General features: G+C 37.9%; 1 protein-coding gene across 1 annotated transcript; it reads right to left on the reverse strand.

Moving 5' to 3' along the window:
• Positions 1–26368: 26368 nt before the first annotated feature.
• Positions 26369–57162, reverse strand: LOC128640827 (vitellogenin-A2). The gene is made up of 35 exons (XM_053693251.1): positions 57120–57162; positions 54773–54793; positions 54528–54679; positions 53605–53856; positions 52606–52767; positions 52366–52514; positions 51117–51267; positions 50640–50797; positions 49974–50139; positions 48730–48855; positions 48101–48319; positions 47372–47595; positions 47160–47257; positions 45246–45370; positions 44205–44306; positions 43997–44116; positions 43716–43905; positions 43539–43632; positions 43243–43428; positions 42828–42975; positions 42373–42598; positions 42110–42282; positions 41369–42016; positions 40649–40699; positions 39986–40075; positions 39686–39898; positions 39434–39576; positions 38528–38666; positions 37442–37577; positions 37166–37352; positions 33211–33305; positions 33016–33113; positions 31920–32079; positions 31320–31481; positions 26369–26649 (listed from the first exon to the last, which is right to left on the reverse strand). The coding sequence occupies exons 1-35, from the start codon at positions 57160–57162 to the stop codon at positions 26537–26539; spliced, it is 5520 nt and encodes a 1839-aa protein (XP_053549226.1). The 3' UTR covers positions 26369–26536.
• Positions 57163–58112: the final 950 nt, after the last annotated feature.

Below are 58112 nucleotides of genomic sequence, written 5' to 3' on the forward strand. Positions count from 1 at the left end.
CCTTTGCTATTTCCAAACCACTTTTTTTCAAAATTAGCGCTAGTTACTTTGGAACCCTGATATCTGTCAGGAATCCCTGAATATCCCTTAACATGTATATATTTTTTTTTAGAAGACAACCCAAAGTATTGATCTAGGCCCATTTTGGTATATTTCATGCCACCATTTCACCGCCAAATGCGATAAAAAAAAAAAAAAAGTTCACTTTTTCACAAATTTTGTCACAAACTTTAGGTTTCCCACTGAAATTATTTACAAACAGCTTCTGCAATTATGGCACAAATGGTTGTAAATGCTTCTCTGGGATCCCCTTTTTCAGAAATAACAGACTTATATGGCTTTGTGGTTGCTTTTTGGTAATTAGAAGACCGCTAAATGCCGCTGCGCACCACACATGTTTTATGCCCAGGAGTGAAGGGGTTAATTAGGGAGCTTGTAGGGAGCTTGTAGGGTTAATTTTAGCTTTAGTGTAGTGTAGTAGACAACCCCAAGTATTGATCTAGGCCCATTTTGGTATATTTTATGCCACCATTTCACCGCCAAATGCGAGCAAATAAAAAAAAAAACTTTACATTTTTCACAATTTTAGGTTTCTCACTGAAATTATTTACAAACAGCTTGTGCTATTATGGCAGAAATTGTTGTAAAAGCTTCTCTGGGATCCCCTTTGTTCAGAAATAGCAGACTTATATGGCTTTGGCGTTGCTTTTTGGTAATTAGAAGGCCGCTAAATGCTGCTGCGCACCACACGTGAATTATGCCCAGCAGTGAAGGTGTTAAATTAGGTAGCTTGTAGGGAGCTTGCAGGGTTAATTTTAGAGATCAGCCTCCCACCTGACACATCCCACCCCCTGATCCCTCCCAAACAGCTCTCTTCCCTCCCCCACCCCACAATTGTTACCGCCATCTTAAGTACTGGCAGAAAGTCTGCCAGTACTAAATAAAAGAGTTTTTTTGTTTGTTTTTTTAAATAAAAATTATAAAATATTTTAGTTGTGATGGACCCCTGATCCCCCCCTCCAGCTCTCTAACCCTCTCCCCTACCTAATTACCGCCATCTTGGGTACTGGCAGCTGTCTGCCAGTACCCAGTTTGGCCCCACAAACCAAACTATTTTAATTTTATTTATAACTTTTTTTGTATTTTAAAATATATCTGTAGTGTAGCAGCCCCCCCACAATACCCCCACCCCTCCCCCTCCCAGATCCTTTTATATGTAAAAAAAAAAAAATGAACTTTTTTTCCCCTTCCTTCCCTTCATTGGTGTCAGTGTGGCTAATGTGCGCACGTGCAAGCGCGCCCACGTGCACACGCGCATCCACGTGCACACGCGCGCCCTTGAATGTGTGCACCTCGTGCACGCGCGCATTGTGCACGCGCGTGCGCATCGTGCATGCGCGCACACGCTCCCTCCTCCCACCGGACAAGGGCACCATCGGCACCATCACTACCGGTGCAGAGAGGGCCACAGAGTGGCTCTCTCTGCATCGGAGGCTTGTAAAGGGGTATTGCAGGATGCCTCCATATCGAGGCATCACTGCAATACCCTCAGAGCTGCTGGAAGCGATTGTGATCACTACCAGCACTCTGTTAGACAACTGACGTACCAGGTACGTCTATTGTCATTAACAGTTAGTTTTTGCATGACGTACCTGGTACGTCAGTTGTCATTAAGGGGTTAAAATAAAAAAAAATTTGATTGTTGATCTTAATCCTCAGTTTGCTCGTGCCATTGAATTGCACTTTTCTACTGCCTTCCAAGCCTGTGTGCCAGGCCTACTTTCAAAATATTTACACCAATCATATTTGTTGTCACAGTATTCTTAATAATTAAAAATTAAAATTTTTGGTAATAGTTGTTCTGAATCCTCAGTTTGCTCGTGCCATTGAATTGCTGCCTTGCAGCCTGCTGTGTGCCAGGCCCACCTAGCCAATTATTGCCAGCAATCATATTTCTTTTAACAGTATTGTAAAAATTGTCAATCATCACTGTTTTGACTGTCAGTATTCAGTCTCCTAGTGTCCTTGAATTGCATTTACCTCCTGCCTGCCAGCCTTTTGTGCCAGGTCGTCTTGCCAACTATTCACACCAATCATAATTGTTGTCACAGTATAGTTACTAATTAAAATTAAAAGTTTTTTGATTGTTGATCTTAATCCTCAGTTTGCTCGTGCCATTGAATTGCACTTTTCTCCTGCCTGCCAGCCTGTGTGCCAGGCCCAACTATCCAATTAGTGCCAGCAATCATATTTCTTTTAACAGTATTGCAAAATTTGTCAATCATCACTGTTTTGACTGTCAATCTGCAGTCTACTAGTGCCCTTGAATTGCATTTTCCTCCTGCCTGCCTGCCTGTGTGCCAGTCCCAACTAGCCAATTAGTGCCACCAATCATATTTATTGTAACAGTATTGGAATTTTTGTTAATCATAACTGTTTTGACTGTGATTCTTCAGTCTCCTAGTGCCATTGAATTGCAGTTTCCTTTCTCCCAGCGTGTGTGCCAGACAGGCCCATTTGCCAACTAGTGCCAAACAATCATATTTGTTGTCACAGTACTTTTAATATTTTAAAAAAATTAACAATTTGTGATTTTTAAAACATCTGTCTTTTTTGTTGTTGTCAGTCTCACAGCGTATACTGTGCCCACTTTCACAGTGCCACCACTCAATTGGTGTAATAGTATTGTTAGTGTCCATTTTGAAAAAAATGACAGGCAGAGGCAGGCCACCCTGCAGGTTCCGTGGTCGTGGTCGTGGTGCTGTGATTCCTTTAGACCCTACAAATATGCACATTGTTCAGACGCCGGGTGCCAGGGGGGACGTGAAAAGTTCTGAGGAGGACCTAGTTGAATGGCTAACACAGGACACCCAATCTTCTTCAGCTTCCGCTGCTAGTCCTCCTAACCTTGATGCACCATCTACGTCCAGCTGTGCTTTGGGCAGGTCTCAAGTGACCAGTGCCACTCCCCCGCCTGTCGCCACCACCAACACTAGCACCACAGCCGCTTCACTTGATCTGTCACAGGAGTTATTGACACATCATTTGGAAGAAATGAGTGATGGGCAACCATCATTGACAGAGGATGCAGATAATAGTGATCAGTCTCAGTCAGGCAGCATTACCGACATGGAGGTACGGTATGATGATGATGATGATGTTGTACCCGCTGCTGCTTCCTTTCTTGATGTGTCAGATACAAGTGAAGCGGTTGATGATGATGTGTCGGTGGATGTCACGTGGGTGCCTGCTAGAAGAGAAGAAGAAGAGGGGGAAAGTTCAGATGAGGAGACAGAGAGGAGGAGGAGGAGGAGATGATTTGGAAGCATGGGGAGGTCGTCTCAAGGAGCTAGTGGCACAGTCAGACAGCATGCATCGGCACCCGGGGTCAGCCAGACAGCACGCCGACGCCCATCAACGCATGCTGTTGCCACCACCAGAATGCCATCATCGCAGAGCTCAGCAGTGTGGCATTTTTTTTGTGTGTCTGCCTCTGACAACAGCGATGCCATTTATAACCTGTGCCAAAAGAAACTGAGTCGTGGGAAGTCCAACAGCCACCTAGGTACAACTGCTTTGCGAAGGCACATGGTCTCCCATCACAAAGGCCGATGGGAAGAACACATGAGTAGAAGCAGCACACAAAGTGAAAGCCACCCTCCTCCTCCTGCTCCAGCATCTTCAGCCACGTCAACCAGTGCTGTCCTCCTTGCCCCCTCTCAACCATCCTCCACTGAGTCTCTCTTACGTAGCCGTTCCTGGTCATCTGCCCACAGTCAGCTGTCTGTCAAGGACATGTTTGAGCGTAAGAAGCCAATTTTTCAAAGTCACCTCCTTGCCCGGCGTCTGACAGCTGGCTTGTCTGAACTCTTAGCCCACCAGCTTTTACCATACAAGCTGGTGGAGTCTGATGCTTTCAAAAAAATTGTATCTATTGGGACACCGCAGTGGAAGGTACCTGGCAGAAATTTATTTTCACAAAAGGCAATCCCAAACCTGTACTCTGTTGTTCTAAAGGAAGTTATGGCATGTCTGGCACACAGCGTTGGGGCAAGGGTCCATATGACCACGGATAGCTGGTCTGCAAAGCATGGTCAGGGCAGGTATATCACCTACACTGCACATTGGGTAAACCTGCTGACTTCTGACAAGCATGGAATGCGTGGCTCTGCAGAAGAGTTGGTGACACCACCACGACTTGCAGGCAGGCCTGCTGCTACCTCCTCTACTCCTCCTACTCCATCCTCTTCCATAACCTCTTCCTCGGCTGAGTCCTCTTCAACTTCTGCATCTTACTCCACATCTATGGCACCCCCCCAGCTCCCCAGGTACTATGCTACATCTCGGGTACGGCAGTGTCACGCCGTTTTGGGGTTGACTTGCCTGAAAGCGGAGAGTCAAACCGCACCAGCACTCCTGACCGCCCTGAACGCACAGGTGGATCAGTGGCTGACTCCGCACCAACTGGAGATTGGCAAGGTTGTTTCTGACAATGGAAGCAATTTGGTGGCGGCATTGAAATTGGGCAAGTTGACACATGTGCCGTGCATGGCACATGTGTGTAATCTAATTGTACAACGATTTTTCCATAAGTACCCAGGCTTACAGGACATCCTGAAGCAGGCCAGGAAGGTGTGTGGACATTTCAAGCGTTCCTACATGGCCATGGCGCACTTGTCCGATATCCAGCGTCGAAACAACCTGCCAGTGAGGCGCTTGATTTGCGACAGCCCAACACGGTGGAATTCAACACTCCTAATGTTTGACCGCCTGCTCGACCAAGAAAAAGCTGTTAATGAGTATTTGTATGACCGTGGTGCTAGGCCAGCCTCTGGGGATCTGGGGATATTTTTTCCAAATTACTGGACGCTCATGCGCAATGCCTGTAGGCTCATGCGTCCTTTTGAGGAGGTGACAAACCGAAGGCACCACCAGCGACATCATACCATTTGTTTTCTTCCTGGAGCGTGCCCTGCGAAGAGTGCTGGATCAGGCAGTAGATGAGCATGAAGAGGAAGAGGAAGAGTTGTGGTGTCCATCACCCCCACAAACAGCCTTATCAGCAGCGCTTGCTGGACCTGCGGGAACGCAGGAAGAGGATTGTAAAGAATAGGAGTCAGAGGAGGAATGTGGCTTTGAGAAGGAGGAGGAAGACCGAGCACAACAGGCATCCCAGGGTGCTCGTTGTTGTCACCTCTCTGGTACCCGTGGTGTTGTAAGTGTCTGGGGGAAAGAAGATACCCTCAGTGAGATCAGTGAGGAGGAGGAATGGGACATGATTAGCTCGGCATCCAACCTTGTTCAAATGGGTTCTTTCATGCTGTCATGCCTGTTGAGGGACCCTCGTATAAAAAAGCTGAAGGAGAACGACCTGTACTGGGTGTCCACGCTCCTCGACCCCCGGTATAAGCATAAACTTCCTGAAATGTTACCAAATTCCCGCAAGTCGGAAAGGATGGAGCATTTTAAGAATAAATTAAAAACTATGCTTTACACAACATATAAGGGTGATGTCACAGCACCACGGGAATGTAACAGGGGAAGAGATGAAATTAATCTTCCTCCTCCTCCCACAACCACGGCGGCAAGGACAGGATGCTTTCCTTATGTCTTGTTGATGGAGGACATGCGTACCTTTTTAACTCCCATGCACCATCAGAGCCTTTCGGGATCTAGCCTTAGAGAAAGACTCAACCGACAGGTAGCAGACTACCTAGCTTTAACTGCGGATCTCGACACTCTCAGGAATGATGGACCCCTTGACTACTGGGTGTGCAGGCTTGACTTGTGGCCTGAGCTATCCCAATTTGCAATGGAACTTCTGGCCTGCCCCGCTTCAAGTGTCCTGTCCGAAAGGACTTTCAGTGCAGCAGGAGGTTTTGTCACTGAGAAGAGAAGTCGCCTAGGTCAAAAAAGCCTAGACTATCTCACTTTTATAAAAATGAATGAGGGCTGGATCCTGAAGGGACTGACATTGGGCGATACATTTGAATAAAAAAGGCCTGATGATGAGATGAGCTGGCTTGGGCTACAACTGGTACACAGGCTGGCCTTTTTTTTTGTTATAAAGCCGGAGGACTTGCTTGACTTATCCGCCAACAACTAGTGTTCAAGCCACAAGCTTTTAGGGCACTTTATAAATGTTTTACAAACATCAATTTTTCTGGCCGCTGCTACAGCAGTTGCTACAACAATACCCAAATTTTTCAGTCATTTGTACATTCCTAATTTTTCTGGCCTCTGCTGCTGCTCTGTGGGTACAAAACTCAAATAAAAAAAATAAGGCACATAACAGTGATTAAACTGTTACGAATAGTACAACTTAGCACAACACTCATATCTGGTGGACCATTAAATTGAACGCATATTGCCACAATTTTGAAGGAGGAGGACCGACCAAGCATCTTTATCCGTCTCTTGGTTGCTCTAAATTATCTCCGTGTTCCATCTATGCCATACCTGTACTCTATTGTGCAAAAGGGTGGCATTTGTGGTGTTTCATGCTGTTGTGCCTGTTGCGGGTCGTGGCCCATGGTATAAAAAGGCTGAAGGAGAACGACCTGTAATGGGTGCCCCAGCAAATTTTTAGAAAAATGTTCCCGGTTCCTCTCAATTATCTCCGGGTTTCTAAAATGGATGCCATACCTGTACTCGCTTGTGCAAAAGGATGGCATATGTGGTGGTGTTTCCTGCAGTTGTTTCTGTTGAGGGTGCTGGACCCTCTTATAAAAAGGCTGAAGGAGAACGACCTGGAGTGGGTGTCCAAACATGGTTTTTGGAGCAATTTCACTTTTCCATACAATTATCTGTGCGTTTCTAAAATCAATGCCGTACCAGTACTCTATTGTTCAAAAGGATGCCATATGTTCTCTTTCCTGCTGGTATTTTGTTTGAGGGTCCTGGACCCTCTTATAAAAAGGCCTAAGGAGAAAGAGGTGTACTGGGTGTCCACTCAATTTTTTTTTCTATTTCACATTTGCCCAAAATTATCTCTGGGTTTGTAAAATCAATGCTGTACCTGTACTCTATTGTTCAAAAGGATGCCATATGTCCTCTTTCCTGCTGGTGTTTTGTTTGAGGGTCCTGGACCCTCTTATAAAAAGGCTTAAGGAGAAAGAAGTGTACTGGGTGTCCATCGAATCATTTGTTTGATTCAAATTCCCGGTTGCAACAAATTATCTCCGGGTTTCTAAAGTCAATGCCTTTTCTGTAATCTAATTTTCAAAAGGATGCCATATGTCCTCTTTCCTGCTGCTGGTTTTGTTGAGGGTCCTGGAGCCTCTGCTAAAAAGGCCTAAGGATAAATAAGTGTATTGGGTGTCTAATCAATGTTCTTTTAGATTTCCCGGTTGCAACTAATTATCTCTGTGTTTCTAAAATCAATGCCTTTCCTGTAATCTATTATTCAAAAGGATTCCATATGTCCTCTTTCATGATGTTTTTTCTGTTGAGGCTCCGGGACCCTCTTATAAAAAGTCCTAAGGATAAATAAGTGTACTGGGTGTCTAATCAATGTTTTTTTCTATTTCCCGGTTGCAACTAATTATTTCTGGGTTTCTAAAATCAATGCCTTTCCTGTAATCTATTATTCAAAAGGATGCCATATGTCCTCTTCCATGATGTTTTTTCTGTTGAGGCTCCGGGAGCCTCTTTTAAAAAGGCCTAAGGATAAAGAAGTGTACTGGGTGTCCAATCAATGTTTTTTTCTATTTCCCGGTTCAGATAAATTATCTCTGGGATTCATAAATCAATGCCTTTCCTGTAATCTATTTTTCAAAAGGATGCCATATGTCCTCTTTCATGCTGTTGTTTCTGTTGAGGCTCCGGGAGCCTCTTATAAAAAGGCTTAATGATAAAGAAGTGTACTGGGTGTCCAATCAATGTTTTTTTCTATTTCCCGGTTCATATAAATGATATCTGGGATTCTAAAATCAATGCCTTAACTGTAATCAATTGCTCACAAGGATGCCATATGTCCTCTTTCATGCTGTTGTTTCTGTTGAGGCTCCGGGACCCTCTTATAAAAAGGCCTAAGGATAAAGAAGTGTACTGGGTGTCCAATCAATGTTTTTTTCTATTTCCCGGTTCAGATAAATTATCTCTGGGATTCATAAATCAATGCCTTAACTGTAATCAATTGTTCACAAGGATGCCATATGTCCTCTTTCATGCTGTTGTTTCTGTTGAGGCTCCGGGACCCTCTTATAAAAAGGCCTAAGGATAAAGAAGTGTGCTGGGTGTCCAATCAATGTTTTTTTTTTTATTTCACAGTTGCAAAAAAATGATCTATGGCTTTCTAAAATCTATGCCTTACCTGTCATCTATTGTTCAAAAGGATGCCATATGTCCTCTTTCCTGCTGTTGTTTTTGTTGGGGGTCCGGAACACTATTCTAAAAAGGCCGAAGGAGAACGACCTGTACTGTACTGGGTGTCCAATCATGTTTTTGTTTTCAATTTCACGGTTCATAATAAATATCGCTGTGTAACTAAAATCAATGCCATACCTGTACTCTGTTGTTCAAAAGGATGGCATATGTGGTGTTTCATTCTGTTGTGGTTGTTGAGGGTCGTGGCTGTGGGACAGCGTATAAAACGGCTGAAGGAGAACAACCTGTACAGCCTTGCTCTTCTTTTTAGGCAGGCCAGCTCTTTGCATACATGCCCACAGACTCTGTAACGCATGCCTCTTTTAGGGAGAGGTGCAGCCATAATGCAGGGTCAGAACCTCTGCCTGGAACTGTTATACTCGATTTTGCAAAAGGAAGTAACCTTACCATGGTTCCCTGCACGCACGTATTGTTGTTATATTTTGGTGAGGGTAATCATGATGGCCATGTAGACCACCACCGAGAGTCCTGGAAGTAACAGGGATGAGATGAAAGTGCTAAGAATAGTACTACTTAAAACAACCGAGTTAGCCATGGGTGTTAATCCAAGACCGCTTGGCTTTATTTTTGTTTTGGGTGCGGCTAATCATGCAGGCCATATAGAGCTGCCACCATTCGGTGTTGTATCAGCTATTTAACTAATAAGAACAGAACTACAAAAATACAACCAATGAAGGGCCTTATGAAGACTGAGCCAAGGTTGGATTGTAGTATTTGGTTAGGCTAATCATGATGGCCATGTAGACCACCACCGAGAGTCCTGGAAGTAACAGGGATGAGATGAAAGTGCTAAGAATAGTACTACTTGAAACAACCGAGTTAGCCATGGGTGTTAATCCAAGACCGCTTGGCTTTATTTTTGTTTTGGGTGCGGCTAATCATGCAGGCCATATAGAGCTGCCACCATTCGGTGTTGTATCAGCTATAAAAATAATAAGAACTGTACTATCAAAATACAGCCAATGAAGGGCCTATGAAGACTGAGCAAAGGTTGGATTGTAGTATTTTGTTCGGCTAATCATGATGGCCATGTAGACCACCTGTAACAGGGATGAAAGTGCTAAGAATAGTACTAATTGAAACAACCGAGTTAGCCATGGGTGTTAGTCTAAGACCACTCGGCTTTTTTTTGGGTTTGGGTGCAGCTAATCATGAAGGCCAGATAGACCTGCCACCATTTGGTGTTGTAACAGGTATTAAACTGCAAAGAACAGTACTACTTAACACAACCTACTTACCATGGGTCCCAGAGCATATGTTTGGTTATTATATTTTGTAAGGGTAATCATGCAGGCCATATAGACCGCCACCGATAGGGTGAGTATGAGTAACAGCTATTAAAATGCTAAGGACATTACTAATTAACACAACATAGTTACCATGGGTCGCAGACCAAGAGCAGATGTCTTATTATTATATTTTGTATGGGTAATCATCCAGGCCGTATAGACCTCACCAATTAGGGGGGGTTACAGAGATTAAAGTGCTAAGAATGGTAGTACTTAAAACACAACCTAGTTAAAATGGGTACCAGACCGCATGTCTTATTATTATATTTTTTCAGGGTAATCAGGCCGGCCATATAGACCACCCCCGATAGGGGGGGGTAACAGGGATTAAAGTGCTAAGAAAAGTACTAATTAACACAAGATAGTTATCATGGGTCCAACACTGTGTGTCTTGATGTTATACTTTGTCAGGGTAATCATGCAGGCCATATAGATCTCCCTTGATAGGGGGAGTAACAGGGATTACAGTTATAAGAATAGTACTACTTAAACACAACCTAATTACCATGGGTCCAAGACCAGATGTTTTTTTATTATACTTTGTCAGGCTAATCATGCAGGCCATATAGAGCTCCAACAAAAGGGGGGGTAAGAGGGATTCAAGTGATAAGAAAAATTTTACTTAACACAACAAAATTACCATGGGTCCCAGACCGCGTGTCTTGTTGTTATACTTTGTCAGGGTAATCATAACCGCCATATAGACCTCCACCAATAGGGGGAGTTACAGGGCTGAAAGTGCGAAGAATAGTACTACTTAACACAACCTAGTTGGGTCCAAGAACGCATGTTTAATTATTAGACTTTATCAGGGTAATTATATATCTAACAAATCTATCTATTTCTCTTCTATCGATTCTATCTAACTATCAATCTATGTATATCTATCTATCCTATCTATCAATCTATCTTCTGTCCAGGATGTTTTGAGACAGCCACTTGTGTTTCTGACAAATTTGAAGTAGGAGGACAGAACAATCATCTTCTTCCATCTCCCGGTTCCACAAATGAAGGCCATATAGACCTCATCTGATAGGGGGAGTAACAGGTTGTAGTAAAATGTTAAGAATATTACTACTTAACACACCACGGGTCACAGACCACATGTCTTATTGTTATACTGTGTCAGGGAAATTACATATATTTCAAATCAATTTATTTATATATCAAATCGATTGAACTATCAAACGTATCGATCAAATGTAGATTGCATCTATTGATCGATGTAATTCGTATCTATAAAATGTAAATTACATATTTTTGTTGATGTCATTCGTATCTATAAAATGTATATTGCATCTTTGATTCGATAACATTCGTATTTATCAAATGTATATTGCATCTATTGATCGATGTAATACGTATCGATCAAATGTATATTGCATCTATTGAGCTATGTACAGTGTATCGATTATATGTATATTGCATCGATTGAGCTATGTAATCTATGTATCTATCTATCAAATCTATCTATCTCGTGGTTGTGCAAGTGGACTGTTTGCGGTTGATTGCGGTGCGTAACACTTGGAGTTTGCTCTGTCACTGTGATGCGGCCGTAACCCTTACACTACCTGATAGATACGACATCATAACTGATGTTTTAAAGCACGTTATTGCAAACAATTTGGGAATGTTAGTTGATTTAGGCCCATTATGGGTTAAAAGCAGACTCTGCATAAAATATGTAGTTTTCCATGGGAGTTTTGCCATGGATCCCCCTCCAGCATGCCACAGTCCAGGTGTTAGTACCCTTGAAACAACTTTTCCATCACTATTGTGGCCAGAAAGAGTCCTTGTAAGTTTTAAAGTTCGCCTGCCTATTGAAGTCAATGGCGGTTCGCGCGGTTCGCGGGTTCGCGAACAATACGGGAAGTTCGAGTCCACCGTTCGCGAACCGAAAATTTTAGGTTCGCGAAATCACTACTGACTGCCCTAAACGCACAGGTGGATCAGTGGCTGACTCCGCACCAACTGGAGATTGGCAAGGTTGTTTCTGACAATGGAAGTAATTTGGTGGCGGCATTGAAATTGGGCAAGTTGACACATGTGCCGTGCATGGCACATGTGTGTAATCTGATTGTACAATGATTTGTCCATAAGTACCCAGGCTTACAGGACGTCCTGAAGCAGGCCAGGAAGGTGTGTGTAATGGAATAGGATTTCTGTTCGAAGCTCAACTGCAGATATTGACTGAAAATTATATTACAACAGTGTTTGACTTGTATCACTTCAGTATGTGATTGCACAGAGATGTTGAAGTACAATCAGGATTGTGAGAGTGAATTTATTCTGAGAAACCAATTATGTAAAAGACAGTATGCTACTGAGAGAATGTCTCTGTAAAGGTATCAGTGTCTGAGAAGATTCACTTGTATGATATTATTAGTAATTGCAAAGTTTAGCTGAGAGGTAAAGCTAATTCAAATTCCTTGTAAGCAGGAATTAACACACAGCAGGGTTTTATACAAGCTTCAGGTGACTGAGGTCAGAGCACAAATATGTTAACTAAGAAATTCAGGACAGAACGAGTGATGTTACTTTTACCCTGAATGCTTCTGTGCTCTTTTCACTGCTGCAGAGAAAAAATGACAGGCTGCTGAAAGTCAAAGGAATTTGAGGGAGGAGTTCTCCAGATGGCTGAATCGGCTTCTACGGATCTGAGATAACCTTCCAAAGGTCAAATAACATTGCAGTGCAAATATATACAGTGAGATTGTGAAGCAGGAGGTAACGGTTGATTGCAGAGAAAGAGGTTAGCTCAACGTGGTTGAAACAAACTGAATCCCTTCAATGGAAACAATGTTGCAAAGTTTTCCAAAAACAGACTTAGTTAGGAAGTTCACACGTTGTAGATTTAGGCAATAAATCAAGTAGAGGTTTAGTAATAAAGCTCAGTGGTGCTGCTGCTATACTGTTTAGCTAACAAAATACTAAGCACTGATCGTTGTACACACAGCTGATTTATCACCTTGGTAGGCAGGGCTTGATGACTCATGGCAGATAATTAAAGGTACAGAGCAAGCAAGCAAAATCCCTGACATTACCCCCTCCTCAAGCGAGCTGTCCCACAGCTCGAGGCTTAGGTCTTTCAGGATTATGGCGATGAAATAGCGAAATGAGTCTGGGTGCAGTGATGTTAGAAGCTGGTTCCCATGAATCGTCTTCAGGGGGGTCATTTTTCCATCTGATTAGATATTCCAGATTAGATGCACGCCAACGTGAATCCAGTATTGATTCCACTTCGTAATCTTCAGTATCACCACTAGATAAGATAGGTGGAAGAACAGGATCAGTTACCCTAGTGAACAGGTAAGGTATTACGAGAGAAACGTGGAACGTTGGATGTACCCGTAAGGTTGGGGGTAGTTCCAAAGTGATTGCATTATCATTAATCACTTTAAGGATTGGAAAAGGTCCAATGTATCGATGAGTGAATTTTTTAGAAGGTACTTGTAGCCGTAGATTCTTAGTAGAGAGCCAGACCTTATGGCCCACAGAATAACGTGGAGGAGTTCTTCTCCTTAGATCATAAAACCGTTTATAGTTGTCTTGTGCTCTTTGGATGTTTTGTTTGATCCTAGAGAAATTGTCGGTTAACTTTCTACTGAAATCTTCCAAAGGTGGAGAGTTGCTTGCAAGAGCTGAGTTTAGAAAAAATGATGGATGATAACCATAGTTTGCATAAAACGGTGAAGTTTTGATGGAAGAGTTTGTTAAGCTATTGTAGGCATATTCTGCCATGGGTAGAAATTCTAACCACTGATCCTGCCTTTGACTACAAAAACAACGTAGATATTCCTCCAACCACTGATTTACCCTCTCGGTTTGACCGTTGGTTTGAGGGTGGAAAGAGGTGCTGTATCGGTGGTCAATCTTTAATAGCATGCAAAGTTTTGTCCAGAAGCGAGAGGTAAATTGGGTACCTCTATCACTGATGATCCGTTTTGGTGTTCCATGTAATCTTACGACATTGTCTAAAAAAACTTTGGCAGTTTCTGAGGAAGTAGGCAGCTTTTGAAAGGGATGAAATGTCCCATTTTGGTGAAGGTATCAACTACAACCAAAATAGTATTATGTCTTTGAGATGATGGTAACTCAACGATAAAATCCATCGAGACTTGTTCCCATGGTCTGTTTGCTATTGGGAGTGGCATGAGGAGGCCGTATGGTCGGTGTCTTTCTGATTTTGCAGTGGTGCATACTATGCAGGATTTTATGTATCTCTGAACCGTTTGTTTCATTTTAGGCCACCTGTAATTTCTTTGTAGGAGTTCTATTGTGCGATTTACCCCTGGATGTCCTGACATTGGGGAATCATGATGGTATTTTAGAAGTAAAGATCTTAGGCTGTACGGTATATATATCTGATTGTTGTGGTAGTAAATACCATCTTTCTCTGTTAAGTGGGTTTGGGGTATCTCTTTGTCATCCAGTGTAGATCTTTTTATATCGGTTAGGAGTTTTGAGGTGAATCCAATGAATCGATCAGAGGGTATTATAGGAGTTGACTGGTTCATCTGTGGAGGTTTTGTATATAACCTTGATAAAGCGTCAGCCTTCCCATTTTTGCTAGCGGGACGATAAATTATATGGAAATCGAATCTGGCAAAGAAGAGACACCATCAAACCTGTCTTGCTGATAAGGTTTTGTTGTTCTGCAAGTATTGGAGATTTTTATGATCCGTATATATAGTTATGGGGTATTTTGCTCCTTCCAAAAGATGTCTCCAGTTCTCAAGTGCTCTTCGGATGGCCAGAAGCTCCTTGTCACCTATACTGTAGTTCATTTTAGCTGAAGTCATAATCTTTGAATAGAACGATACCGGATGGAGGGGTTCAGTAAGGGATTGTCTTTGTGAAAGAACAGCTCTGATGGCGAAATCAGAGGAATCGACTTCAAGCATAAATTGAATATCCGGATTAGGAAAACGGTAAAATGGGAGCTGTAGAAAAGCTGAACTTTAGGAAATTAAAAGCTGAAGAAGCTTCCTTGGTCCAGGAGAAAGGCTTTGATGCACTGGTGAGTTGTGTGAGGGGTTTAGCTACTTTAGAGAAATCTTTGATAAACTTCCGGTAATAGTTCGAGAAACCAAGGAATCTCTGTAGCTCCTTTTTAGTAGTCGGTTCAGGCCAATCCAAAACGGTCTCTACTTTTTTATGTTGCATACTAATACCAGTTGGAGAGATCTCATACCCCAGAAAGGATATACGGTTACAATGAAATTGACATTTTTCCAATTTTGCGTACAGTTTATGTACTCGTAGTCTGGAGAGGACCCACCGGACATGCTTCTCATGTTCTTCTAGTGTTTTGGAGTATATAAGGATGTCATCAAGATAGACTACTAAACAGATATCAAGCAAGTCACGGAAAATGTCATTGACAAAATGTTGGAAGGTGGCAGGGGCATTGCATAGCCCAAATGGCATTACCAGGTATTCAAATAAGCCATATCTCGTCCGAAAAGCAGTGAGCCATTCGTCTCCCTCACGAATACGAACCAGATTATACGCCCCTCTGAGATCGAGTTTGGTATAAATGGTTGCATCAGACAGTCGTTCTATCATCTCTGGTATCAATGGTAAAGGGTAGCGGTTCTTTATAGTTCTTTTATTGAGCTCCCTATAGTCGATTATGTTCTTCACATAGAACATACCCGCACCTGCTGGAGAAGTGGATACCCTGATAAAACCTTTTTTCAAATTCTCCTCCAAGTAGGTCTTGAGATGTTCCAATTCATGTTGGCTGAGAGGGTAAACATGTCCAACAGGAATAGTGGCACCTGGTTGTAACTGGATAGGGCAGTCGTATGGACGATGTGGTGGTAGACACTCTGCTTTGGTCTTGCTAAAGACGTCTTCAAAATCCTTATAAGTTTCTGGTATAGGCAATGAATCTGTAAGAGAGTGAAGTAGAAACTGCTGTGGAAAACAAGTGCTATGACAATATGCTGAATTAAAACATACCTGTGAGGTATACCAATTAATAGAAGGTTCATGTTGCTGAAGCCAGGAAATGCCTAGAACAACTGAAAAGTGTGGTGAAGGCAACACATCAAAAGATATATACTCAGTATGGCCTTTTTCTGAAACAACCATAAGTGGTACTGTATGATGTGTGATAGGTCCGTTAGATATGGTAGACCCATCAATAACTCTAATGACCAAGGGTTTTGTTTTCAACACAAGTGGAATTTTATTGGTGGATACAATTTCAGAATCAAAGTTCCCGAAAGCTCCTGAGTCAATTATGGCTTCAGTGTGTATCCTTTTGTGATCCCACTGTAATAAGAGAGATAGTTTACAGTAAGTTATTGTTTCTTGAAATAGATGAGTAGAATGAATAAAAGAACACTTACGTTTCTTATTCCTTGAGAGGATGGGACAGTCTGAGACAGTATGGGATGGATCTGCGCAGTACACACACAAACTCTTTGCCTTTCTCCTGAACCGCTCTTCTGCCGTTAAGGGACCTCTAAGTACTCCTATCTCCATAGGTGTAGGTTGACTAGCAGTTGTAGAGGGACTCCGGTTATAGGTAGTAGGTCTTGAGAATGATTCAGTATGAGTACGTTCAGATCTCCTTTCTAGGAGTCTTCTATCTATCTGCGTGGCAACTCTCATTAAGGCCTCTAGGGTTGGAGGAAGGTCGATTCTGGCTAGTTCGTCCTTCAACGATTCAGACAAGCCAAGTCGGAACTGATTTCCGAGTGCAATTGGGCTCCATAATGAATCTGTTGCATAGAGTTTAAACTCGGTAATATAGTCCTCTACCGGTCTCTTGCCTTGTTTAAGGTCTCTTATTTTGGCTTCTGATGTTAATTGAATGTCCTTATCGAGGTATAACTCATCCATATTATCAAAAAAAATCCCTAAAGAAGATATAATAGGATCCTGATGTTCACAGAGGTTATCAGCCCATCCTCTAGGTTCTCCTCTAAGGAAAGAGGTGACCGTAAGAACTTTGATTCTATCTGTGGGGTAACTGCTGGGTTTCAAGTTGAAAAGTAGATGGCAAGCGTTTTTAAATTGCCTATACAATTTTCTATTCCCGGTAAATGGTTCAGGTAATGACACCAGAGGCTCAGGTGGTGTCTCATGAGTAGCCTTTACAGCAATAGAATCTTTTATAATCTCTCTAAGTGATTGGTTCTCCACTTGTAGATCTCTCACTGCCTGAGCAATCTGATCAACTCTCTGTGTCAGGTTGTAGACAAGTTGAGGTATATCCGCTGGCTCCATGGTTGAAGGCTTAGTATTATGTAATGGAATAGGATTTCTGTTCGAAGCTCAACTGCAGATATTGACTGAAAATGATATTACACACAGTGTTTGACTTGTATCACTTCAGTATGTGATTGCACAGAGATGTTGAAGTACAATCAGGATTGTGAGAGTGAATTTATTCTGAGAAACCAATTATGTAAAAGACAGTATGCTACTGAGAGAATGTCTCTGTAAAGGTATCAGTGTCTGAGAAGATTCACTTGTATGATATTATTAGTAATTGCAAAGTTTAGCTGAGAGGTAAAGCTAATTCAAATTCCTTGTAAGCAGGATTAACACACAGCAGGGTTTTATACAAGCTTCAGGTGACTGAGGTCAGAGCACAAATATGTTAACTAAGAAATTCAGGACAGAACGAGTGATGTTACTTTTACCCTGAATGCTTCTGTGCTCTTTTCACTGCTGCAGAGAAAAAATGACAGGCTGCTGAAAGTCAAAGTAATTTGAGGGAGGAGTTCTCCAGATGGCTGAATCGGCTTCTACGGATCTGAGATAACCTTCCAAAGGTCAAATAACATTGCGGTGCAAATATATACAGTTAGATTGTGAAGCAGGAGGTAACGGTTGATTCCAGAGAAAGAGGTTAGAAAGTCACAGTTCAATCAGCTGTCTCCTGGTAGTAGCTGAAATAGCTCAGCGTGGTTGAAACAAACTGAATCCCTTCAATGGAAACAATGTTGCAAAGTTTTCCAAAAACAGACTTAGTTAGGAAGTTCACACGTTGTAGATTTAGGCAATAAATCAAGTAGAGGTTTAGTAATAAAGCTCAGTGGTTCTGCTGCTATACTGTTTAGCTAACAAAATACTAAGCACTGATCGTTGTACACACAGCTGATTTATCACTTTGGTAGACAGGGCTTGATGACTCATGGCAGATAATTAAAGGTACAGAGCAAGCAAGCCAAATCCCTGACAGTGTGTGGCCATTTCAAGCATTCCTACCCGGCCATGGCGCACTTGTCCAATATCCAGCGTCGAAAAAACCTGCCAGTGAGGCGCTTGATTTGCGACAGCCTGACACGGTGGAATTCAACACTCCTAAAGTTTGACCGCCTGCTCCAACAAGAAAAAGCTGTTAATGAGTATTTGTATGACCGGGGTGCCAAGACAGCCTCTGGGGAGCTGGGGATTTTTTTGCCAAATTACTGGACGCTCATGCGCAATGCCTGTAGGCTCATGCATCCTTTTGAGGAGGTGACAAACCTTGTCAGTCGCACCGAAGGCACCATCAGCGACATCATACCATTTGTTTTCTTCCTGGAGCGTGCCCTGCGAAGAGTGCTGGATCAGGCCGTAGATGAGCGTGAAGAGGAAGAGGAAGAGTTGTGGTATCCATCACCCCCACAAACAGCCTTATCAGCATCGCTTGCTGGACCTGCGGCAACGCAGGAAGAGGATTGTGAGGAAGAGGAGTCAGAGGAGGAATGTGGCTTTGAGGAGAAGGAGGAGGAGGAAGACCGAGCACAACAGGCATCCCAGGGTGCTCATTGTTGTCACCTCTCTGGTACCCGTGGTGTTGTACGTGGCTGGGGGGAAGAAGATACCCTCAGTGAGATCAGTGAGGACGAGGAACGGGACATGATTAGCTCGGCATCCAACCTTGTTCAAATGGGTTCTTTCATGCTGTCGTGCCTGTTGAGGGACCCTTGTATAAAAAAGCTGAAGGAGAACGACCTGTACTGGGTGTCCACGCTCCTCGACTCCCGGTATAAGCATAAAGTGCCTGAAATGTTACCAAATTTCCGCAAGTCGGAAAGGATGGAGCATTTTAAAAATAAATTAAAAAATATGCTTTACACAGCGTATAAGGGTGATGTCACAGCACAACGGGAATCTAACAGGGGAAGAGATGAAAGTAATCCTCCTCCTCCCACGACCACGGCGGCAAGGACAGGACGCTTTCCTGACGTCTTGTTGATGGAGGACATGCGTACCTTTTTAACTCCCATGCATCCCCAGAGCCTTTCGGGATCCAGCCTCAGAGAAAGACTCAACCGACAGGTAGCAGACTACCTAGCATTAACTGCGGATCTCGACACTCTCAGGAGCGATGGACCCCTTGACTACTGGGTGTGCAGGCTTGACTTGTGGCCTGAGCTATCCCAATTTGCAGTGGAACTTCTGGCCTGCCCCGCTTCAAGTGTCCTGTCCGAAAGGACCTTCAGTGCAGCAGGAGGTTTTGTCACTGAGAAGAGAAGTCGCCTAGGTCAAAAAAGCCTTGACTATCTCACTTTTATTAAAATGAATGAGGGATGGATCCTGAAGGGACTGACATTGGGTGATACATTTGAGTAAAAAAGGCCTGATGATGAGATGAACTGGCTTGGGCTACAACTGGTACACACGCTGGCTTTTTTTTTCTTATAATGCAGGATGACTTGCTTGACTTATCCGCCAACAACTAGTGTTCAAGCCACAAGCTTTTAGGGCACTTTCTAAATGTTTTACAAACATCAATTTTTCTGGCCGCTGCTACAGCAGTGGCTACAACAATACCCAATTTTTCAGTCATTTGTACATGCCTAATTTTTCTGGCCTCTGCTGCTGCTCTGTGGGTACAAAACTCAAATAAAAAAATAAGGCACATAACGGTGATTAAACTGTTAAGAATAGTACAACTTAACACACCACTCATATCTGGTGGACCATTAAATTGCACGCGCAGTGCCCCAAATGTGAAGGTGGAGGACCGATCAAGCATCTTTATCCGTCTCTTGGTTGCTCTAAATTATCTCCGGATCCCATCGATGCCATACCTGTACTCTATTGTGCAAAAGGGTGGCATATGTGGTGTTTCATGCTGTTGTGCCTGTTGCGGTTCGTGGCCCATGGTATAAAAAGGCTGAAGGAGAACGACCTGTAATGGGTGTCCAAGCACATTTTTTGAAAAATGTTCCCGGTTCCTCTCAATTATCTCCGGGCTCCTAAAATCAATGGCATACCTGTACGTGATTGTGCAAAAGGATGGCATATGTGGTGTTTCCTGCAGTTGTTTCTGTTGAGGGTGCTGGACCCTCTTATAAAAAGGCTGAAGGAGAACGACCTGTACTGGGTGTCCAAGCATGGTTTTTTGGCCAATTTCACGTTTCCAAAAATTATCTCGGGGTTTCTAAAATCAATGCCGTACCTGTACTCTATTGTTCAAAAGGATGCCATATGTCCTCTTTCCTGCTGTTGTTTCTGTTGAGGATCCTGGACCCTCTTATAAAAAGGCTGAAGGAGAAAGAAGTGTACTGGCTGTCCAATCAATGTTTTTTTCTATTTCCTGTTTCATAAAAATTATCTCCGGGTTTCTAAAATCAATGCTGTACCTGTACACTGTTGTTCAAAAGGATGCCATATGTCCTCTTTCCTGCTGTTGTTTCATATGAGGGTCCTGGAGCCTCTTATAAAAAGGCTGAAGTAAAAAGAATTGTACTGGGTGTCCAATCATTTTTTTTGTTCAATTTCACGGTTGCAACAAATTATCTCAGGGTTTCTAAAATCAATGCCTTCCTGTAATCTATTGTTCAAAAGGATGCCATATGTCCTCTTTCCTGCTGTTGTTTCTGTTGAGGGTCCTGGACCCTCTTATAAAAAGGCCGAAGGAGAAAGAAGTGTACTGGGTGTCCTGTCCAATCAATGTTTTTTTCTATTTCACGTTTCCTAAAAATTATCTCTGGGTTTCTAAAATCAATGCTGTACCTGTACTCTATTGTTCAAAAGGATGCCATATGTCCTCTTTCCTGCTGTTGTTTCTGTTGAGGATCCTGGACCCTCTTATAAAAAGGCTGAAGGAGAAAGAAGTGTACTGGCTGTCCAATCAATGTTTTTTTCTATTTCCCGTTTCATAAAAATTATCTCCGGGTTTCTAAAATCAATGCTGTACCTGTACGCTGTTGTTCAAAAGGATGCCATATGTCCTCTTTCCTGCTGTTGTTTCATATGAGGGTCCTGGAGCCTCTTATAAAAAGGCTGAAGTAGAAAGAATTGTACTGGGTGTCCAATCATTTTTTTTGTTCAATTTCACGGTTGCAACAAATTATCTCAGGGTTTCTAAAATCAATGCCTTCCCTGTAATCTATTGTTCAAAGGGATGCCATATGTCCTCTTTCCTGCTGTTGTTTCTGTTGAGGGTCCTGGACCCTCTTATAAAAAGGCCGAAGGAGAAAGAAGTGTACTGGGTGTCCTGTCCAATCAATGTTTTTTTCTATTTCACGTTTCCTAAAAATTATCTCTGGGTTTCTAAAATCAATGCTGTACCTGTACTCTATTGTTCAAAAGGATGCCATATGTCCTCTTTCCCGCTGTTGTTTTTCTAAAAAGGCAGAAGGAGAACGACCTGTACTGTACTGGGAGTCCAAGCATGTTTTTTTTTTTTCAATTTCACGGTTCCTAAAAAATATCTCTGTAACTAAAATCAATGCCATACCTGTACTCTATTGTTCATAAGGATGGCATATGTGGTGTTTCATTCTGTTGTGGCTGTTGAGGGTCGTGGGCAATCGTATAAAACGGCTGAAGGAGAACGACCTGTACTGCCTTGCTGCTCCTTTTAGGCAGGCCAGCTCTTTGCATACATGCCCACAGACTCTGTAACGCATGCCTCTTTTAGGGAGAGGTGCAGCCATAATGCAGGGTCAGAACCTCTGCCTGCAACTGTTATACTTGATTTTGCGAAAGGAAGTAACCTTACCATGGTTCCCTGACCGCACGTCTTGTTGTTATATTTTGGTGAGGGTAATCATGATGGCCATGTAGACCACCCCCAAGAGGCCTGGAAGTAACAGGGATGAAAGTGCTAAGAATAGTACAACTTGAAACAACCGAGTTAGCCATGGGTGTTAGTCCAAGACCGCTTGGCTTTTTTTTGGTTTGGGTGCGGCTAATAATGCAGGCCATATAGAACTGCCACCATTCGGTGTTGTATCAGGTATTAAACTAATAAGAATAGTACTACCAAAATACAGCCAACTAAGGGCCTATCAAGACTGAGCCAAGGTTGGATTGTAGTATTTTGTTAGGCTAATCATGATGGCCATGTAGACCACCCTCTGAGAGGCCTAGAAGTAACAGGGATGAGATGAAAGTGCTAAGAATAGTACAACTTGAAACAACCGAGTTAGCCATGGGTGTTAGTCCAAGACCGCTTGGCTTTTTTTTGGTTTGGGTGCGGCTAATAATGCAGGCCATATAGAACTGCCACCATTCGGTGTTGTATCAGGTATTAAACTAATAAGAATAGTACTACCAAAATACAGCCAACTAAGGGCCTATCAAGACTGAGCCAAGGTTGGATTGTAGTATTTTGTTAGGCTAATCATGATGGCCATGTAGACCACCCTCTGAGAGGCCTGGAAGTAACAGGGATGAGATGAAAGTGCTAAGAATAGTACAACTTGAAACAACCGAGATAGCCATGGGTGTTAGTCCAAGACCACTTGGCTTTTTTTTGGTTTGGGTGCGGCTAATCATGCAGGCCATATAGACCTGCCACCATTCGGTGTTGTATCAGGTATTAAACTAATAAGAACAGTACTACCAAAATACAGCCAATTAAGGGCCTATCAAGACTGAGCCAAGGTTGGATTGTAGTATTTTGTTAGGCTAATCATGATGGCCATGTAGACCACCCCCTGAGAGGCCTGGAAGTAACAGGGATGAGATGAAAGTGCTAAGAATAGTACAACTTGAAACAACCAAGTTAGCCATGGGTGTTAGTCCAAGACCGCTTGGCTTTTTTTTGGGTTTGGGTGTGGCTAATCATGAAGGCCATATAGACCTGCCACCATTCGGTGTTGTAACAGGTATTAAACTGCTAAGAACAGTACTACTTAACACAAACTTACCATGGGTCCCAGAGCATATGTCTTATTATTATATTTTGTTCGGTTAATCATGCAGGCCATATAGACCTCCCCCGATAGGGTGATTAACAGGTATTAAAATGCTAAGAAGAGTACTACTTAACACAACCTAGTTACCATGGGTCCCAGACCGCATGTCTTGTTATTATATTTTGTAAGGGTAATCATGCAGGCCATATAGACCTCCACCGACAGGGTGAGTAACAGGTATTAAAATGCTAAGAACAGTACTACTTAACACAACCTAGTTAACATGGGTCCCAGACCCAGAGCAGATGTCTTATTATTATATTTTGTATGGGTAATCATGCAGGCCGTATAGACATCCCCAGATAGGGGGAGTTACAGAGATTAAAGTGCTAAGAATAGTACTACTTAAAACACAGCCTAGTTAACATGGGTCCCAGACCGCATGTCTTATTATTATATTTTGTCAGGGTAATCAGGCAGGCCATATAGACCTCCCCCGATGGGGGGGGGGGGGGGTAACAGGGATTAAAGTGCTAAGAAAAGTACTAATTAACACAAGCCCCCCGATGGGGGGTAACAGGGATTAAAGTGCTAAGAAAAGTACTAATTAACACAAGCTAGTTACCATGGATCCAACACTGTGTGTCTTGTTGTTATACTTTGTCAGGGTAATCATGCAGGCCATATAGACCTCCCTTGATAGGCGAGTAACAGGGATTACAGTTCTAAGAATAGTACTACTTAACACAACCTAGTTACCATGGGTCCCAGACTAGATGTTTTCTTGTTATACTTTGTCAGGCTAATCGTGCAGGCCATATAGAACTCCACCAAAAGGGGGGGGTAAGAGGGATTAAAGTGCTAAGAAAAGTTTTACTTAACACAACCGAATTACCATGGGTAACAGACCGCGTGTCTTGTTGTTATACTTTGTCAGGGTAATCATACACGCCATATAGACCTCCACCAATAGGGGGAGTTACAGGGCTGAAAGTGCTAAGAATAGTACTACTTAACACAACCAAGTTACCATGGGTCCAAGACCGCATGTTTAATTATTATACTTTGTCAGGGTAATTATATATCTAACAAATCTATCTATTTCGCTTCTATCGATTCTATCTAACTATCAATGTATGTATATCTATCTATCTATCCTATCTATCTATCTTCTGTCTGGACTGTTTTGAGACAGACAGTTGTGTTTTTGACAAATTTGAAGTAGGAGGACAGACCAATCATCTTCTTCCATCTCCCGGTTCCAAAAATGAAGGCCATATAGACCTCCCCCGATAGGGGGAGTAACAGGTTGTAGTAAACTGCTAAGAATAGTACTACTTAACACACCACAGGTCACAGACCGCATGTCTTATTGTTATACTCTGTCAGGGAAATTATATATATTTCAAATCTATTTATTTATGTATCAAATCGATCGAACTATCAAACGTATCTATCAAATGTATATTGCATCTATTGATCGATGTAATTCGTATCTATAAAATGTATATTACATATTTTGGTTGATGTAATTCGTATCGATCATATGTATATTGCATCGATTGAGCTATGTAATCTATGTGTCTATCTATCAAATCTATCTATCTCGTGGTTGTGCAAATGGACTGTTTGCGGTTGATTGCGGTGCGTTACACTTGGAGTTTGCTCTGTCACTGTGAAGCGGCCGTAACCCTTACACTACCTGATAGATACGACATCATAACAGATGTTTTAAAGCACGTTATTGCAAACAATTTGGGAATGTTAGGTGATTTAGGCCCTTTATGGGTTAAAAGCAGACTCTGCATAAACTAGGTAATTTTCCATGGGAGTTTTGCCAGGGATCCCCCTCCAGCATGCCACAGTCCCGGTGTTAGTCCCCTTGAAACAACTTTTCCATCACTATTGTGGCCGGAAAGAGTCCTTGTAGGTTTAAAAGTTCGCCTGCCTATTAAAGTCAATGGCCGAAATTTTTAGGTTCGCGACATCACTATACAGGTATACCTCACTTTACAGCGCTTCACTTTACAGCGATTCGCTAATACAGCGCTTTGTGGAGCTGAAGTTCAACCTCCAAGGATTTTGAAACAGTGCTGTAATCATCATGAAATTGCGAGAAAAGTGACTGGCACCATTTTTTTATGCTTAGTTCACTCTGTTTACATCATTACAGTGCAATCTGTGTCTCAGTTCTATATTCTGGCAAATTGTACTACAGTAATTGTCACTATTTTACAGGTACAGTATTTATTGAATACTAATTGAATACTGTGCTGTGCTAGTGTTAAACTAAACGTAGCGCTATTGCACCCCTAATATAAGTTAAGTCAAACATGTTTTCGAGTCTTTAAACACACCGGCAAGTGAAACGAAAGATAAAACCGCCTTGGTCCCTAACCCGCTGTATGAGCAGGGTATACCTGTATTTAAGTTTTGTGCTGTTAAAAGCATTCTACAGCACATACAGCTCCTCATTTCTGCATTTCTCTCACATTGATAATCTTTATGTTGCCCTTTGCCCTTTTCCCTTTTTATTGACCCTGGCTTTTCTCAACAACCAATGTGTAAGTTGAAAATGTTATGAAGTTCCTTTGAAAATGTTTCAAAATACAGATTAGACACAAACATTACCATTTGAGAAAGTGGATGGCAGGTAAACAGTTAAACACCAATAAATGGTCTAACTGTGGCCTAAAGTCTATGAACTGTCCTTACTTCTGGACTAATGGTCTCATGGAAGCACAGGAGTGCTCTGGAGTCAAATGTGGGCTTAACAAAAATGTAGGGGATTGTGATCTTATGGATATATTGGGGGCTTCAGATGGCAGCTCTAAAGGTCTGGTAAGTACATAAAGTGGTCGTAGGTGCTGTTCTTTGTTAAGATGTGGGCTTACTCGGGCTACAGGACTATTCTAGGCAATACTATAGGCATTGTAGGGCTGCAGGTGAATTATATGGGGCCATGTGTGAGCATAATTTGGTTCCAATAGGCTGCTGTTGAGTCTTATGTCGGCATAATTGTACTGCATGGACAGGCATCTGTTCCAATGTATGATATTGGCATACTCTAGCATTATGGGGCTGCAGGGCACATATATCTTCAGTGATGCAGCAATTTAGGTAGAATTAAAGGCTGCAGGGGCTATGTACTAGCCTGAGGTGTGACACTGATATATGTCCGGCATTAGGATCTGTATGCATCTGGTCTAAGGATTGATGTTGCATAGAGCTGTGCATATAGCTGTGCATAAAGTGGTGAATTTAACATGGGTAAATATCTGGTCAGGGAATTCAGCTGGAATAAAGGTATTCCTGGGACTTACATAGTAGGTAGGTAGGTGTATAAATCATGTGCATATGCATACATTGTATTCATTGTTTTTATTCTCAATATGTCCCTATGAAAGTGTAGTTTCTATAGATAATATTATTATTAATACAGTATTAATTATTGCATGTTGGATGTGTGCACTAAAATAAACTTCTTTTATGTTTGTGGTTAAATATGATGTAGACAATGCACCATGCAATGTATGAATTTAGAATAAATACTGAATCTGTAAAATTATTTTTCAAATGCAAATATTTATTTGGAATGCAATATATTACAACACATAGATTGTTGGGGTTTTTTGATAATTCCTCAAAGAAAAATCACGCACGTACACAGATTATGTATTAACAGCTTCCCTGTATTTAGAAAATTAAAATATAATCTATGTAGTCTTCCTGAGAAAGAATAAAATGCATTGTCTTTTATGCACATGGGGATGATTCACATGAACAGGCTGTGTGAGCTTGAATCTTATCAGAGAAATCTTCAGATTTATCCAGGTGAATTTGCTCATCAGCCAAGTCAAGAGTTGCTTCTGCAAGAGAGAAGTTACGTTAATGCACAAATAATCCAAAATGACCATAAATCTCTTGCTTAGTAAAGGGATAGTCCAGCCAAAATTGTAATCCACATGGATGTATTTCAGTTTTAGAAGTGTATTTAAGTATGCACCGTGCACCGGCAATTTAAATGCCGCACTTACTCAGAGAGCCTAAGGTGCTTGTACTATTGGATAATGACTCCATTTGTTAATTGCTGATATAATACAAGTCCCCACTGGCACTCTGAGCAACTGCAGTACTTACAATGCTGGTGCACTGAGAATATCTAGCTATGCTTCACATGCACGTGCAGAGAAACTTGTTATCATTAAAACAGTTATAACTTTTAATAGAAGCAATTTTGCCAATACATGTATATTTAAAATATGTCTCTATTCACACATGTAATTGATTAATGTGCATTTACATTTCGACCGGAATAACCTTTTAATGAAGAGCACAACATTTTAAGTACAAGAATCAACTCAAGATTAACTGCAAATGGACTAATGTTTTAGACTTATATGACTAAACCTATTTTCTATGCTAATGATTATTCTCTGTGTTGTATAGTGTATGTTTATATTTGACTAGGAAACGTTCATTATGAACCGTTCGTATGAATAGTAACTAAAGTGTCTACAATTTCACGCCTATTGCACTGAAAATAAGTTTATCAGTTTTTCTTAGATATGTGCAATTCGTTTCGGATCGATTCGGAAATTCGGAAAATTCTGCAAATTCGGAGATTCGGATCGAACCAAATTTCCGAATTAAAATACTGCCAAATTTACCGAATAAATCCGAATTAGTTCGGATTTATTCGGTAAATTCGGATGGCCATGGATTACACTAGTATTGTAGAGTATATTAGGTTATATCACTCTGCTATGGGTTACACCTAATATACAGTACATAATACTAGTCTAATCCCACCTAACACTTACCGAAATTCCGAATTTCCGAACCGAACCGAATCCAGCCAAATTTCTTTGAATCCGAATGAATCCGAAACGAATCCGAACCGAATCAATTCAAAATTTACTGAATTCGAATCGATCCGAACCGAAATTCGAAAAATTCTGAATCGATCCGAACCGAATTTTTTCACCATGCACATATCTAGTTTTTCTTCTACAAATAAAAATAAATAATAATGAATTAATAATTAAAATGTATGATGGATATTTATGCCATTATGTCAACTACTTGAGATCAATACTTTATAAGTCTTAAACAACCATTACAATCTGATTTTTTAGATTAGATGCTTCATCTTAAATTTGTATTTCGTTATCTTATTAGGGTATTTCACTATGTATTAATATGGTCATTTAAAAATAATTTGCATACAAAGAGAGAAGCGCTCTACCAGGAACGAACAACAGCTCAGTGGCTTGTTCTATGGCGATTTACCACCCGGAAGCAGCCTCTTTTAGAACAGTGTGCTTTTCACAGAAGAAAACTTTCCTGAAGTATATCAGTCTGATCCCGCCAAGTAAGGTCAGTCCAGCCCCGAAATACCAGGCAATTCTCCTCTGAACAAGGAACATGACAACCCCAGACGATCGTTTCGGCCTCCTATGGGCCTCGTCAGTGAGGTGCAGCCACATTCCTCTAAGCACACTGAGCAAGGAGTCCACGTCTGGTTTCCCCCATCACCCATAGGGAGACTTCCCCAGGGTCATAATAATTTGCATACAAAGAGAGAAGCGCTCTACCAGGAACGAACAACAGCTCAGTGGCTTGTTCTATGGCGATTTACCACCCGGAAGCAGCCTCTTTTAGACCAGTGTGCTTTTCACAGAAGAAAACTTTCCTGAAGTATATCAGTCTGATCCCGCCAAGTAAGGTCAGTCCAGCCCCGAAATACCAGGCAATTCTCCTCTGAACAAGGAACATGACAACCCCAGACGATCGTTTCGGCCTCCTATGGGCCTCGTCAGTGAGGTGCAGCCACATTCCTCTAAGCACACTGAGCAAGGAGTCCACGTCTGGTTTCCCCCATCACCCATAGGGAGACTTCCCCAGGGTCATAATAATTTGCATACAAAGAGAGAAGCGCTCTACCAGGAACGAACAACAGCTCAGTGGCTTGTTCTATGGCGATTTACCACCCGGAAGCAGCCTCTTTTAGACCAGTGTGCTTTTCACAGAAGAAAACTTTCCTGAAGTATATCAGTCTGATCCCGCCAAGTAAGGTCAGTCCAGCCCCGAAATACCAGGCAATTCTCCTCTGAACAAGGAACATGACAACCCCAGACGATCGTTTCGGCCTCCTATGGGCCTCGTCAGTGAGGTGCAGCCACATTCCTCTAAGCACACTGAGCAAGGAGTCCACGTCTGGTTTCCCCCATCACCCATAGGGAGACTTCCCCAGGGTCATAATAATTTGCATATAAAGAGAGAAGCGCTCTACCAGGAACGAACAACAGCTCAGTGGCTTGTTCTATGGCGATTTACCACCCGGAAGCAGCCTCTTTTAGACCAGTGTGCTTTTCACAGAAGAAAACTTTCCTGAAGTATATCAGTCTGATCCCGCCAAGTAAGGTCAGTCCAGCCCCGAAATACCAGGCAATTCTCCTCTGAACAAGGAACATGACAACCCCAGACGATCGTTTCGGCCTCCTATGGGCCTCGTCAGTGAGGTGCAGCCACATTCCTCTAAGCATACTGAGCAAGGAGTCCACGTCTGGTTTCCCCCATCACCCATAGGGAGACTTCCCCAGGGTCATAATAATTTGCATACAAAGAGAGAAGCGCTCTACCAGGAACGAACAACAGCTCAGTGGCTTGTTCTATGGCGATTTACCACCCGGAAGCAGCCTCTTTTAGACCAGTGTGCTTTTCACAGAAGAAAACTTTCCTGAAGTATATCAGTCTGATCCCGCCAAGTAAGGTCAGTCCAGCCCCGAAATACCAGGCAATTCTCCTCTGAACAAGGAACATGACAACCCCAGACGATCGTTTCGGCCTCCTATGGGCCTCGTCAGTGAGGTGCAGCCACATTCCTCTAAGCACACTGAGCAAGGAGTCCACGTCTGGTTTCCCCCATCACCCATAGGGAGACTTCCCCAGGGTCATAATAATTTGCATACAAAGAGAGAAGCGCTCTACCAGGAACGAACAACAGCTCAGTGGCTTGTTCTATGGCGATTTACCACCGGGAAGCAGCCTCTTTTAGACCAGTGTGCTTTTCACAGAAGAAAACTTTCCTGAAGTATATCAGTCTGATCCCGCCAAGTAAGGTCAGTCCAGCCCCGAAATACCAGGCAATTCTCCTCTGAACAAGGAACATGACAACCCCAGACGATCGTTTCGGCCTCCTATGGGCCTCGTCAGTGAGGTGCAGCCACATTCCTCTAAGCACACTGAGCAAGGAGTCCACGTCTGGTTTCCCCCATCACCCATAGGGAGACTTCCCCAGGGTCATAATAATTTGCATACAAAGAGAGAAGCGCTCTACCAGGAACGAACAACAGCTCAGTGGCTTGTTCTATGGCGATTTACCACCCGGAAGCAGCCTCTTTTAGACCAGTGTGCTTTTCACAGAAGAAAACTTTCCTGAAGTATATCAGTCTGATCCCGCCAAGTAAGGTCAGTCCAGCCCCGAAATACCAGGCAATTCTCCTCTGAACAAGGAACATGACAACCCCAGACGATCGTTTCGGCCTCCTATGGGCCTCGTCAGTGAGGTGCAGCCACATTCCTCTAAGCACACTGAGCAAGGAGTCCACGTCTGGTTTCCCCCATCACCCATAGGGAGACATTTAAAAATAAGACAGCTTATTGGAATTCCTTCATGATTTTCGTGTGCCCTGTTAACATTATCTGACTAAGTATTTTTATTTCTTGTCAAAGTTGTTTACTTGTTTTTGTTGTTACATGAAAAACGTCATAATCCTACTGTTATTCTTATTTTGTATAACTTTTGTTTTGTAGCATTTTATAAATATTTATTAAAGGTGGATTATGACTTGAAAAATAAAATAAAATGTATGGAACTTTTTGTAGATATATTATGTGATAAGCTATTTCACCTGGAAATAGACCTACACTTTTCTGTTGGTAAAATATTTTTAGTCCTCATCTGGGTAAAACTATATACTGTATGTATATATATATATATACATTTTTATAATGTTGTATAAATTAAAAATGCAAAATATTGATCTAGTATACTGCTTGGATTTCATTGAATCATACATTTTTATTATTAAATTGCAAGGAAATACATTTAGGGGCCTAGTTATCACCGTAATTGACACTCCCCTGCTGGCGGCCGATTGGCCGCGATTCTGCAGGGGGCGGCGTTGCACCAGCAGTTCACAAGAGCTGCTGGTGCAATGCTGAATACAGAGAGCGTATTGCTCCCCGCATTCAGCGAGGTCTGTCGGACCTGATCCGCACTGTTGGATCAGGTCCGACAGAACTTTGTTAAATAGGCCCCATAGACCATTATATCTTCATGCAATGCAACAAGTTCCCACTAAATGTAACTTTCTCACTTTCTAATTTAGCCATATTTAACCATTTGGCTACCAGGGATAAAGCAAGACATTATGTGGCAGAAAAAGGCATGCATAAACAAGTTGTTGGACTACAATACTATGTAACAACATAAATATAATTGTCTAGGGAATTAATGCAGCTTTAAACTTACCAGAAGGAAGACAGTGGAAACCAGTAGTAACCTCTGCAGTCTTAACTGGGGAGCATCCCTTGAGACATTGTAAAACTGGACGAACTGAATAACATTTTGCATTTTCTCCATCAAGTCCTACTGGTTTGTCAAATTTCACCAGAGAGTGCTTAACTTTGCAGTCTACAAAAAAATGTAATAATTTGTATGTGAATATTACATGTTATCATTAATTTAAAACTCTAAAATGTAAGAATGTTTCATGCAGTTATCCTTCTATACCTTATTCTTTTCAGTAAATGAAACAAATAAAAAACTAAATTAAACAGATTTATTTCACCAAGTGCATTTCTCATTGTTGCTGTGTCCAAGTTCAAGAGATTCTACTATATCCTAGGTAGTGGTTATTTATTGTTAAAATAATATTTTTTTAAATTCTAGTAACTAAAGTGAAATTGAAAATGTCTGGCATTTCAAAAGACAATAAAGATGTATACAGTATATATATATATATATATATATATATATATATATATATATATATATATTGATAGATAGATAGATAGATAGATAGATAGATATTACAGATACATTTTACAGCAGTACATATACTTTATATACCTTCAGAGCATCTTTCTGAATTCAGAATCCATGAATGACCAAAGCTCACATCATCTTTAGCAACATAACCATCAGGTGTCTGGAACTCCTGTTCATTTTCATCATCATGGCGACCACACAATCCACAGGTCTTGGCTTTCATCCAAATAGCAGTTCTTACCTATATATTTACAAAAATTGTTCGATGAATTTTAAATGTCATAAGTCTAGAATCAAGGAAGTGAAAAGGATAGTTTAACAATAATTGACAAATTCATGGCCATAATTATCTTGACCTGTTGTATTTAATAAATATTTTCTTTACTGATTTGAATAAGTACGACTTTTTCATCATGTACTTTATATATATATATATATATATATATATATATATATATATGAACAATTTTGAAGTTAATGGAAAAAATGACATACAGTAAGAGGTATTATGTGGTATGAAGTTGATGAGTAGGCTGTGATGGAGTAATTCTCCATGGCACCTACCACAAAAATGTTAGCTAATGCCTTCCATGCGATAGCGTAGTAACAAATACAATACATTTATTAAAAATAAAATAATCCTAAAAATATGTATGATGACAATCCAATGTATTAATTATGCTTACACTATTGATATGTGTATGGGAAAACTAGATGGGTTTTGTGGTAGTTATGTGTGTCAGAATCCATTTTATAGTTGACTTAGGACAATTAGAAAACATACCAATTCTAAGTAAAATGTATTTTATTGGATGACACAAGACACACATCATTTAGAACTTTAACATAACTCATCCCTTGATGAGACTTATTGCCCAATCAGGATTGTGGATCTTGAAACCTATGCTGCTGTGACGTTGTACACGAATGAGCAAATACATGTTCCATTATCACTTTAAAGGATGTGTGTCTTTGTTTCTAAAACAAAATCTAGTTCAAACTAAAGCAAGCTATAAGCGGTGTAACATACTCAGAAAAGATATCTACAGACATCCTTTATTTTATTAAAGATCCTTTACCATGCAGAAAATCTTCCTGTACTAAACATTCATCTAATGAAGTATATTTTACATAATAAAAAATATGATGCTTGGACTTTTATGTTATAAACAATTACCTTGATATTTTCACCATCATAATGAAGAGCTTCAATACCATAGTTTGGGGCTAATACAGACACACCAGTTTCTTCTTTAAGAATCTCGACAGATGGATCTGAAAACACATAAAGATCATATTTTATCTCTAATTACACATCCTTAGGATAATTCATTTTTATGCTTAAACTGTTTAATGTTCTTTGAATTCTTACCAGCATGTGATCTATATGGAAGGTTTTCTTCAGATAACTCTACATCATTTATTTTCATTTTCAGATTGTTCTCTACATAATATAAGTCGATGTCACTACATAGACATAAACAAATATATATCAGTATTAAGCAATTAAAACCAGATACAGATATATAAAAGATATACAGTATATTTATATAAGTCAACCATAGTAATATTGTTTAGTGTTTTGTTGCTAGTCAGTAATATTGTGGTTAAAAATCCAAAAAGGGTAAGATATCGGTGTAGTTAGATTAATTGTGGTGATATTGTATGGCACTAACGGCTACTGTGTATTCAGTGCAAAATAACCATTCAGAAAGTATTAGTTGAACTCTATTAGAAGTGAAGAAGTACTCATTGATTCTTAGGACCTACAAACATTTGCTCTATATATAATTGCTATTTGTCCTACAACAAATTAGACAGGTACCCTCCTAGTCTTCTCACCTGTTAGAAAGTGAAGAACCCAAAGTTTTTAATAATTTAGGACATCTTAGAAGCAAATTTTGGTCAATTTACTTTTTAAACATTTTTGTTTTGTTTATGTGCCTGCCTCGCCCCCTTACCTGGCATCTGGTCATTCCGGTGTCCTCACTCAACTGATGAAGATTTGACAAAAATCCATAGCCCAGTTAGTAGACATTTTAAATAATTAAGTAGATATGAGGAGTGGATGGATCCATATGACCAGATGTAGATTGAAGAGAGCTAAATAACATAAAACCACCCCATTTAAATTTATATAATAAAAACAAGCTATGAATGATGTTCCTTTCAAGAAAAGACATCTACCATTTTGTTAGTAACAGAGTGTGTAAACCATGCATTATATGGTTTAGGAAACAAGTACTACTGCAATGTGGCATCTGTTTCCTTATGTAATTGGTAAGCCAGAGTGATTATGCTTAAAATGTGACCCCTTTCTGGCTTTTGTAGGACTGTCTTGCACATCAATGGTCTTCAAGTATGCAGTGTTACAAGCACTGTCAAAGAACTAGTCTATGTATCTCACTATCCTGCAGCTAAAACAGACCTATCAAAAAGTACAGGAAAATGTAAGCCATATATTTGCTATTCATCTTAACTGCTGTCTGTAGAGTCTTTCTGACAATATGCTGTTTAAATGCATGAGTATGTTTGCCATTGATCTCCATAAAACTTCAGACCTATAAAGACTGGGTTTGAGCCATCCATATTTAAATTACTTCTGAACGATACCATAGGATTTTATGCCAGCATGCAGAGTTACTATTCTGTAAGTTTTTGTTTTTAAATAAATATTTTTAGAAATAAATGATCCAATAAATCTAAAACATTAACATAGTACCATTCAAATACTGACAACCAAAGATCCTTATTCCATATGATACCTTTAGGAGTGACATATGAAAAGTATAATTTTTCTAATTCTCAGACAGGACATTATTCCCCAAAAAGCAAACCATCTTTTATGGATAAACAGAAACTCACAACTACCAAGTCTTCATAGCAATAGCCATCCAAAATGTATACCAAAGATAACAAGCCATTCTATTTTTCTGTACTGCCCTGTAAAACTACAAAGCAAAAATAATTCAAAAATTTGAAGGGTCATTCTTGTCCAAGTATGTATTTCAACAACAAAATAAAGTACTGAGACTTCAAATCCTGCCAGTTCCTCAGGCAACTACTCTATGTACCTGATGCCAAGGACGCCAAAGCTGCTAATCTTCCCATACAAGGGGGCATTACGTATTTGGGCATTCCAAGCCTTCTGACAACTTGTTTGGAACCAACTGCCGAATTTTATTCCACTGAAAATGACACAAAACATCAGCAGTTGGATATCACATTACAGAAACGAGCCTGTAAATGTTTCTTTTTTTTTTTTTTTAAATAAATATAAGAAACCCAAATGTCTCAGAAGCTTTACTCATGAAAGCTGACTTGAAGACAATTGGTACAACGTAACAAGATGTTTCCTTATAAAAAAAACTATTTTTAAATGGTATATAGAGTCTTAAACATTATTGGAGCAAAATGTTGCTTGATGTGATTTAGATTATTAAATTCAAACTTCTTTCTCTGTTCCTTTGATACCAAAATATGAAAAAAGGAAAATGCTTTGTGTTCAGCAATCTGAAAAGGTCCATCGTCTATTTTAATCTAATTCCTTCAATTTTTTTTTTATCAAGAGAAGTATTTACTTTCTCCGGTAGCTTCTATCTTCAGAAGAGTTCCTCAGTTCTCACATAACTTTCATCCTTTGCTTTCTAAAATGTTGTATATGAAACAACAATTTTCAGTGGACATATCTGTATGGGTTCTGTTTATGAAAACATTTTTGTATTCTTTCAACAGCGCCCACCCTGAATAGAAACATTCTTCAATCATCAAAGCCAAAAATTCACTTCACAAAAGCCTACATAACATAAATTACCTAAATAACATATACCTTTTATAACAAACACAAATCTTTCAGATAATGTTGAGTTAATCTGTACAAGCTAAACTATAAATGTTATACTATTGTTTATAAAGTATATGAGGCTATTATTTCAGACGAGTTTACCTTTTATCAACATGATTATCCTTATGAACAACAGAAAAATATCATACTGATCTCTCCAACATTATTTGTTATTTTCAAAACTAAGTGCCTGACTCATTGAGAGTCAGATATCAAAGAATACATATTTTAAACTAACTGAACATACTTCTGATAGAAGTAGAAAATATCATAAAATAGATAATTAACAGCTTTAAAAATGCCAACTAATGTTACAAAGGGTACTCATTTCTATCACTCTCCATGTTTATGAACCTTCCCAATCATATTTTCCACCATTTGTACCCTTTTATTCAAGGTAAAAAATACTACCCACTATGACTGCCTTTATGGGTGCCCCAGTAATCAAAACATGCATAAATGCTTGTTTCCACAAGAGTCCAATGTGAAATAACTGTTAAATGTTTGTAAACTATGTGCATCTCCAGGGACTGGTGCCAAAAAAATATTCGAGAAATCTTCTTTGCTTTGAGCTCAAATTTTTATTCTATTTGGACAAGTCAACCTAAAAGTTCCCTAAAGATTATATAAAGGAAAACATCCAGGGACTGAAACACAAATTCAGAGAATAGACCCCCTACTTTACAATATAAGGACCAAACAAAATAAACTCAAATATTGTTTGGGATTTCTCTCTGTGCCAGCAAGTTTTAGATCATCTTACCTCAAGATTCAAAGGAGTTAATTGTCGGTTTTAATGCCCAATAATGTAGAATATTAATGACACAGCCTTATTTTTATTTGGAATTGTTAGGTGCAGCTGTGAATAAATATACCTTTACTGTCTTCTTAAAAATATGTTGGTTTTATCTATTGTCTTAGAAATAGTTATTATATATTGTATATCTATGGTTAAGGCAATATGCTGAAACGCATAAGATCTCTTTTCTGGTGCACCCTTCTTTCCTGTGTGACATGTACAGCGTGTGATGTTTTTAAAATGGATAAACAAAATTTTGGCATTTTTTTACTCTATGTTTTTTCAGTTGAGGTTAGTGGTTTTGCTATCCAAAGAGACAATACCATTTAGCCATTTGTAATTCAACTTTTTTTTTTAGCTACCAGCTACAATATTAATGGAGCTCATGGTCAAGAGCACTGTGTTTATTCTGTGTTAAAATGGAGGCAAATAACCAACTCCACTGGTACCTGTATCTCAAATTATGGAGCAATGCCATTTGTTATTTTACTTATACAGATTTAAGGTTCATTAATAAAAGTATTGAGACCATACTGATATTGCATACTGTGTCACTATTACTAAGCTTTAGGAGAATGTGTTAGATGAGTGTATGTGCTGCTGAAGACTATTTAGAATCAAGAAATACTGAAGCAGATGCTAGGAACAGTGTGCTCATTAGCCAGCTGAAGTTGTTATACTTACTAAGTGCCAAGTTTAACATTTATTTCTTTGTTTAAAGTGGAGTCTTTGGAGTTTTTCATTGTCACCAAAAATTTCAATTCAGGGCTGCAGTCCTGCACCAGAACATGGGAGCATCTTTCAGGCAAAGCATAGGCTAAGTTGACCCCATTGAATGTTTGGATTGTGCTTTGAGAGACCTTACATTGACCTAGGAAGTAGGAAACATAATTCACATGTAAAGCTATCTAGTAATAATATGTATGCAAGTAGTAGAATGTGTAACATTACTCAGTCTACCTTGCAAAGACTCCATAATTACACGTGGTGCTTCTGAGAACATATTCCATGTTGGTGCTTGCAGGACTTCTTGCTGCATATGATGACCAACAGGGATGGACACTGGGATTTTCATACCTCGGTAATACATTGTAAACTGCAATTGTAATAAGTAGTAAACACGTGAAATTATATATATATATATATATATATATATATATATATATATATATATATATATATATATATATATATATATATATATATATATATATATATTACTAAACTATGAGGAATGCCAAAAAATTTAAATTCAATTTTTTTTATATATATCAGGATTATCTAACATAAGGTCCATGAGCCACAATGCACCTTTCTAATTTCTGCCTTTTCTGTGAGGACCTAATGTATATATGAATGGATTCATGTGTATTTACATATTTGTGACAGATATTTTGCTAGTGAGTTACTCAGCTGAAGCTTGTTTATACAGAAGTATATACTTTTGTGGTGCTTCATAGAATCCCTAAGATAATTTACCATCTTTGGAATATGGTCCTTCATTTGAAAAGGTTGGGTATCCCTGATGTATTAAAGAGACAGTCTTGTTAAAATAAGCTTTAATGGTCATTTTTAACAACTTTCCAATATACTTTAATCATCAATTTTGCTTTGTACTCTTGGTATTCTTAGTTGAAAGCTAAACTTAGGTATACTCATATGCTAATGTCTTAGCCCTTGAAGGCCGCCTCTTATTTGGATGCATTTTGACATTTTTTCACAACTAGAGGGAGTTAGTTCATGTGTGCCATATATATAAAATTGTGCTCATGCCCTTGAAGTTACCTAGGAGTCAGCACTGATTGGCTAAAATACCAGTCTGTCAATAGAACTGAAATAAGGGGGCAGTCTGCAGGGGTTTAGGTTTAAAGGTAATCACAGAGGTAAAAATTATATAGTATATTAATATAACTATGTTGGTTATGCAGTACTGGGGAATGGGTAATAAAGGGATTTTCTATCTTTTTAAACATTAACAATTCTGGTGAAGACTGTCCCTTTAAGTAACATAATTTGTTGTAAAATAAAAGTATGTACTGTATTTACCCAAGGCACTTGGACAAGCACATCAAGAGTCCTGGGAGAACTTAAGGACAGAACAAGTTTTGCTTGACGCTGAGAGTTTTTCTTTAGCTTCTCGGAAAATCCAAGCATATAAGCAGCTCCAGGAACAAACTGGGAGACTCTAAAAATTAAATGAATGAATAAATGTATGAACGAATGAATACATGAATGAACCATCAATATGAGCCCAAGAAATTGTATTACAAAAATGTATTTGGACACTGAAATCATATAAAAATGGGATCATATTTCCACTATTGCATTACAATTTTTAATTAAAAGTTGACAGGTGATGTTTCCTGTAAAGTTATTTTAAGGACCCAGTTGTTTGCATGTCAAAGACTAACATTTTGTCTTTGACAGCTGATTTGTTAAGGAAAATGTGGCATTCAACAAGGAAGGGAACCAATAAGTTACCTTGGAAATTCATTATGATCTGGGCTGTGAAAAACAGTTCAAGTCTCCTGAAAAAACGTGGGCAGAGAAGCCTACATGTACATTAATATTCCTCATTATGTTCCTTAAAGGGACAAGAAACCCCATTTTTTTCTTTAACTATTCAGATAGAAGATACAAATTTAAAGAACTTTCTAATTTCCTTCTATTATCTCATTTGTTTCATTCTCTTGGTATCATTTGTTGAAGGAGCAGCAATGGTTCTCTGCTGCTCTTGAGCTTGCCTAGATAAACCTTTTAGCAAAGGATAACAAGAGAATGAAGCAAATTAAATAATAGAAGTAAAATGGAAAGTTGTTTAAAATTGTATTCTCTATCTGAATCATGAAATAATTTTTTGGGGTTTCATGTCCCTTTAAAGGACCATTGTCAGATAGGCAGGTTAAGATTACCCATAACAATCTAAAATGGATGCTGCTTATATAAACTTACTTTCGACTAAATGATTTCAATTTTGATGGAATTTTAGGCCAGTTCACAGTCATCTTCATTGCAGGCTGATTACCAAAATGACCGGTTTGTGCTTTCAGTTTAATCTTGTAGTCTTGACAATTCTGGCCCCATTTGAGACTTGCCTATGAATGCAAAGTAGAGAAAAAAAATGTTGTATTGCAAAAAATGGTATCATGTTGTTCTTTGTAAGTTAGGCAATGCTAAATGTATATGTATGTATTTTATATTTACCTCAGCTTGATGAGGATTAACAACAATGCCATCAAAGCAAGCTCTCCATCTGCTTGTTCTTTGGATATCCACAATAAAGGCTTGTACTTGAGGCTTAGAGCTTGAGTAATCTGCATAAGTGATTATCTGGAAACCTTGCTCTTTGTTATCATTTCTTATAGCCCGTGCCGTGATAACCATAACTGGGGGTTTATTGTCACCCATGAATTTCCTCTAAAAAAAAAAAAAAAAATGATTACTGGTGTTTTAGGTGAAATAACCATTTGACTGTGGTGTTATACTATAGGTCATAATACTTACTCTGTGTTGTACAGCGGAAGCTCTGCTGCTGGAAGATGACGATGAAGATGATGATGATGAAGAAGACTGTGAACCTTGTTTACCAGTATTCTGTAAAAGGTATCAAAAATAAACTTTAAGAAAATGTTACTGCAACTTCAAGGGGCCAAATTATCAAGCTCCGAATGGTCTAAATACCACTGCTCCATAACTTGTACGCCTGCTCAGAGGTGGCGGACAGAAATCAACCCGATCGAATATGATCAGGTTGATTGACACCCCCTGCTAGCAGCTGATTGGCTGTGAATCGGCAGGGGGGGGGTTACAAGCAGTTCTGATGAACTGCTTGTGCAATGATAAATGCCCTCAGCATTTATCGATGTGCAGCGGCCATGATACGCTACATTGTATCATGTCCGCTCGCACTTTGATAAATATGCCCCCAAGTGTTCAGCAGAAATATTTAAAAGGTGTAGTCCTATGTTATATGTATATGCAAAGATAATTTGTTGTTACTGTCTAATTAGCATCCATTAAATTAATTTTAATCCATACCAAAATGCAAAAAAACAACAACAAAGTATTTAACTTGATTGTAACACCTTATAATTTGCCAAATGGGAATTTAAATAGTAGATTGAGGTGTCCAGGACATAGAACAGAATTATATTTTTAAAAACTTACTTTTTGTCTGTTTGCTGGATTGAAGCGAAGATTGTAAAATTGTCTATGCTTCTACAAAAAAAAGAGTCCAGATTTGTATAAAACACATAATGGAAACAGTTTTAAATACATCATTATCAAAACGCATGAGGAATAAACTTCTAGACTCCAAGATTTTATTTCTTAGAATATTATACGGGTGATACCACTTTCACATTTTTCAAAGTATTTTATTAAATAATATTTAATAATTATTAAAGGGACACTGAACCCAATTTTTTTTTTCATGATTCAGATAGAGCATGCAATTTTTAGCAACTTTCTAATATACTCCTATTATCAATTTTTCTCCGTTCTCTTGCTATCTTTATTTTAAAAAGGAGGCATCTAAGCTATTATTTGGTTCAGGACACTGGACAGCACTTGCTTATTGGTAGGTGAATTTATCCACCAATCAGCAAGAACAACACAGGTTCTTCATCAAAAATGGGCCGGCATTTAAACTTACATTCTTGCATTCCAAATAAAGATTCCAAGAGAAAGAAGAAACTTTGATAATAGGAGTAAATTAGAAAGTTGCTTAAAATTGCATGCTCTATCTGAATCACGAAATTAACAATTTGGGTTCAGTATCCCTTTAATTGCATATTTATTAGTTAATTATTTAATAATCAATAGATGATTATTGCATAAATATAGTTATTGCTAATTGAATAGTTGTAGGCATAAAGTGTAACTCACCCTGTCCTTAGACAGCTGTTGACTGCTGCTTTCTGAACTGCTGCTGCTGCTACTACTACTGCTACTGCTGCCTGTTTGTTTGTTTCCTTTGTTTTGTTGCTGCTGATGGTGTTGTTGTTGGTGTCTTTGTTTGCTGCCTCTAACAGAGCTGCTGCTGCTGCTGCTGCTGCTACTGCTGCTGCTGCTACTCTGTTTGCCTCTGTGTCTATGTCCATGTCGATTGCTGCTGCTGCTGCTGCTACCACTGCTGCTGCTACTACTGCTGCTTTCGCTACTGCTACTACTGCTTTGACTCTTGGCCCTTCTATTATGCCCAGGATTTTGGTTATTTTTGTTTTGTTCCTGATTGCTGCTTGATTCACTGCTTGAGCTTCTTTGTTGATGACCATGTTGTCCTCTCTGCTTATCTCTCCGGTTTGACATAGAGGATGAAGATGATGAAGAAGAAGATGAAGAAGAAGATGATGAAGAAGATGATGAAGAAGATGAGGGTGAAGATGATGAAGAAGAGCTGGAGCTGCTCGATGGACCACGTTTCTTAGCCTCTACAATTTCATCAACTAACTGTCTAGAATTATGATGTTTTTGCTGTTGGTTTTGATGTTTTCTGTCTTGTCTCTTCCTCTGATGTAAGCTTCCATTTCTGGACTGTATATATAGAAATAATAGTATATATATAAACATACTTCTCCCAAAAGTTAACAATTGGTCCAAAGACAACCTGTTCACAAATTCACTTACCATAAACTCATCATCTAATCCTAAAATCTTTTTCAGTCTTATTTGGACTTCTGAGTCTTCAAGCTGTTCATCTTCATTTTCTTCTAGTTTTACCAGGGCATTGATCTTAGAAGCAGCTTTTGGTCCAGTTGTGATTTCAAGCTGCAGTTTTTCAATTGGTGCATCAGTGCGAGCTGTGTAACATACACAAACAAAATCTTACATAACTTCTTGATTCATATATTTATGACAAGCAACTTAATTTCTATTGAGTGGCACTGTACCTGGTTTCATTGTGACTTTGAATTCATGTTCTCCAACAGCCCGATAAAGAGGAGAATTTCTGAGAAAAGCAGCATTTTGTTGTTTAGCATCAAAGCATATTTGGAAGCCAAAATTTTTAGCTTTAACACAATAATGATATGATGCAATACGTCTTTGTGAAGACTGGTGTTGTACTACTTCTGCAGAATAGGCATATTTCTTGGATACAATTTCTGAGGACACATCCTACAAAGGATAACAAGTAAAGAAATGTTATACAAATAAACTAGAAGCAAGTGTGACCCTTTCTATGAGCCATATAAGAATACAAAGATAGATAGAAAGATAGATAGATGATATATATATATATATACATAGATAGATAGATAGATAGATAGATAGATAGATAAATAAATAAATATGAAGTATAATCATTGAAACACTGATTTTATCATATACTTTTTTTGTTCATTACCATCACGCTAGCTCCTTCTGCTGAAGCTTTTCCTGCTGTCTCAAAGTGTTTCTTCTGAATGTCTGGCTCTGCTCCTCTTGGCAAAATTGGTGTCTTTTTGGCTGTGTCTAGTTCTTCCACATTTCTTGTGATAACAAATGCCTGAGTCCTAAGGAAGATATTGAAATATAATAAAACCTTAGAAACAAAAATCTCTATATTTCCCTGATTGTAACTTAAACCTATAATTGTGCTGCTCAAAGCTAGAGTACAGTTAGCTATGCACAAATGTTCCTGTAAAGTAAACCCATATTTCTTTACATTTAGCCTTTCCATGATAAAAATAAAATTACTTAGACATTAACAAAGAAAATGTAGCGGTCATTGAAAGAAATGTTTGATAGTTATTTGGAGTAGTCGATTAAATTTCAATTACCTTACTACAACAAGGTCATCTTCTTGCTGGCATGGTGATGTTTCAATTTTAAAATTTTTCTCTTTCATATCAAGACGAGCAGACAATTTTGCAGGTAGGTTTGCACGTAGTCTGGCATGGAATTCAAGACCACTCTGAATCAAGTGGGTATTCACTCCCATAGTTGCCACTGCATGTACTAATAAACTGCAAGAGAAATTAACATCATTTAGATTTACAATCAATTATGCATTTAAAAAAATTAAAAAAGAGCATTCCTAAAATTCATATAATGCAAAAAATATGACTTTTGTTACCTTGGGTTTAAATCAGTACGAAGTTGCACTTGAGATTCCAAGAGCTGTGAAACACTAAAACCTGAAGATGGAGTTGGAGTAACCTTTACATCATCTGAACAAAAAAATGTACATTAATAAGTAATCATGAGAAATTAACAAGAACATTGGCACTAAATATTAAACATCATGACTTACTTGAGATGGCTGCATGGACAACACCGCAAGTATATAAGCTAAACTCTGCAGGAAAACCAACAGATGTGGGAACAATGTGTCGAACTTCTGTGGCAAGCAATGCATGGGCCCATTGTCCAGCAAACCCTCCAAGAAGCTTGTTCATCACATTCTTGACAACTGTATGTCTTTCAGCTGGCTCATTGAGTGCCTAAAACATGCAGTTAAAGAAAAGATTTTAAGATACAAAAAAAATACAATGATGTCAACAATTACAACATTTGACATGGATTTCTGTATACCTGTATAATGGTTTGAATTACTTCTTTGTTGATTTTAGAGAAAGAAAGCTCTTGACCGTATATCTTGATATAGCCAGACAGAAGAGTAACTGGGGAAGGCAGTGCTTTCCATCCCAATAGCTATTAACAAACAAAATATTGATTATTCACACCAATAAAGATACATTCTATGCAGATAAAATAAATATGGATAAAAAGTGCTTCTCACCGTTTTCACAATCTGTGTGATCTTCTTACGTATTGGGTACTCCGAAAATGGAATGTTCTGTTTTCTGAGCAGTTCCTCTAGTCCTTCTCCTCTGATCCCAATCTACAGAAATACATAATTATGATGCTTTACATTGAGTGTAATTGCATAACAGACCAATTATAATGAGTTATAATTAATAATTAAGATAATGGGGTAGATTTATCATAGTGCGAGCTGACATGATGCAATGTAGCGTATCATGTCCGCTGCACATCGATAAATGTCGACAGCACACGCCCCTGCAGATTCGCGACCAATCGGCCACTAACAGGGGGTGTCAATCAACACAATCGTATTTGATCGGGTTGATTTCTGTCCGCGGCCTCAGAGCAGGTGGACAAGTTATGGAGCAGGGGTCTTTAGACCGCTGCTTCATAACTTCTGTTTCCGGCGAGCCTGAAGGCTCGCGCAGAAACAGGGGCATCAAGCTCCGTAAGGAGCTTGATATATTGGCCCCAATATTTTGATTTTCATCTAACTTCAACCTCTTTTATTTTTCTATTTGTTTCTCCTGATTAAATCATTTAATAAATAAACTCATTTATTTTTCACACATTTCTACTAATGGAGTTTTATGCCATCTTTAAATAACATAAATATAACGTACATTTCTTTTTTTTTTTTTTCTCATATTATTACAAATAATGGGGATTTTTTTTTATCAACTATTTTCTTTCTTTCTCTCTAGTTTTCTCTTAATTTGTTATTTTTCTATTTCTTATTAGTTCTAAAAATGTAAAATGTGAAATTGACATGAATAAATGTAGAAATCATTAATGTTAATTTATTGTGTTTTCTAAAATGTGTCAATAATCCCTATTGGTGATAAAAAAAAAATGTACACCATCATATATTGGTCCTTATTCATGTAAATGGATATTTATTTCAATTTAATGCACATTTGATGTGTGTGTGGGGGGGGGGGGGCTGATAAACAGCACAGAAATACTGTAGTTACATTTGATTTTGAAGATTACCCTGGGGTAATTTAGAATTTACCTCTATGATATCAGTTGCTCCTCCCGCAACATATGTTCTGATTTTAGTGAGAATGAACACAGGGAACATGGTATTTGCACTATTCATAATGTAGACTTTGGCAGCAGCACCAGCCATTAGAGAATCTATGAGAAGACACCATAAATATTTATGAAACAGTAGATATAGTAGATTAATGCAAAACAAATATGCTGCACTATACATGAGGAACCGTGATCCACTAAGCAGATCAGTAAGGAAATGATTATTTGTAATGATTTGTATAAACATCTATGATATCTCAGCCAAGGAATAAAATAATGACTAACATACAAATGCATCCTATTAGCAAACACACAACAAAATAAAAAGGATAAAAAAAGGACAAAATATAAGTAGATCAGTCCATTCTATAGAAAGATGTAAAAAATGCACACTGGCATTAAGGAATCAAATATATCAATAAAATATAGAAAAGCTTCAGAGTGTACCTGAGGGTTAAATTAGTAAATTATATTTACACATGGTTGGATAAAATGGCTCAGTACTAGACATGGGCGAATGTGTTTATATTCAAATTCAAATGTTAGAACGAATGTTATTGTAAAAATTAAATTTACATAATAGAAAGTTGATAAGAACGAATATTCTTAAAAATTCTATTTTTCGAATGTTATTTGCAGTTTTTGAATGTCACATTCGAATTCGAATGTCACATTCGAATGTCACATTCGAATTCAAATGTCACATTCAAATGTCACATTCGAATTCGAATATTATATTTATAAAACACAATTGTAGACTAGAAATATTATTTTGAATTTGAATGTGACATTCTAATTGAATATTACATTTAAAAAAACACAGTATTAGACTAGAATTACTATTTCTAATTTGAATGTTACATTCAAATTCGAATGTAGCATTCGAATATTACATTTATTAAACACAGTTCGAATTTGAATGTCACATTCGAATTCGAATGTCATATTCGAATTCGAATATAACATTTAAAGAACACAGTATTAGACTAGAAATACTATTTCGAATTTAAATGTTACATTCGAATTCGAATGTAACATTCGAATTTGAATATTACATTTATTAAACACAGTTCGAATTCGAATGTCACATTGGAATTCGAATGTCATATTTGAATTCGAATATTACATTTAAAAAACACAGTATTAGACTAGAAATACTATTTCAAATTTAAATGTTACATTCGAATTCGAATGTAGCATTCAAATTTGAATATTGCATTTATTAAACACAGTTGTAAACTAAAAATACCATTTCGAATTCGAATGTCACATTCAAATTCGAATGTCATATTCAAATTCGAATATAACATTTAAAAAACACAGTATTAGACTAGAAATACTTTTTCGAATTCAAATGTGACATTCAAATTCGAATGTCACATTCGAATTTGAATATTTCTTTTAAAATACAGTATTAGACTAGAAATACTATTTTGAATTTGAATGGGACATTCGAATTTGAATGTAGCATTCAAATTTGAATATTACATTTATTAAACACAGTTGTAGTCTAGAAATACTATTTCGAATTTGAATGTCACATTCGAATTCGAATATCACATTCGAATTCAAATATTACATTTCGAAATTGAATGAATACATAGCTAAACATTCTATTAATCGAACAAATATTTTCAAATTTTATTGAAAAATTTGAAAACAAAAATTTGAAAAAAGAATGTTAGAATGTTATATAAACATTCGAAATTCGATTCGAACGAATGAATGTATAAAATTCGTTTTAAATATCGAATTTTTAGAAACATTCGCCCATCCCTACTCAGTACATGTTGTACCGACATGAGGTAAAAAATAATGGCTCCACAAGATTTTAAACCATGTAAATATTACTAGGAATGTATAAAAATGCCATTTTTATGCACCTACTTACATTTGAAATTATCTACTCGATAAACTTTGCTGTATCGGAATCCTAATTTGTCAATAGCTGGATTCATTATCTTAAGGGCAACATTGCAAGCTGCAGCCCTAGATGTAAAACAGATATCATAAATATGAAAGTTTATAACAATACGTATTTCTTATTATTATATGTAAAATCTGATTGGAATGAATAACAACCATTGCTACTCTTGTACTTACAGGGGTTCAAGATGTGGCACTCTGCTCCTGGACAAGGCCTTTATTTGGTTGAATGTAAAACTTGCAAGTTGTAAATTTATTTTGCTCTCCTTTACAACCACATTGGCAATGGTTGTTACTAAAGCAAGACCTGGTTTAGTCTCAAACAATGCCAAACATGCCATCTGTCGGACTTCTGTACGTGCATTGCGGTTCATGAAGACCTGGAGTAGGATTTCCTGCACCTAAGAGTGTAAGAAAACAATATTACACCAATATATTTATATGGGATCTTTAATTCAAATATTCTTTTTGCGCTCCCATCACTCTGCCCAAAACTTGATTCTTTTTTTCCTCCTCTCTTACTACCTCCTCACATTGCCACCTACAGGATGTTTCCATAACTGCCTTTATTTTCTGGAATTCTATACCTCAACCCACTTGCCCCAGACTTTCAGAGCTTCATGTGTTGCCTGAAAACACTACTGTTAAGGAATACATACCACTTACACTAACTGAGTTCTCTAATTTATCACCTTAGTTCCCTCTCCCTATCTTATCAACGCCTCCATTTCTCCATTTAGCATGTAAGCTGAAAAGCCCACCAGTCCTGTACACCACCGTCACACAGAAGGAGCAATATCAAATGATCGTCTACCCCTTCCTCATTATGTAATTGATTTTTGCTAGTTTTCCAATGGCAACATAACTGAAGAAAATGTTACTGCTTTACAAATAAATATCACTTACTTTTCTTTGGTCTTGTTGGGCAATGTTTCTCAGAGCCATGACAGCATCAGTCTGAATTCTGACTGGGAGCTGGGAAGCAGCGGAGGAAAAGCCGGGCAAGAACTTCTGGATCCGTTTGATACTTTGAGGTTGCCCTGCATTGCCCAAAGCCTTTAGTGCCAGGGATATATCCTCTTCATGTGCCTTGCTGTGGGCCTCAGCCACTAAATCATGCAGGGGCTAAAATAGAATGGAATGAACTATAAGAAGCGATGAGGACAACATTGATCCACAGATTCCCAAAATATGCAGACAGTAGGGCAGAAAATGGGAGGAGATGTGCCTGGTTCAACCTCATGAAAAATTTTTATGTGAATGCTAAAGGGAGTTCCAATTAATGGTTTTGCTATACAAATGAAAAATACCTAAGCTGGAATTTATAATTATCACTAGTCTAACAGATTCATATAATTTTCCTTCTGTCAGAAAGCCACTGTAATTAGAATTTCCAACAATATTTTTTCAAATTATTAATTCCAAAATTATCAATTATAATTGGTCAAAAAATCTAATGTGTATTCTAGAAAGCACAGCAGGATTACTATTAGGATTGGCCTTGCCTTTGTTACACAACATTAACAAATACTCACCTCTAAAGCTGCTTCGGGACAGCCACTCTGATGTTGACAGTACTTATTCACCATGGAGCCATAAGCAAGGATTGCAGCTTTGTACACTTGACGATATTTCTGTATCTTTGGATCTTTTACTAATTCCTACAACACCAAAACAAATAGTTAATAGATGTTCTACAAAGAAAATGTTTGTAAATGGACACATTGAGCTCCATGTACAAAGCCGGTGCAGACATCTTGAGAACTTGTCCACCCAGTTTTGCAGGGAATTGGCAGCTACCACTGTAGGTCTGCTTCCCATATGTACATTTGCACACTCAACTGAGTGTGTAATTCCACAACCTTCTCTCATGTGACCAATCACGTGAGAGAAGGGCCTGTCAATCACCTCAAATTAACATGTTTAGGGTGATTTCTATCCCCAAACTAAGAGGTGCCAGAGATAGTAAGAAGCAGCGGTCAAAAGGGCTCCATGGCAGAATTTGCTGCTTAAAACATGGAACCCATTTTTGTGTGTGAGGAATATCTTATATATTTGCATATATACATACAATTGTATATGCAATTACTTACTTTTTAAACAACATATAGAATTAAAATATTTAAAGAAAAACTCTCATGCTTGTCTAAATACTTTGTAGTATAAATATGAGCAAACTAGATTTTTTTCAAAATTTATGTTCCGTGTTACTATGATTAAGGATTTCTTTCAAATCAGTTATAATTAAAATATTGTTTTTATATTTGTATTTGTTTATATTCTTTTGTTTATCTATATTTGCTGTGTTTAATTTTGAAGCCTAATGAATACTAATTACATAAGTTATGCTATATTAAAGGGACAGTAATGTCAAAATTAAACATTCATGATTCAGACAGCATAATACAATTTTAAAGAACTGTCTAATTTACTTATTTTCCATTATCACATTTCTTATGTTCTCTTTTAGTATTATTTGTTAAAGAGTAAACCTAGGTATGCTAATTGGAGCTTAGAAACTACAAATGTGTCCTTATCATTCTATGGCAGCAGTATTTGCAACACCATAAACATTGCTGCAAACACTGCTACCAGATAGCACTCCTGAGCTCACCTGGGATTACTCGTTAACAAAGATGACCAAGAGAACTAAGCAAAATGAATAAAAGTGGTAAATTGGAAAGTAGTTTAAAATGTCATGCTCTATTCAATTAATTTGATGTTACCTCAACATTCCAGAAGTAGGATAAAAGATATATCTATATCTGAAATAACTTACAGCCGAAACTTGGAAAGCACGTTGATTGGATCTTGCAAATTGCATTGCCAGTGTAATTGTTACTGCTGCTTCATGAGGGCTCAGGTCCTGGTTGTGAAGACTCTGTTTGATAAACTTCAGGGAATCCATTGTTCCAGCAACAGGGATAGCATTCAAGAGCCAACGTCTGGATCAAACATAAAGCTCAGTATGATCATTCAGGTTTATTATAGGCTTCAACTACAAAAGTGATTATCAAAGTATTTTATATATAAAAAATCCTGGATGAATCTTATTTATTTCTAATGATCAAATCTACAAAAATATATTCACAAATCTAAACTATTTATTGTTCAGTGATATTTGCTTCCTACACATGGTTTGAGTACAGCAGGTGACATATTTGGTGACATGACTGGCACACGCTCCTTACCTATGCGCATGCACATGACCTCTGGCTGTATCAATAGCAGGTTGCTTACATGTTAAGAATTATTGCTGTAGCAGTGATAATGTTTAATTAAATATGTTTGCATAACTGTGTATTTCAAATGTGACTTTTATGTCCCACTAAAGGGAATTCCAGTGCAAACTAGTATGGACTATAACATTTGCAACATACTTTCGGATCAACACAAAAGAGTACACTAGAAGGGAACTCTTAACATTCTTTTGATTGGTTCATACCTGTACTGAGGTCTAGCAGAATACTGCTTCCAAATGCCCTGGAGGCCTTCAGTAGATGATAAACGTAGAAGCTGAGTAAGTTCCAAAAATTTGGCTGGAGCATCATTGTGCACTTGCTGTTGATTATTCTGTACCAGGTGTTGCAGAGTTTCCTCTATCTTTTTTATTGACGATAAAAAACAATCATAAATACAAAATTCCAATAATTTATAATTTTATAAAAATTAAAAATGCACTGAAGTACCTGGGGAAAATTAACACTGGTGTGAGATTCTTGATCATGCAAAAAATCAGTTAGACTAAAGTCTAGATGATCAGAAACTCATCAGAATGGAGAAAAATCTTTAGGGACTTTTTTGATAATAATATTGCAATGTATCTGTCTCTCCTTCACAATATGTTGCTTTATTTTGCAAATAGATCTTGAAATGCTATGATTTGTGGTTTAGTTTAATGATTTTAATAATTATTATGTACCTGTCCTTCAGGGCTCTTGGTTCTCATAAGATGGATAGGAATTTGGTACACCTCAGAAGCCACCTGATAATGAAGCCCACCACGGTTCTGCAGCTGAATCTGTGGTGCATACGTCTGACCACCTTTGGTTCCTGCCCAAGTTATTACTTGTCTATGGTGTAGAAAGAATATCAAATATTAAATATGCTAATTTATATTCTGCAATTCATTTTTTTTTATGCTCATCTAGTCATTTAGTATAAGTATTCAAAACATACAGACAAAGCCTATAGGCTGGTTGCTGTACCTGTATTATTATTTTTTTCTAATTATTATTATTAAAACTGAATCTTCCACTAACTCTAGATGGAAGATTTGCTAGATAGATATAAATATAGATAATGGCAGATTTAGTTAAATATGCAGTAAAACTCTAACTGCCCACTTCCCTTGGGTGTAATGGTCCCTAGGGGGCACCTACCAATACCACAATCACTTTAATAAAAGGATTAGCCAAGAAAATACAAAAATATTTTAGCTCACCATAACAACATTTAATTACTGTAAAATGGGATTAAACAGACATAAAAGCCTTAAAATGTGTTTTAAATCTCCTAATCATTGTGAAAAAGAGCATTCTTTTACAGAAAATGTGGTTGATATTTGGGCAATAAATGTGTATGGTATACAAATCATCTAGGTAAGTGCAAGAGAGATAGTTATACTGAACAGCCTTCCTACATGGGTGGAAGTATAAAAGGATAAAGAAAATTGAAATATGCTTAGGATATGTAGTTGCTAATTCTGAAAAATTAGCTCAAAATATTGTACAGTCTAATCAAATAATAAGCAGATAAAAACGTTTTATATCAATTTAAATGTTTTTATCATCACTTTATTGTAACAAAGAAGAAACATAGACATGGTCTAATACAGTGTTGGTTAACTCCAGTCCTCAAAGTACCCCTAACAGGCCAACTTTTCATGAAATCTGAGAGCACAGGTAAAATAATCACTTGATCGGGAACCATGGTTACTAACCTGCTCTTGCACATGAGGAGATTATTTCACCTTTTATCTAGTTCAGATTTCATGAAAACCCAGCTTGTTACTTGAAGAATGGAGTTGAAAAACACTGATCTAACAGATCACATTCTCCAGAAGACAGATGAGTTTAGCTTAACCAAATACAAAATACAGGTGAAGTGTGTATTTGGAAATATTGTCAACATAAGATGACAAAATACGCCATAATATTACAAATACAAACCTGGCTTCCATAACAGCAGCACCATTGAGTTCAGCAAATGGAGAATAATGATATATCTGCCGTGCGGAAACTTCCATTATAAAAGCGCCTTGTTCCCTCTTCTTCAACTTGTAGGTATATGTTGCTGTTCCACGTAAATTTTTTCCCAGCTAAATAAAAATAAATAAGACATTGTATATAGTTGAAGTGATGTGTTATTTTCCTTTTCCTCTATAAAAGCTAAACATAAAAAGTACCTACATGTTTACAAGCTATACAGGACTCCAAGAAGGCAATGCCGACATTCTTAGATACTTTGTCTTGACAGTTGTTCAGGTCTGTAGACTTATCTACAATGATTTGATCTCCTCTTCTGTCCTCTTGAACAACATATCTGGTGTGGCAGACTCCACCAATGCTTGACTAAGACACAAATATATATAATTAGAAAGGTAAGCAGAGAAATGTTAGGTTTGTATTTAAAAGATGATAAAATAATAAATGGATCTACAATACAGATATGTGCAATAAAGTACAGTTACATTTAAAGGACTATAAAACACAGCAGAAAGTGCATAACAAAAAAAGACAACTCAATATAAATTACTCTGAATTTTTGATGAGCAATGGATTTTAAAAAGGCAATTTAAAAAATCTACTTAAATGTCCCGGCTTCCTGTATCATGTGACAGCCATCAGCCAATCACAGACACACTTAAGTAGAGTTTAAAAAATACTACAACAGAACTAATTAGATCAATCTGTAGATGTTGCCTCATTTTCATTATTTAAGAAGTCAAGAATATAGAAAGCAAATGCTGAAATTTTGTTAATCAAATTGTAGTATTAATTCCCCTTGACAAATGTTTTGTCATTCAAATGTTTCTGTCACACCAGTATATGAATATTGAATATAACAGCAGCATATTCAAATGCAACATTTGAATATAACATTGCAACATTTGAATATTGCATATATCATTGATTCCTATAATGTCTATCCATGACGTTTAAGACGATCAACAATTGAATTTCCATTCTATAATCTAATGCTACATTTTATAAAGGGAAATATGATCTTTTTTGTTTGCAAAACAAGTAATGAATGTTTGACAAGCAATTCAACATTTGCAGATAGCTTTTATTACTTTTCATTAATGTACCGTAACATTTGCCCATCCTTAGTAAGTAGTCATCAATAAAATTTGTAGCAATTGTTATCATTTTACTGAGTAATATGTTAGAAAACACAAAACTAACCTCTTGCAAGTCATAAACATTTTGTGTCTTTTTGATGGTCATTTGGAACAAGTTTAGAATTCCTCTGTAAATGTTGACAACAGTGTCTGAAACATCATCAGAGGCATAGAGGTTTCCAACCCGTCCATTGTGGTATTCAAACTTTACAGGTTTTGTAAGCTGGTCAGCAATTATCTTTGTCAACTTGGATGACCGCGTAAATGGATCCTTTGGCCACACACCATTGTACTCCTTTATTTCTGGAGATTGAATCTAAAAATATATAAATATATTATTTTTCCTTTAAAGTGCACAAAAAGATAATGGATTTAGCTAGCTGTATAATACAATGTACACTATTACTAAAAGTATTCTGTAGACAATGAAGGCAAAATATTATACCCATTAAAAATATTAAATCCCTGAAAGATCAATACAATTCTAGTCAATCTTGAATTTTATAATTGCAATTATTTTATTAGAAATACTTTTAGTACTAGTTTTTAAAGCAAATTTCCATTGTCCTATGCATATATTTTTATTACTTTAGCATGTGTGCCTGGATAAAATTAAATTCGTATCATGGCAGCTGGTCAAGCCTGGGCACAGATGGGTGAAAAATTTGTCAAGCTTTTAATTGTCACTGAATATATCTCACAATTGAATTTAGAGGAAATGTTCTTAGCTATTATGCCATTGTGTTCCACTTGTATCCAGTGACATATTCTAATATGTGCATACACACTTAAAATGTCTTAATTAGGAGACTGGTATTCTTGCAGCTACAGCAGGTATGGCAATAGGGTGAGGCCATCCACAAACATTCAGCCAGACCAGTGGTCCTCAACACAAATAGTCATTTATAAAATAGCCATTCAAGTTCTGGTTAAAAGTAGAAATAATATCCAATATTGTGTATCAACATTTAAATGTTTATTTTTTACCTTGAGAAGATACATCCTCTGAGCAAAGGATTTGATCTCAAATTTGCAGTTCACTTTAATACCAGACCGCGCCAAGCCATTTTCAGGAAGTCCATTCAGAATAACAGCCTCATAGTTATATACAATAGTTTTGCTTTGGCTGAACATGGGCTCTGAAATATATTAACATTATAGTATTAATAAATCAGCTATGACATGTATAGCAATATACAAAACAGCATACATATGAGATCTGTTAGACCTACCTATATCTGATCGTTCAGAGCCTGTAAGTAAACCAGAAAAAAAACTTATGAGAATTGACAGAATTGTGATGGATTTTATTACAAGAAAATAAGGTCTTAATATTTCTTAAAATAAAATATAGTATTGCAGAACAAAGGTCTGTTCTACGCTTGAGGGTCCCAAACACACCGGGCCAGATTGCACGTGATATTAGCTCTCCACTTTGTAATACCAGTGCAAGATAATGTGCACTGGTATTACAAGTAAAGCTCGCAGTCACATTGCGAGGAAGCATTGCGCTCATGAGAGTGCACTTCCATATACTCCTATGGCAGCGAAGGTAGTAAGTGGTGCAGAGATGGGCATCAATTTTAAATATATATGTTTATGATTATATACATATATATTTATGTTTTAATATGTGTATATGCACCTATTAACACATAAATATATATGTATTTAATCATATACATATATATATTTACATTGCGGTCTATGGGAACACACAGTTCCCAAAGACCACAATGTAAAGACACTTTTCAGTGCCGTTTTTTTATAACACCTCACTCCCACCAACTTTAAAGCCCCCAAAACTGCCTAGTACTGTTTTTTTTATTAAAAAAATCTACTTTTTTTTTTAAATAAAAAGCTACAATGCCCTCTATTTTGAGTGCATTTGGGGCACTTTTAAAAAATTAACCAGAGATCTAATCTCTAGTTGATTTTCAGAGCGTTTATTGCTACCACAAGCTTGTGGTAGCAATCACCAGCCAGTTGTATTGGGCAGTTAATTATCTTGCTTCCACAAACGGGCAAATTTGGCCATTTGAAGGAGTATGAAAATTTAGTGCTCCACTTCGAATCTAGCCCACCAGGTTTTACAAGCTAATGTCTGAGACTTATTTATTACATTATGAGTAAACACTGATATAACATGAGAATTGGAGAAAAATCATGTAACCTATTTTGTAAATTCACATTAGTTGTTAAGTCACCTTTTGCAACCAACGTGCATATCCAAAATATGTGCAAGTTGGTTATTAAAACAAAAAAAAATATCTGACTTGCTATTAGAATGAAAACAGGTAAAATATTCATAAGTCCATATATATCCAATTAGCAACCAAATTGCCAAATTCATCCAAATTTAAAGATAACGCCAGCGAATATAATTAAGACGATCCTTGCTTCATGCCTGTAACCTTTTTTAATATATCTTAATAAACTTTTGTTGTTTTTAATTTCTCACTGATGTGCAACTGATACCTTAATTCTAAATGTGATATTGCAGTTTGGTTCGCTGCTTAAGTGGCTAGCACCCTGCCTGTAGCAACTGACAAGTCGACGGGTGACCTCATCACCAGGTGCTTGGTGCCGGAGTGTTACCAGTGAGCTTGGAGCGGCCGTGTTGCATTTGCTGTGTATTATAATTTGAACATACAGCTGGTCTTAGAGGTCTAATTATAGCCTCAGGTTAAATGGATAGATACAAATATGTTTCTAAACCTTTAGACTAGCTATAATTAATTTAAAATTTTAATATTAAGTATTGCAAACTGAAATTGACTTCCAAGGATTATCAGTTAGATAGTGGAGAAAAAGTTGTTAGTCCATTCAAAGCTATAGGGACATTAAACACTTTTTTTGTTTATGTAGTAAAAACAGCTTTGCAATATACTTTAATTTTTATTAATTTTATTATTATTTTTTGTACCCTTTCCCTTCAATTTAATTATGAAAATTGTGGGATTTCCAATTCCAGTTAGAAGGGGAAGTCATTGGTTGAACACTCTAATGACTAACCTATAACTGTCCCTGATTGGCCTCAACAGAGAAGGAAATCTAGGTTACATCATGGTGACGCTCATTGCATTATGAAGACACTTATTTTATTTAATATTTAAAATTATAACATTATATATATTTTGTTTATATATATATATATATATATATATGTATACTGTATATGTTTAAAGTAAGGTAGAAGTGTGTTTTATTTAAGACATGAAATACTGATTTACCTGAATATACTTCTATATAATTGTATAATTATCACCCAAGTAGAATTTGTTAGCATGCATAATAGCTGATAGGATTGATTTTAATAGTATATTGGCCATGCCAATAAAGACAAACAGTATGGCAACCCCAAATGATGCACACTCTCTAATGCTGCTTTTATTTTCTATGATTTCTACGTTTCTTAAATGGAGCTGGAAAGTCACTTCACATCTCAAATACATTTTGAAGCATAGCCTAAATATTGGAGAAAGAAATATTATTACATGGTTGAGTTGATTTCTGAATGAATTAAGCTGAGCCCAGTACACATATGTGAATCCCTTATTTATGAATGATTTTACTTACCCGCTGCCACAGCGAGCAGAAATGCTAGGATGATTCCCCTCATGGTGGCGAATGCAGAACTAAGAGCAACCTGCTCTATTTATAATAGTAAATCTGAAACACGTGATACAATTTTGGCTCATTCACATCTCTTTATCAGTTTGTGCAAACAATTCTTAATTCACATTGAAAAAGAACTTCAGAGAAAAATGTGAACATTTCTTTAAAAAAAAACCTGTAACAAATATATGTTAACAGGAATAGCAAAACATACGTAATTAAATTTAATTTTCATTTAGCTGTTAAACAAATTAGAATTTTGTTTTGTATCATTGTGTAAATTCTGGTTTTAGATAAATTACAGGTTAGATTAACTTTGCCAGGGTCAAAATGACCCAATAATGATCAACTACTGTTATCTTTTAAAAATGATTGTGAATAATCAAACAGATATCAGCATGAAGGACACAAAATTTAAGCCATAATGCAGACTTTTTATTATTAAAAGCTTTATTCACAATAATAAAAAAATGTTTTAATAGAATCTTTTATATTTAAAAACCTATACACACACACACATATATATATTAATCTGTCACTTGTGCGACTTATTAAAATAAATACATTTAGAGCAGGATATAAAAAATACCTTATAGTAACAAAGATTTTAATGAAGACATAAACAATTTACTAATTAGGTAATGTACATGTGTCAAAAATAGGCTAATCAATAACTTTTGGAAATTATACATTAATATATAAATGTAAATTCAATCTACAAATGTTTGCACAATATTACATTCTATAGATTTGAATTAAGTAGAAAGGAGAAAGATAAATATTTACATAGAGATGTGAAAATAAAAACGTCAAAAAATTTTAAGCAGATGAGTGTAAAAATACAATATATAAAAAAATCATAGGGCTAGATTACAAGTGGCGTGCTATTTAGCACTCCTGCTCGAGCATCAGCACCGCTAAACATAATATTGTTATGCGCATGGGTAAGCATAC

Source organism: Bombina bombina, chromosome 10 (assembly GCF_027579735.1).
Source record: "Bombina bombina isolate aBomBom1 chromosome 10, aBomBom1.pri, whole genome shotgun sequence".
Classification (NCBI taxonomy): domain Eukaryota; kingdom Metazoa; phylum Chordata; class Amphibia; order Anura; family Bombinatoridae; genus Bombina; species Bombina bombina.

Bases quoted from the DNA above. Each gene is read 5' to 3' on its own strand.
- LOC128640827 (XM_053693251.1), bottom strand. From the start codon at position 57,162: ATGAGGGGAATCATCCTAGCATTTCTGCTCGCTGTGGCAGCGG. The intron at 53,857-54,527 runs GTAAAAAATAAA...ATATATTTTTAG, and splicing joins AGAGGATGTATCTTCTCAAG to ATTCAATCTCCAGAAATAAA. The intron at 44,117-44,204 runs GTGAGAAGCACT...GTTTGTTAATAG, and splicing joins TCACACAGATTGTGAAAACG to CTATTGGGATGGAAAGCACT.